Source organism: Salmo salar, chromosome ssa12 (genome assembly GCF_905237065.1).
Source record: "Salmo salar chromosome ssa12, Ssal_v3.1, whole genome shotgun sequence".
Lineage (NCBI taxonomy): Eukaryota > Metazoa > Chordata > Actinopteri > Salmoniformes > Salmonidae > Salmo > Salmo salar.
In genome coordinates, this window is record NC_059453.1 from 96,996,002 (window position 1) to 97,068,090 (window position 72,089).

The 72,089-nt window shown below is 45.1% G+C and overlaps 1 protein-coding gene across 1 annotated transcript; it reads left to right on the top strand.

Annotated features, from left to right (window-relative positions):
- Positions 1–3,820: 3,820 nt before the first annotated feature.
- On the top strand, positions 3,821–47,918 carry LOC106566226 (amphoterin-induced protein 3). The gene is made up of 2 exons (XM_045692150.1): positions 3,821–5,701; positions 46,908–47,918. The coding sequence occupies exons 1-2, from the start codon at positions 3,821–3,823 to the stop codon at positions 46,983–46,985; spliced, it is 1,959 nt and encodes a 652-aa protein (XP_045548106.1). The 3' UTR covers positions 46,986–47,918.
- The last annotated feature ends 24,171 nt before the right edge of the window (positions 47,919–72,089 follow it).

The following is a 72,089-nucleotide window of genomic DNA, read 5'->3' on the forward strand; positions in this document are numbered from 1 at the left end:
AAGGAACATAAAACTCAACATCCCAGTTAGGATCTGGCTAAAAATACTTCAATCAGTCACAGAACCCATTGCCCTCTATGTTTGTGAGGTCTGGGGTCCACTCACAAACCAATAATTGACAAAATGGGACAAACACCCAGTTGAGACTCTGCATGCAGTATTCTGCTAAAATATACTTATTGTTCTATGCAAAACCCCAAACAATGCATGCAGAGCGGAATTAGAACTATACGCGCTAGATATAAAATTCCAGAAAAGAGCTGTTAAATTCTACAAGCACCTGAAGGGAAGCGATGCTCACACACTCCACCACAAAGCCCTCACCTACAGAGAGAGGAACCTAGAGATGAGTCCGCTCTGCCAGTTGGTCCTGGGGCTCTGTTCACAAACACAAACAGACCCCACAGAGTCCCAGTACAGCAACACAATTAGACCCAACCAAATTATGAGAAAACAAAAAGATCCTTCTTTGATACACCAGAAAGAATCAACTGAAAAATGGAGCAAATTGGAATCCTATCTTGCTCTAAAAAGAGAGTAGATAGTGTCAGAATACCTGACCACTGTGACTGACCCATGACGCTCTCCCATAAGATTGGCTGGTGAGTAAAACCAGCCAAAAGTGGACCATGAAGCTCTCCCATAAGATTGGCTAATGAGTAAAACCAGCCAATAGGGGACCATGAAGCTCTCCCATAAGATTGGCTGGTGAGTAAAACCAGCCAATAGGGGAACATAATGCTCTCCCAGAAGTTTGGCTGGTGAGTAAAACCAGCCAATAGGGGACCATGAAGCTCTCCCAGAAGATTGGCTGGTGCCTAAAACCTGCACATTCAGACAAACAAAAGGTCGCAGAAAGCCTACTTCATTTTTCTTTTCTTTTTAATTATTTTCATTGCATCAGGGATAACTTCTACAGACGTATCGGCTTTGCAGCCTTCTTCAGTGACTGACCCAAAATTAAGAAAATCTTTGACTTATGTACAGACTCAGTGAGCATAGCCTTGCTATAGGCAGACCTGGCTCTCAAGAGAAGACAGGATATATGCCCACTTTCTAGAAAACGAGGTGGAAACTAAGCTGCACTTCCTAACCTCCTGCCAAATTTCATGACCACATTAGAGAGACGTATTTCCCACATATTACACAGATCCTCAAAGAATTAAAAAACAAATCAAACATTGATTAACTCCAATATCTATTAGGTGAAATACCACAGTTCCATCACAGCAGCAAGATTTGTGACCTTTTGCCACAAGAAAAGTGCAACCAGTGAAAAACAAACACGATTGTAAATACAACCCATATTTATGTTAATTTATTTTAAAATATTTGCACATTGTTACAACACTGTACATGTCCATAATATAACATTTGAAATGTCTCTATTATGTCGAAACTTTTGTGAGTGTAATGTTTACTGTTCATTTCTGATTGTTTTTTTTCACTTTTGTTTATTTATTTCACTTGCTTTGGCAATGTAAACATATGTTTCCCATGCCCATAAAGCCCCTTGAATTGAAAGAGAGAGATAGGGAGAGGAAGAGGAAGAGAAAGAGCGAGAGAAAGAGAGAGAGAGAGAGAGATAGTGAGAGGGAGAGAAGAGCGAGAGAGAGAGAGATTGTGAAGGAGGCGCCATATGAGGCTGAGGGAGAGAGCAGTCAAACTTCACAGTGAATGGGGTGGAAAGCGGGAGGGACAAGCTCAAACGCAGGGAGGATTAAATGAGAGCGCGAGAGATGGTGAGAGAGAGCACGAGAGAGAGAGAGAGAGCAAGAGAGAGAGCGAGAGCGCGAAAGAGAGCGAGAGAAAGAGCAAGAGAGAGAGAGAGAGAGCTAGAGAGAGAGAGTGAGATGCGTAGTGTAGCGGTGGGATAGGACCAGAAGCAGCTCCACACACACGACACAACGCAGAGCAGCCACACAGAGACGAAGTCACAGCCCTCCCTCACACTCATCTCACTGGATACTACAGCAACCTGTCCTATCGTAGATGTTTCACTGGATACTACAGTATATCATCATCCTAAACTGTAGCATACTACAGACAACCTGAGCAGAGGAAAACACTCAACTAGTTTTACAACTTTTCTTTTGGACACCGGTGTCTCAGATAAAACCCTGACGATGAGAGTCAATTATTTATTACGTTTATTGCAGCAGAGTGTGCAGCTTATCTTTTCTAAAAGACTCCTTCCTGTGTGATCGGAGGAGAAGACGGGAAGACAGAAGATTCTGGAGGTTTTGTTTGCCTACTATCAAGGAGAGTCAGTTTTTTTTTCTATAACGGATACTGGGCTCCTGAGGAGGGTGTTTCTATAAATAATATTGGGCTTCGTTCGATAAATCATCCGCCAGCTCAAGGAGAGAGAAGATTGTTTGTATTGACCAAGAGAGAGAGAGGGGTGAGTGAAACCTGAACTGCCTATCTGTGCAGCTGGCTATATGAATGTGTTAAGTGGGCTGGACAGAATGCTGACTTTTTTCAAACCCATCCCTCGCTCTCTCTGTGCCCGCACTGTCTGTCGCAGACAGCTGGGTTAGTGACTCGTCTGACTGGATAAAAGGACATTAGATTATAACATAAAGAAAAAGGTCACGAGAGGGAGAGGAGACGGCAGTGGACTACGTCTTCCCCAGACATGGTGTTGACATCAAAGCAGGTGTTCATTTTTCAAAAGAAAAAAAAAAGCTAAGATAAACTTTATCGGACAATAAGTTGACTCTTTAAAGCTGATTTCTTCAGCTCGCTGGAGAGAGAACTACAACTGTCCACTTCCGTGGACCGTAAAGATAATAAATGGACAATAAAGTATTCTTCTTTGAAACGGAAAAAGAACTACAACAGAATGGCTTGTCTATAAAGCTTACCAAGGACCATTAAGAGAGAGGATTCCAGCAGGACTCTAGCAGCCTTTCCACGTGTTTTTATTATAGCTCTGAAGAGAGAGGAAGTCGTCAGACCAGCGTACAGTTTTAACAGGGTGTCTGATGAGTACTGCCACAGCAACAGTTCCAAGAGTGGATCTAATGAGACATTGACATGGTATTTATGGACTTTTGAGTAGGTGAGGAGTATAAACTTAATCCACTTTCAGCTATTACTGAGCTGTGATGCAGAAGTACATTAACCCTAATCCACTTTCAGCTATCACTGAGCGGTGATGCAGAAGTACAGTAAACCTAAACCACTTTCAGCTATCACTGAGCTGTGATGCAGAAGATCAGTACATCCCCAGAGCCAAATAATGATCATGGGCTTTTCGTCAGGGATCATTGTATTCCCCTCATCTTTCCGTCACATGAAATTAACAAACCCAACCAGGGCAGGGACTGAGTGACCTTTGAGCCCCAAACCCAACCAGGGCAGGGACTGAGTGACCTTTGAGCCCCAAACCCAACCAGGGCAGGGACTGAGTGACCTTTGAGCCCCAAACCCAACCAGGGCAGGGACAGAGTGACCTTTGAGGCTATTGAACTAGTTATTTTCTCCTCTCTGTTTTTCCGGCCCAGTGGAAAGGCAGGCCGTTCTGGCAGCTGTCAATCTACTGCTGTTATTAACTGTAGCTGCCATATTCCCCAACCAATCCAAGCTCCTGTTGAGACAGAAACAGTACAACAACTCCCAACTCCACTCCCATTGGGAAACAGAGAGGGAGACATAGAGACAGAGAGAGAAAGAGAGAGAAAGCACCAACCAAACTCCTATTGAGACATAGAGAGACTTTACACTCACCAAAACAGAGACCGTGCACCTAACCAAGCCCCACGGACGGACGTACAGATTCCACGCCTGGCCACTCTCCCGTCACATCGGTACCATGTTCTGGTCTCAGAGTGTAGCTGCCCCTCTGGTGCTGGTGTTGAACCCTCTCCTCCTAGTGTTGCTGCTGCAACAGCAGGTAGCTGAGGCTGAGGTCTGGGCTGAGGATGAGGTCTGGGCTGAGGCCGAGACGGGGACTGATGCTGGGGTTGGGGCTGGGGTCTGGGCTGATGCTGGGGTCGGGGCTGAGGCCGGGGCTGAGGCCGGGGTCTGGGTTGATGCTGGAGTTGGGGCTGAGGCCGGAGCTGAGGCCGGGGTCGGGGCTGAGGCTGGGGTCGGGGGTGAAGCTGTGGCTGAGGCTGGGGTCGTGGCTGAGGTCGGGGCTAAGGCTGGGGTCGGGGCTGATTCTGGGGTTGGGGCTGGGGTCATGGCTAAGGCTGAGGTCAGAGCTGAGGCTGGGGTTGGGGCTGGGGCTGAGGCTGTGACTGAGGCTGGGGTCGGGGCTGATTCTGGGGTCGGTGCTGGGGTCAGGGCTAAAGCTGGGGTTGGGGCTGAGGCCGGGGATGAGGCCGGACCTGGGGCTGAGGCCAGTTTTGGGACTTGTTTGGCTGGGGTCGGGGCTAGTGAGGCCGGGGATGTGGCTGAGGTCGGGGCTAGTGAGGCTGAGGCCGAGGTCAGCAGCTGTCCCAAGGGATGCCTGTGTTGCTCCGACATCCTCAGCTGCGCCGACCAGGGTCTGAAGGCGCTGCCCTCCATGCTGCACGCATACATCACCACCCTAGACCTCAACTACAACCACCTGACTGAGTTGAAGGAGGGAAGCTTTGCCACGCTGCCCCGTCTGGAGTCCCTCCGCCTGGCTCACAACCGGCTGAAATGCCTCGAGGCCGGAACCTTCCGGAACAGCAGCTCGCTACGGCAACTGGACCTGTCGTCCAATCAGCTAGACAAAGTGGATGTGCACTACTTCCTGGAGCTGACAGGATTGGAGGAGCTGCTGCTCTTCAACAACCGCATTGTTCGGGTGGAGAGCAAGGCCCTGGCTGCGCTCGGCAACCTGCGCAAGGCCTACATCAGCCATAACCACCTCACGGACTTCCCATTCTTCTCCATCCAGGAGGACAGCCATCCCTTCCTGGCCACCATGGACCTGTCCTCCAACAGCATGTCCAAACTCCCCCTGGTGGACATCGAGACCCTGCCGGTGGCCTTGCAGAGTGGACTCTTCCTTCATAACAACACCCTGATCTGCGAGTGCAAAATGTACAACATGTTCCGGCGCTGGGAACTGAAAGGATTCACCTCCATCAGGGATTTTCGTGAGGAGTACACCTGCCTGGTGTATGGGGAACGCAAGGCCTCCGTTAAGTTTTTCCAGCACAGACGCTTCTTTGAACTGAACTTAAACTGCAGTTCGGCGGTGGCTGGAGTTGTCAGGGAGCCTGAGGGCAGCCTGCTGGTGTACGAAGGAGATGGCGTGGTTCTGGACTGTCACACCACACTCAGAGGACAGCACCTGACCTACCTGTGGGTGTCGCCTCACCATGGAGCCGGTGCTCCGCCGGAGAACAACGGCACTCTCCGCATGCACGCCAATGGCAGCCTGGAGATCGTATCAGCACAAGTTGAGGACTCCGGCGTGTACTGGTGCAAGGTCTTTGACACAGTCAAGAGGAACGAGTCATGGGAGGTCAACGTGACAGTGTTGATGCGGCACGACGAGGCCGAGCCCTTCAACACGGGATTTACGACCCTCATAGGGTGCGTGACGACACTCGTCCTGGTCCTCATGTACCTCTACCTGACCCCCTGCCGCTGTTGGTGCCGCAAGCAGCCCCCGCCGCCGGGTACCCCCAGCCCCGCCAACGACCAGTGCAGCGCCCAGTCCTCGATCCTGACCCCCCCCCCACTCACCACCACTGAGGGCCCAGGCCGCAAGGTCAGTAACAACAAGCATGTGGTGTTTCTGGAGCCCATCAAAGAGGTGTAGAACGGCCGGCTAATGGGCGGTTTTAGTTTTGAGGCACCCCATCACCTCAGTCTTCTGACTCACCCATTGTGCCATAACACCAGACAGACAGCCATCTCCTACTGTACCTTCCCTCTACCCAACACCTCCCTCCTCTACTCCACCCCACTCCCAGAAAAAGTTTGTTGGGCTACCCACCAGGCAGGGAGTTAGACACTGCCTCTCATTGTAGGGGTAAGGCAGCAGAGATAAAGAGAGGGAGTAGGGAAAGAGGCAGAGAGGCAGAAATAGAGATATTAAGGGGAGGTAGGGAGACAGAAAGCAAGACAGTGAAAGAGAGCAGAGAAATGAAAACCCAGCATAAACTCAACTGGCCCAGACAGGTTTGACTGGACTGCTTTTCAGAGGAGTAAAGCTGCAAGGAGCCTGCGTACTGAGTGAGAAACAGAGACACTGGGTTAGGGTGACTTTCCCAAAGTGTCGTGGTTTTTCAGAAATCCAGATTTGAAGACTCCTGGAATTACGAGGGGGAATATGAAGGAAATCAGGGTATTATCCAAGCAGGATTTCTGGAAAAATCATGGAATTTATGGAAAGTTACCTGAATTTTGTAACCCAACACTGGGTGAATATCTATAACAAAACAAAACAGGATAGAGCTGTCCCTCTTAGCACGGCTTGAACCCTTCAATAAACCATATCTACTGTATGGATGCTTTGTCTAGAAACATAAAATCAATCAGCCATAATTGTACATCTTGAAAAGTTTTTTTTTATAGCAAGTCAGATTATCAGAATCAGATCTATAAATTATACACTTTAGAAGTAAGTACGATAGAGAAAATGTCATTTGAAACCCCACTGTAACCCTGTTGAATACCTTTGCTGTTGATTACAAAGAAAAGGAATAAACAGAAAATACAGTATGTGTGTAGAACGGTTGAACAGCTGTGATTACGATGAGAGGAGATAGAGGGGGTTGTTGCTGTTGAACAAGTTTCTTATTGACGTTCAGCCATGTTGGTTGCTACACTGACAAATACGGAATATTGAGCGACAAAAGTGCCAAATAACTAAAGTTATGGTAAATGTGTCACTAGATTGAAAGGACTTTCCAAAAACAGACAGCTTGTTGTTTTCCAACTGGAATTATTTACCTCCTCCATCACCACGTACCCAAACACCCTTCTCCTCCCTCACACTTCTCCCCCTCCCTACTTCCTCTCTCTCTTTCACACACATCCTTTCTCTCTCAATCAGTTAATACATCTTAATTAATAAATTCCCATTAGTTAATAAAGCTTATTGGACCGCAGAGGTAAATGTCTTCTGCCTTGTTATTGTCACGTGTCTGTGGCCAAGATTAGGGGAAGTGTATGTGTGTTGACTTGTGTTTATACTCAAGTCTTTACGAGTTATAATATGATATACAATGGGGGGAAAAAGTATTTGATCCCTGCTGATTTTGTACTTTTGCCCACTTACAAAGAAATTATCAGTCTATAATTTTAATGGTAGGTTTATATGAACAGTGAGAGACAGAATAACAACAAAGAAATCCAGAAAAACGCATGTCAAAAATGTTATAAATTGATTTGCATTTTAATGAGGGAAATAAGTACACTGCTCAAAAAAATAAAGGGAACACTTAAACAACACAATGTAACTCCAAGTCAATCACACTTCTGTGAAATCAAACTGTCCACTTAGGAAGCAACACTGATTGACAATAAATTTCACATGCTGTTGTGCAAATGGAATAGACAACAGGTGGAAATTATGGGCAATTAGCAAGACACCCCCAATAAAGGAGTGGTTCTGCAGGTGGGGACCACAGACCACTTCTCAGTTCCTATGCTTCCTGGCTGATGTTTTGGTCACTTTTGAATGCTGGCGGTGCTTTCACTCTAGTGGTAGCATGAGACGAAGTCTACAACTCACACAAGTGGCTCAGGTAGTGCAGCTCATCAAGGATGGCACATCAATGCGAGCTGTGGCAAGAAGGTTTGCTGTGTCTGTCAGCGTATTGTCTAGAGCATGGAGGCGCTACCAGGAGACAGGCCAGTACATCAGGAGACGTGGAGGAGGCCATAGGAGGGCAACAACCCAGCAGCAGGACCGCTACCTCCGCCTTTGTGCAAGGAGGAGCAGGAGGAACACTGCCAGAGCCCTGCAAAATGACCTCCGGCAGGCCAGAAATGTGCATGTGTCTGCTCAAACGGTCAGAAACAGACTCCATGAGGGTGGTATGAGGGCCCAACATCCACAGGTGGGGGTTGTGCTTACAGCCCAACACCGTGCAGGTCGTTTGGCATTTGCCAGAGAACACCAAGATTGGCAAATTCGCCACTGGCGCCCTGTGCTCTTTACAGATGAAAGCAGGTTCACACTGAGCACGTGACAGATGTGACAGAGTCTGGAGACGCCATGGAGAACGTTCTGCTGCCTGCAACATCCTCCAGCATGACCGGTTTGGTGGTGGGGCAGTCATGGTGTGGGGTGGCATTTCTTTGGGGGGGCCGCACAGCCCTCCATGTGCTCGCCAGAGGTAGCCTGACTGCCATTAGGTACCGAGATGAGATCCTCAGACCCCTTGTGAGACCATATGCTGGTGCGGTTGGCCCTGGGTTCCTCCTAATGCAACATAATGCTAGACCTCATGTGGCTGGAGTGTGTCAGCAGTTCCTGCAAGAGGAAGGCATTGATGCTATGGACTGGCCCGCCCGTTCCCCAGACCTGAATCCAACTGAGCACATCTGGGACATCATGTCTCGCTCCATCCACCAACGCCACGTTGCACCACAGACTGTCCAGGAATTGGCGGATGCTTTAGTCCAGGTCTGGGAGGAGATCCCTCAGGAGACCATACGCCACCTCATCAGGAGCATGCCCAGGCGTTGTAGGGAGGTCATACAGGCACGTGGAGGCCACACACACTACTGAGCCTAATTTTAACTTGTTTTAAGGACATTACATCAAAGTTGGATCAGCCTGTAGTGTGGTTTTCCACTTTAATTTTGAGTGTGACTCCAAATCCAGACCTCCATGGGTTGATAAATTGGATTTCCATTGATTATTTTTGAGTGATTTTGTTGTCAGCACATTCAACTATGTAAAGAAAAAAGTATTTAATAAGATTATTTCATTCATTCAGATCTAGGATGTGTTATTTTAGTGTTCCCTTTATTTTTTTGAGCAGTGTATTTGACCCCTCTGCAAAACATGACTTAGTACTTGGTGTCAAAATCCTTGTTGGTAATCACAGAGGTCAGACTTTTCTTGTAGTTGGCCATCAAGTTTGCACACATCTCAGGAGGGATTTTGTCCCACTCCTCTTTGCTGATCTTCTCCAAGTCATTAAGGTTTCAAGGCTGACGTTTGGAAACTCGAACCTTCAGCTCCCTCCACAGATTTTCTTTGGGATTAAGGTCTGGAGACTGGCTAGGCCACTCCAGAACCTTAATGTGCTTCTTCTTGAGCCACTCCTTTGTTGCCTTGGCCGTGTGTTTTGGGTCATTGTCATGCTGGAACACCCATCCACGACCCATTTTCAATGCCCTGGCTGAGGGAAGGAGGTTCTCACCCAAGATTTGACAGTACATGGCCCCGTCAAATGATGCGGTGAAGTTGTCCTGTCCCCTTAGCAGAAAAACACCCCCAAAGCATAATGTTTCCACCTCCATGTTTGACGGTGGTGATGGTGTTCTTGGGGTCATAGGCAGCATTCCTCCTCCTCCAAACACGGCGAGTTGAGTTGATGCCAAAGAGCTCCATTTTCGTCTCATCTGACCACAACATTTTCACCCAGTTGTCCTCTGAATCATTCAGATGTTCATTGACAAACTTCAGACGGGCATGTATATGTGCTTTCGTGAGCAAGGGGACCTTGCGGGCGCTGCCGGATTTCAGTCCTTTACGGCGTAGTGTGTTACCAATTGTTTTCTTTGTGACTATGGTCCCAGCTGCCTTGAGATCATTGACAATAATTTCCCGTGTAGTTCTGGGCTGATTCCTCACCGTTCTCATGCTCATTGCAACTCCACGAGGTGAGATCTTGCATGGAGCCCCAGGCCGAGGGATATTGACAGTTCTTTTGTGTTTCTTCCATTTGCGAATAATCACACCAAATGTTGTCACCTTCTCACCAAGCTGCTTGGCGATGGTCTTGTAGCCCATTCCAGCCTTGTGTAGGTCTACAATCCTGTCCCTAACATCCTTGGAGAGCTCGTTGGTCTTGGCCATGGTGGAGAGTTTGGAATCTGATTGATTGATTGCTTCTGTGGACAGGTGTCTTTTATACAGGTAACAAGTTGTGGTTAGGAGCACACCCTTTAAGAGTGTGCTCCTAATCTCAGCTCGTTACCTGTATAAAAGACACCTGGGAGCCAGAAATCTTTCTGATTGAGAGGGGGTCAAATACATATTTCCCTCATTAAAATGCAAATCAATTCATAACATTTTTGACATGTGTTTTTCTCCATATTTTTGTTGTTATTCTGTCTCTCACTGTTCAAATAAACCTCCCATTAAAATTATAGACTGATCATTTCTTTGTCAGTGGGCAATCGTACAAAATCAGCAGGGGATCAAATACTTTTTCCCCCACTGTATATATAATAATAATACATAATTTAATATATATATATATATATAATATATAATATGAGATATAGTAAAGACGGAAACAGAGACAGGTCAGCTGGTTGTTTTGTTGAGATGTGATACGGGCCGGTATGATTTCTACTGATGGGTGCTCAAAGTTGAGCAATTTTGCATACCCCAGCATACAATGAGACATCCATGTCTTCATCACTGGAAAATATAAATGGTTGAAATTGATATAATTTAAAAACCTACAACCACCCAGGTCAATATACTGTCACACAATATAATGACCACCCAGGTCAATATACTGTCACACAATGACACCGAACACACACACACACACACACACACACACACACACAATTATGCGCTCACACATTCTTAAGTGCATATACACACACAAAACACACTCTCACACACACACGTTACTCTGGATAAGAATGAGAAGTGATGGGAGTGCTGGGGGTTTGCTAGAATGAAGAATAGTCTAACTAACTGTTTCCGTCTCTGCCCAATATTTACAGTGGAGCAAAACAGTATTTAGTCAGCCACCAATTGTGCAAGTTCTCCCACTTAAAAAGATGAGAGAGGCCTGTAATTTTCATCATAGGTACACTTCAACTATGAAAGACAAAATGAGAAGAAAAAAAATCCAGAAAATCACATTGTAGGTTTTTTAATGAATTTATTTGCAAATTATGGTGGAAAATAAGTATTTGGTCAATAACAAAAGTTTATCTCAATACTTTGTTATATACCCTTTGTTGGCAATGACACAGGTCAAACGTTTTCTGTAAGTCTTCACAAGGTTTTCACACACTGTTGCTGGTATTTTGGCCCATTCCTCCATGCAGATCTCCTCTAGAGCAGTGATGTTTTGGGGCTGTCGCTGGGCAACACGGACTTTCAACTCCCTCCAAAGATTTTCTATGGGGTTGAGATCTGGAGACTGGCTAGGCCACTCCAGGACCTTGAAATGCTTCTTACGAAGCCACTCCTTCGTTGCCCGGGCGGTGTGTTTGGGATCATTGTCATGCTGAAAGACCCAGCCACGTTTCATCTTCAATGCCCTTGCTGATGGAAGGTTTTCACTCAAAATCTCACGATACATGGCCCCATTGATTCTTTCCTTTACACGGATCAGTCGTCCTGGTCCCTTTGCAGAAAGACAGCCCCAAAGCATGATGTTTCCACCCCCATGCTTCACAGTAGGTGTGGTGTTCTTTGGATGCAACTCAGCATTCTTTGTCCTCCAAACACGACGAGTTGAGATTTTACCAATAAGTTATATTTTGGTTTCATCTGACCATATGACATTCTCCCAATCCTCTTCTGGATCATCCAAATGCTCTCTAGCAAACTTCAGACGGGCCTGGACATGTACTGGCTTAAGCAGGGGGACACGTCTGGCACTGCAGGATTTGAGTCCCTGGCGGCGTAGTGTGTTACTGATGGTAGGTTTTGTTACTTTGGTCCCAGCTCTCTGCAGGTCATTCACTAGGTCCCCCCGTGTGGTTCTGGGATTTTTGCTCACCGTTCTTGTGATAATTTTGACCCCACGGGTGAGATCTTGCGTGGAGCCCCAGATCGAGGGTGATTATCAGTGGTCTTGTATGTCTTCCATTTCCTAATAATTGCTCCCACAGTTGATTTCTTCAAACCAAGCTGCTTACCTATTGCAGATTCAGTCTTCCCAGCCTGGTGCAGGTCTACAATTTTGTTTCTGGTGTCCTTTGACAGCTCTTTGGTCTTGGCCATAGTGGAGTTTGGAGTGTGACTGTTTGAGGTTGTGGACAGGTGTCTTTTATGCTGATAACAAGTTCAAACAGGTGCCATTAATACAGGTAACGAGTGGAGGACAGAGGAGCCTCTTAAAGAAGAAGTTACAGGTCTGTGAGAGCCAGAAATCTTGCTTGTTTGTAGGTGACCAAATACTTATTTTCCACCATAATTTGCAAATAAATTCATAAAACATCCTACAATGTGATTTTCTGGATTTTTTTCTCATTTTGTCTGTCATAGTTGACGTGTACCTATGATGAAAATTACAGGCCTCTCTCATCTTTTTAAGTGGGAGAACTTGCACAATTGGTGGCTGACTAAATACTTTTTTCTCATGTTGTCGCCGTACATGAAGCAGGGGTTATGATGCTCCATAATGTGTGTTTCAGTGTGTTTGTTTCAGTGTGTGGGTGAGAACAGGAAAGAAGGAAAGTACAAGTAGTGTAGCATTTACTAAACCCACATTTACTAGACCCACATTTACTAAACCCACATTTACTAAACCCACATTTTCAAAACCCACATTTACTAGACCCACGTGTACTAAACCCACATTTACTAGACCCACATTTTCTAAACCCACATGTACTAAACCCACATGTACTAAACCCACATTTTCTAAACCCACATTTTCTAAAACCACATGTACTAAACCCACATGTACTAGACCCACATTTACTAGACCCACATTTTCAAAACCCACATTTACTAGACCCACATTTACGAAACCCACATTTGCTAAACTCACATTTACTAAACCCACATTTGCTAAACTCACATTTACTAGACCCACATTTCCTAGACCCACATTTCCTAGACCCAAGTTTACTAAACCCACATTTACTAGACCCACATTTCCTAAACCCACATTTACTAAACCCACATTTCCTAAACCCACATTTCCTAAACCCACATTTCCTAGACCCACATTTCCTAGACCCACATTTCCTAAACCCACATTTCCAAAACCCACATTTACTAGACCCACATTTACTAGACCCACATTTCCTAGACCCACATTTACTTAACCCACATTTTCAAAACCCACATGTACTAGACCCACATTTACTAGACCCACATTTACTAAACCAAAATGTACTTAACCCACAAATTATTGGATGTTTTACAGTAGTGCTTGGCCTGCTCTGGCCTCCTCTCAAACAAACATAGGTAAAGACATGAACACAACACACGGCCCACTAAAAAGAAGATTGTGTCTCTCTTTTAGAAGTAGCAGACAACAATCGAGATCACACGTGTCAACCCAGTGTGATGGTTCCATGGCTGGCTGAACAGTCTCAGCGGGACTTGAATTTGAGCCACAGATCGTGTGTGAGGAGATCTGGTTATTGACCATTTGAGCTGTGTTGAGTGAGAGAGAGACTCTCCTCCCGTCCGTTCAGGTTTGGAGCTAAGTGCCTCAGTCATTTCAGTCTCCTCTTCTGTCTATTTTTTTTTTTACTCTCCCCTCCCTCCCTCTCTCCTCTCCCTCCTGTCTCCTTTCCTCTCCACTCTACCCTTTCCTGTCCCTCTTTCCTCTCCTATCTCCTCCCTCTTTCCACTCCTCTCCCTCTCTCCTCTCCCTCCTGTCTCCTTTCCTCTCCACTCTCCCCTTTCCTGTCCCTCTTTCCTCTCCTGTCTCCTCCCTCTTTCCACTCCTCTCCCTCTCTCCTCTCCTATTCTCTCTCCTCTCCCTCTCTCCTCTCCCTCCTGTCTCCTTTCCTCTCCACTCTCCCCTTTCCTGTCCCTCTTTCCTCTCCTGTCTCCTCCCTCTTTCCACTCCTCTCCCTCTCTCCTCTCCCTCGCCCTCTCCTATTCTCTGGTCTCCAGTAGAAAACCTTTTTAGCTCAGTGGCCTGGTAAATATAAAGACTACAGCCATGAATCCAGATGGAGTATATATATATATATATATATATATATATATATATATATATATATATATATATATATATATATATATATATATATATGTGTGTTCTATTGCCTCTTTAAGTAGATACATTCTGTGCTGGATTCCTTTTCAACACTGATATTTTCAATTAACGCTTCGGTTTTCATGTCTCTCTTATTCGTAAAGAAACATTCCTGTTTTCCTGATCCAGCTAGTGTATATAATCATGTGTGACGTCGCCAGGGCCAGGGCCAGGGCCTGGACGGTAAATGGCTGTGTTAGAGATGGATGTTGATGGTGCGTTACTGGCTGCCTGGCTCCGTGTGATTGGGTATTAAAAATGAAATACTGCGGCTAGCATCACAGTGATTGGAGGAAATTAAGAAATTGAACAACCGATTAACTCAATGTATCTACGACCGACGAGAACTAAACGAAAAGAGGGAATACTTAGGAGGAAAGAATGAAAATTAAAAGGGGAATAAGTTACTTAAAAATGCAAAACAAGAATAAAGGAACTCTGTGTTGGCACATCGTCACATTAAACAGCATTAACAATGAGAGTAAATATAGGTAGAATGGGTCTATTTACATTACTTGGCAAAATGATAATAATAAAGCGGTTTGCTAGTCAACACAGAACAGCTTAAAATCTTGAGGACAATCAACAAAAAATGATATATCACTATAGCATTCAACAACTAAATAAAGACCTCCTCCTCCTCCTCCTCCTCCTCCACCCCACAGACAGTATCCCTCATTACAACCTCCCAGCAGCCAGCCAGCTCCCTGCACCTCCTCCTCCTCCTCCTCCTCCACCCCACAGACAGTATCCCTCATTACAACCTCCCAGCAGCCAGCCAGCTCCCTGCACCTCCTCCTCCTCCTCCTCCACCCCACAGACAGTATCTCTCATTACAACCTCCCAGCAGCCAGCCAGCTCCCTGCACCTCCTCCTCCTCCACCCCACAGACAGTATCCCTCATTACAACCTCCCAGCAGCCAGCCAGCTCCCTGCACCTCCTCCTCCACCCCACAGACAGTATCCCTCATTACAACCTCCCAGCAGGAAGCCAGCTCCCTGCACCTCCTCCTCCTCCTCCTCCTCCACCCCACAGACAGTATCCCTCATTACAACCTCCCAACAGCCAGCCAGCTCCCTGCACCTCCTCCTCCTCCTCCTCCTCCACCCCACAGACAGTATCCCTCATTACAACCTCCCAGCAGCCAGCCAGCTCCCTGCACCTCCTCCTCCACCCCACAGACAGTATCCCTAATTACAACCTCCCAGCAGCCAGCCAGCTCCCTGCACCTCCTCCTCCACCCCACAGACAGTATCCCTCATTACAACCTCCCAGCAGGAAGCCAGCTCCCTGCACCTCCTCCTCCTCCTCCTCCTCCACCCCACAGACAGTATGCCTCATTACAACCTCCCAACAGCCAGCCAGCTCCCTGCACCTCCTCCTCCTCCTCCTCCTCCACCCCACAGACAGTATCCCTCATTACAACCTCCCAGCAGGCAGCCAGCTCCCTGCACCTCCTCCTCCTCCTCCTCCTCCACCCCACAGACAGTATCCCTCATTACAACCTCCCAGCAACCAGCCAGCTCCCTGCACCTCCTCCTCCTCCTCCTCCACCCCACAGACAGTATCCCTCATTACAACCTCCCAGCAGCCAGCCAGCTCCCTGCACCTCCTCCTCCTCCACCCCACAGACAGTATCCCTAATTACAACCTCCCAGCAGCCAGCCAGCTCCCTGCACCTCCTCCTTCTCCACCCCACAGACAGTATCCCTCATTACAACCTCCCAGCAGCCAGCCAGCTCCCTGCACCTCCTCCTCCTCCTCCTCCACCCCACAGACAGTATCCCTAATTACAACCTCCCAGCAGCCAGCCAGCTCCCTGCACCTCCTCCTCCTCCACCCCACAGACAGTATCCCTCATTACAACCTCCCAGCAGCCAGCCAGCTCCCTGCACCTCCTCCTCCTCCACCCCACAGACAGTATCCCTAATTACAACCTCCCAGCAGCCAGCCAGCTCCCTGCACCTCCTCCTCCTCCACCCCACAGACAGTATCCCTCATTACAACCTCCCAGCAGCCAGCCAGCTCCCTGCACCTCCTCCTCCTCCACCCCACAGACAGTATCCCTAATTACAACCTCCCAGCAGCCAGCCAGCTCCCTGCACCTCCTCCTCCTCCACCCCACAGACAGTATCCCTCATTACAACCTCCCAGCAGCCAGCCAGCTCCCTGCACCTCCTCCTCCTCCACCCCACAGACAGTATCCCTAATTACAACCTCCCAGCAGCCAGCCAGCTCCCTGCACCTCCTCCTCCTCCACCCCACAGACAGTATCCCTCATTACAACCTCCCAGCAGCCAGCCAGCTCCCTGCACCTCCTCCTCCTCCTCCTCCTCCTCCTCACAGACAGTATCCCTCATTACAACCTCCCAGCAGCCAGCCAGCTCCCTGCACCTCCTCCTCCTCCTCCTCCTCCACCCCACAGACAGTATCCCTCATTACAACCTCCCAGCAGCCAGCCAGCTCCCTGCACCTCCACCCCACAGACAGTATCCCTCATTACAACCTTCCAGCAATTAGAGTGTTGCTCCCCTGATGCCAATGATGTGGATGTCGATTAAGTCAGCCCCCCTGCAACTCACTGATTCAGAGGAGTTGGGTTAAATGCGGAAGACACATTTCCCCCCCAGTCTGGGCTTCCATCCATTACCACTGGGCAGACAGACAAACAAAGCCTTCTTTACCCAGCGCTCTGCAACTCTTTACTTTATCCCCTGAAGCTAGTTCCCTCTTCTATTTCTCTCCACCCATCAACCCACTACCTTCCACCCACCCACCCACCACTCACCCAACCAGTCATACACTCTAGCAGTCTGGTCAATACCCTCCGGTAGTCTGGTCTCTGCGCTCCATCCATTACCAATGGGCAATTCAGACAGAAAGTATGAACGGCTTCCCAGCAGAACAACAGAGGATAAATCAACTTCTATCTCCACCAGGCTGCCATTTTAATTTCCTCCCTCCTTCCTGTGCTATGTTATTCATAGACATACATCTTATCCTCAGCGTTAGCCCAGAATGTGTGTGTCAGGGTTTACGTTAGCCGTTGATAGCCGGCTTTTGTCAGTTTTTTGGGGTTGTTGTTGTTGTTGTTGTTGTTGAAAAGCTGATAAGTAAAATTGCTGCTGGCCAATTGTCCCGGGAGAAGAAGAAAAAATCCCATTGCTAAATATTGCCTTTGAGCCTATCAGAGAGCATCTGGCCTCCCTTGACAAAAAAAATAAGAAAAGAATTTGCCAATCAGCATCGAGCTAAAGTGAGTGAGCTCAACTGTGAATGGTCCTGGCGCACCAAAACAAAGTGTCAAGGGGAATCCAGCTTGGATTTGACATCACTCCTATCAAATCCCATTGAGAGCCAACGTCATGGACAGAAAAACTTGAATGGTTGCATCTCGTTGTGTTGTCGTTCTCCGGTGGCTAGCTAGCCAGCCTTTTTCCTAAATTAGCCATGGATGGAGATAGGGATTTGGACTTGTGGTTTTACTTAATTCTCCATACTGGTCAATGATTATAATGGCAAGATTATAAAATTCATACATTGTTGTGCCCCTGGCCTGAGAGGATGGAAGTTCAATATGTACCTAAATGTAGAAGGCTAATGTTAACTAGCTAACGTTGCCCATGAGTGGAAGATAGGCTAGTGAGCAAGGATTTTAGCCAGGTAGCCTAGGACAACAAAAAATAAAAGCGTGTACTGTATGACAGTGATAGACTGTTTCGTCAACATGAGAGGAGGATGGCATTGTCGTTTCTCTACAAGTAGGGTGAGTCATCAATTTTTTTCTACTTGCACGAACCCAGCTTACGTTGATTGGATTAAATTGTTTTTGGTATCTTTTAGTTGTCACTGTATTAGACTATGCATTTAGGTGATTTGATGATGCTGAAGGTGAAATAGTGCTGGATACAGTGGAGGCAGCTCCTGTTTTATTTGTGACTTGCGGTTAACTCTCTGTGGTTTTAAATCAATAGTTTAGTGGTCCGAAAATATCGGGGAACATTAACGTGCTTGACCACGCTATAGGTCATGTAACTGTCTATTACTGTACATTCAATATGATTTGTGAACTTCACTGGACAGAGGTTGATATCCAGTTTTGTGATAAAACAAAAAGGTGTGGTTGAATTTGTTTCTGCCACTGTGTCTTCTTATTGCCTATATATCAAGGTCGCAAGGCATATGAATTAACAGGTTATAGATTAAACAACGCAATTATCACAATAATAATTAAACAATGCGTTTGAATTCCTACTTGATCTCCTTCTTGGTCTCCTCCTTGATCTCCTCAATGTTCTCCTTCTTGGACTCCTCCTTTGATCTCCTTGGTCTCCTTCAATCTCCTACTTGGACTCCTCCATGTTCTCCTCCTTCGGACTCTTCGATCTCCTCCTTGGCGAAAGTATATTGTTCTGCTAATAGCCCATCATGGTGGATGGCTTCTTTTGTATTCCAGTGTATTGAATGAATGTATTAATTACAGTCATTTACCATTCTTTTTCTCAGAGTGGAAACGTTGTTTGCAGAGTTCACAACCTAACTACACTTGTCATCAACAAGTGTTTGTAAACATGTTTTCAAAATGCCTCCAGCTGTCCATCGCTACAGTAAACTGAGAACTGTATTCTAAAAATCAAAACACATTTACAGTGGTACAAATATATTACTGAATTCAATAAAAAAATATATATACTGTTTAAAAATGTATGTTTATTAGGCTACTGTGCAAAAACCAACACAACAATGAGATGTTTACTGTAGCCTACATAGTAAACAGCCTAATTCCTTACATAAGGGGGAGCAGGCCATGTCCAGACTTTCTTGGTGACCTCAAGTACTCATTAACTCTGTTTTTAATGCTTTTTTTCCGGGTTGCATCACTCATGGACAGAAACTTCTGAGACACAGTATTAATGAACACCCGGAGGTTCACTGGTAAGCTACATTTGCCTCTGGATCCCATTTGGTATTCTGTTTCCGCTTATGGTATCGCTCTTCGGATACACACCCTTGGAATAGCAGTGCGACATGACGATGTGTAGTTTCAGAGAGAAGCCAGCTGCCAGCCTACGACCAGGCATGGTGCATGACATCTGTTTCCTGCACAGCAATTTGAAGACTGTTTTTTGAAGTTATTGTTTTTCTAAAGCGATTTGAGTTGTCAAAGTGCCGCATTGTGAAGAAAAAAATAAAGAAATAAAAATGTGGTTTCTTTTTATCCAAATGTTGAATAGACATGCAGACAAATTCATTAAACACAGGAAGAGAAAAGAGAAATAATAGCTTACCGTCTGTAGTCATCAAAACAATTAGGCTAAATACATTTATATTGTTTTGTTAGGTAACGGATCGGCTCTCGGATCTCATTAAAGAGGCGGCTTCTATCTTCAATATAATCATTCATTCAGAAGGTTAAACCCATAGGTCTTAGGCCTGCAGTAAATTAAACTACCAGATTAATTTGTCATTAGATTATAATAATTGTAACGCTTGGACGTCGTGGGTGTGGAGTCAGGCGCAGGAAGCAGAAAACGTTTGGTACAATGCTTATTTAATAAGTACCACAAAAGAGAATATGCTCAAAACAACAGGGCGTAAAAAAGCCCAAAGTCCAAAACACGATCCACTTATACAAACACAGTGAAACTGAACGTAACAAGCCCGCACACAGAACAGGTGGGGAGGCGGGCTTAAATAATACAACTAATCACCTAATTGACACAGGTGCAAATAATAAAGGCATAACCAACAGAAAAAGGAAAAAGGGATCGGTGGCAGCCAGTAGGCCGGTGACGACGACCGCCGAGCGCCACCCGAACAGGGGGAGGAGCCACTCTCGGTAGGAGTCGTGACAATAATCCATGCCATCTGGGAATATTAAAAAGTCCAAAAGTTATTGGTGGAGTTAGAAATTTGTCTGACAAAAAAAATAAAAAAAATCTACCAAAGTCAGCCTTTAAATGCTTTATTTTCTAAATGTTGAAAGAGTGTGGGGGCAACGGGGAGAAAGAAAATTTGAGCAGTTTGAGGCCATGTGGCGGAGAGTGATGCGTGCACTGGAGATGGGGGGTGTGAGCAGGTGCGTCTGGACAGGGTTGATGTAGTTGTCGTTTGTACGTGTATGTTACGTACGCCTCTTGGCGGAGGGAACGCAACACCCTGCTACAACTCAACTCACCGTGGAGTGAAAAAGGTTGTGATCGTAGGTGCAGGGGAAGGACAACAGAGGCAGAGAAAATTACCGTTTACTGGGAATTTATTGTTCCTAACACGGTATTGTGGGGAAATGGGGCTGGACGGAACCAAGGCAATGAAAGTAAAAGTTAAAGAGTCTACCTTACCTACCAACTATTTACCTAATCTTTTAGCACCGCCTGGCGCGTTATCCAAAATACAGGGGGTGGTCAGCCCAGGTCTTACCTATTGTGCATAGACAGAGAATATACTACGGGTATATGTATTCCCGCAGGCCTCTTGCCTAAAGAGTGTGTTCCCCTTCCCCCCTGGGAACAAATGAAACAGAATAATTACTAACTTAAAGTGAACAACTTCAATAATCAAAAGCACTAAGTCCTATTGGCATACACATACCTTAGAAGTAGCGGTTACAAAATACCTTCATCAACATTTTCACGGACTAACAACCAACACAGGACATTAAAGAAACTCTCTCCTCCTGACAAAGGAACACTGGTTTTTATCTGAAGAAGGAGTTGGTAATTGAAGACAGCTGTTTCCCCTGACGAGCGGGAGGGTTCAGAGCTCCAATCATCGATGGGGCCGACCAATCAGCTGTTTGAGGAATCCAGGATTCCATTTACTGAAATACACACACACACACACACACACACACACACACACACACACACATAAAAACCCACAACAACACAGAAACTGTGGAACTTAACAGAGTATGTTTTTATTGTCTAAAAATATGAAATAAAATTGTACAACAACAAAAAAAGTCTGGAAAAATTAAAAGGTTGCAACACGTATTCTGATGATTTATTATTCATTATTCATTTTGAATAGAATGTATTGGATTTATTTTGTTTAAATTCTCCATTGTAAACCACAATTTCACGAATAACTGAACACACACACAACATAAGTAGATTAACTTGGTCAAAACATTTCTTTATTAAAAACTATATGTTGGTACTTATTTATTTTGATCCAAAGCCACACATGAGTGAGTCAGTCAGCTTTACGCTGACAATTATAGATTTATGCTGCAAAATAGCCTACTAAATAGGCCAAGCCTAGATGAATATATTACATTGCCTAAATTGTAATGCTGAGTAAAATACACATTCTTTCTGATTGTCTTTAGCAATTACTATTTGGATTATAATAAATTAGTATATTTGTAGGCGTTGTTGCATTTTTCATCAGGTCTGTGATATTTCAGTTAGAAATGTAAAACTTTAGAGTACTTAAGCCTCGAATATATTGTAAGTGAATCCCCTTTTTGTCCTTTAGGCTACACTTTACAATAGGACTCAACTCTGAAGCATTTCACAAGCATTTTGCTACACTCGCAATAACATCTGCTAACCATGTGTATGCGACCAATAAAGTTGGATTTGATTTGTTTCGAAATGTTGACTGACAGCAGCATCTATCAGTAGCCTAAACTGTGGCCCAAATTGGGGGATTTTTCACACCTAGCCGAGCTATTAGACTATCCGTTTGTAAATTAATGGCGGTGTGAATGTACATTTCATAAATAAATGCAATAGCTCAGTTCTTCAAAATATGGGCAACCTTTTTCCACGCTGGACTCTTTCATTCAGTTTCTTCTTCACATCAGCAAAGAAGTACAGAGTTTCAGAAACTCACTTCATTTAGAGGGACTATCACTCTCACACTGTGGTAAATAAAGACAGTTTGTTATTTAGAATGATTTCATTCTGTTTTTAGAGGGAGAGAAAACAAAGGTGCACCGTCCCTATTTTTCGAAAATCATCGGTCCACAGGTCAAGTGTAATTGCACCATTATATTTACTCCAGGACCACCCGCCAGCAAATTTGTTTTGCCTGATTCAGGACTCTAGTGACGTAGAAGAGGGACTCAGGACTAAAACATTCACACCTTCATTCGTTTACAAAAAGATTGATCAATGCTCTAACTCCCCCTTGTGGTGCAATGACAGAATTACGCAATCTACCACAATCTGCCACCATTTACCACAATCTGCCACCATCTACCACAAATGCGGCATAAGGAAGCTTGTCTATATCTACAAGCTGACCAATAGAATAGGTAGCATAAAAATGTTCTACTATAGTAGATTAACATAGGCTAGTGATTTTTGCCGTCCGTTACTCATCTTGTTGGCTGAGGGAAAGTAAATGTGGACAGTTATTCGAACATGTTTAACCTCTCTGGGCCAGTGGGACGCTTGCGTCCCACCCTAGTCAACAGCCAGTGGAATCGCGTCGCGCAAAATACAAATACCTCATAAATGCTATAACTTCAATTTCTCAAACATATGACTATTTTACACCATTTTATAGATACACCTCTCCTGAATCAAACCACGTTGTCCGATTTCAAAAAGGCTTTACAGCAAAATCAAAACATTAGATTATGTTAGGAGAGTACCCTTCCAAAAGCATGCATCACAAATACCCAAAACACAGCTAAATGCAGCACTAACCTTTGACAATCTTCATCAGATGACACTCGTAGGACATCATGTTACACAATACATGCATTTTTTGTTCGATAAAGTTCATATTTATATATAAAAACAGCATTTTACCTCGGCGCGTGACGTTCAGAAAATATTTTCCCTCAAATGCTTCCGGTGAATCAGCGCTACAATTTACAAAATTACTATTCGAAAACATTGTTAACCTGTTAGGGCTAGGGGGCAGTATTGACACGGCCGGATAAAAAACATACCCGATTTAATCTGGTTACTACTCCTGCCCAGTAACTACAATATGCATATAATTATTGGCTTTGGCTTTGGATAGTTTCTAAAACTGTTTGAATGGTGTCTGTGAGTATAACAGAACTCATATGGCAGGCAAAAACCTGAGAGGATTCTATATGGGAAGTGGCCTGTCTGACAAGTTGTTGTTCATCTGGGCTCTTTTTATTGAAGACTGAGGATCTTTGCTCTAACGTGACACTTCCTACGGATCCTATAGGCTCTCAGAGCCCGGGAAAAAGCTGAACGATATCGAGGCAACCTCTGGCTGAAACACATTATCGCTTTTGGCAAGTGGCCGATCAGAGTACTATGGGCTTAGGCGCGTGCACGAGTTGACCCCGTGCTTTATTTTCTTTCGTCGCTTTTTTACGAGAAAAATGGCATAAAAATGGATTTTAAACAGCGGTTGACATCCTTCGAAGTACGGTAATGGAATATTTAGAATTTTTTTGTCACGAAATGCGCCATGCTCGTAACCCTTATTTACCCTTTCGGATAGTGTCTTGAACGCACGAACAAAACGCCGCTATTTGGATATAACTATGGATTATTTTGAACCAAACCAACATTTGTTATTGAAGTAGAAGTCCTGGGAGTGCATTCTGATGAAGAACACCAAAGGTAATAAAAATTTTCGTATAGTAAATCTGACTTTGGTGAGTGCTAAACTTGCTGGGTGTCTAAATAGCTAGCCCTGTGATGCCGGGCTATCTACTGAGAATATTGCAAAATGTGCTTTCACCGAAAAGCTATTTTAAAATCGGACATATCGAGTGCATAGAGGAGTTCTGTATCTATAATTCTTAAAATAATTGTTATGCTTTTTGTGAACGTTTATCGTGAGTAATTTAGTAAATTCACCGGAAGTTTGCAGGGGGTATGCTAGTTCTGAACGTCACATGCTAATGTAAAAAGCTGGTTTTTGATATAAATATGAACTTCATTGAACAAAACATGCATGTATTGTATAACATAATGTCCTAGGTGTGTCATGTGATGAAGATCATCAAAGGTTAGTGCTGCATTTAGCTGTCTTCTGGGTTTTTGTGACATTATATGCTAGCTTGAAAAATGGGTGTCTGATTATTTCTGGCTTGGTACTCTGCTGACATAATCTAATGTTTTGCTTTCGTTGTAAAGCCTTTTTGAAATCGGACAGTGTGGTTAGATGAACCTGTTTGGGCTAGGGGGCAGTATTGAGAATTTTGGAAAAAATATGTGCCCATTTTTAACTGCCTCCTACACCAACTCAGAAGCTAGAATATGCATATTATTGTTCAGGTTTGGATAGAAAACACCCTAAAGTTTTTAAAACTGTTTGAATGGTGTCTTTGAGTATAACAGAACTCCTATGGCAGGCAAAAACCTGACAAGGTTTCATGCAGGAAGTGGCCTGTTTGACAAGGAGTCGTGCGTCTTGCATCTGTTTATTGAAGAGTAAGGATCTTAGCTGTAACGTGACAATTCCCAGGGCTCCAATAGGCTCTCAGGACCCGGGAAAATCATGAAGGTTGACGAGGAAGCCTCAGGCTGAAACAGATTATCACCTTATCCAAGTGTCCCATTAGGTGACAATGGAATGAGGCGCGTGCGCGATTAGCCCCCGTGGAGTATTTTAATTCGGCTGTTTAGTTTATTGCAGATTCCCGGTCGGAATATTAGCGCTTTTCTACGAGATAAATGGCATAAAAATTGGTTTTAAACAGCGGTTGACATGCTTCGAAGTACGGTAATGGAATATTTAGACATTTTTTGTCACGCCATGCGCCATGCGCGCGACCGTGGATTACCATTCGTATAGTGTCTAGAACGCATCGAACAAAACGACGCTATTTGGATATAACTATGGATTATTTGGGACCAAACCTACATTTGTTATTGAAGTAGAAGTCCTGGGCGTGTATTCTGACGAAGAACAGGAAAGGTAAGAACATTTTTCTTATAGGAAATGTTATTATGGTGAAGGCTAATCTTGCCGGGTGTCTAAATAGCTAGCCGTGATGGCTGGGCTATGTACTTAGAATATTGCAAAATGTGCTTCATCCGAAAAGCTATTTTAAAATCGGACATATCGAGTGCATAGAGGAGTAATGTATCTATAATTCTTAAAATAATTGTTATGCTTTTTGTGAACGTTTATCGTGAGTAATTTAGCAAACTGTTAGTAAATTCCCCGGAAGTTTGCGGGGGTATGCTTTTTCTGAACGTCACATGCTAATGTAAAAAGCTGTTTTTTGATATAAATATGAACTTGATTGAACAGACATGCATGTATTGTATAACATAATGTCCTAGGTGTGTCATCTGATGAAGATCATAAAAGGTTAGTGCTGCATTTAGCTGTGGTTTGGGTTTTGGTGACATTATATGCTAGCTTGAAAAATGGGTGTCTGATTATTTCTGGCTGGGCACTCTCCTGACATCATCTAATGTTTTGCTTTCGTTGTAAAGCCTTTTTGAAATCGGACAGTGTGGTTAGATAAACGAGAGTCTTGTCTTTAAATAGCTGTAAAATAGTCATATGTTTGAGAAATTGAAGTAATAGTATTTCAAACGATTCAAAAATCGTGCCACTGGATTAGACTGGCTGTTACGTAGGTGGGACGAATTCGTCCCGCCTAGCCTATAGAGGTTAACGAGAGTCTTGTCTTTAAAATGCTGTAAAATAGTCATATGTTTGAAAAATTGAAGTTTTCGGATTTTAGAGGAGTTTGTATTTCGCGCCACGCTCATCATTGGATATTGGAGCAGGTGTTCCGCTAGCGGAACGTCTAGATGTAAGAGGATATGGGTCTGGTACATTTCTCAAATGTCCGGTAAATTAAAATGTTTCTGGTCAAATGCGTGTGTGCGTGTGTGTGTGTGTGTGTTTGTGTATAATTTATCTGAGAGCGAAAGAGGTACATTTACACCAACACTTGAAATGCTCCTTCTTCTGTGGCTGATACACACTAACACACTAACACACTAACACACACACTAACACACACACTAACACACTAACACACACACACACTAACTAACACACTAACACACACACACACACACTCACTAACTAACACACTAACACACTAACAAACGCACACTAAAACACACTAACACACACACTAACACTAACACACACACTAACAAACGCACTAACTAACACACTAACACACACACACTCACTAACAAACGCTCACTAAAACAAACACACACACTAACACACACACTAACACACACACTAACACACACACTAACACACATACTAACACACACATTAAAACACACACTAACACACACACTAAAACACACACTAAAACACACACACACACTAACACACACACTAACACTAACACACACACTAACACACACACTAACACACACACTAACACACACACTAACACACACACTAACACACACACTAACACACACACTAACACACACACTAACACACACTAACACACACAAACACACACACTAACACACACACTAACACACACATTCTAACACACACAAACACACACACTAACACACACACTAACACACACACTAAAACACACACTAACACACACACTAACACACACACACACACTAACACACACACTAACACACACACTAACACACACACACACACAAACACACACACTAACACACACACTAACACACACCCTGAGCCCTCCTCTCTCCTGAGGACTTTCCTCCTCTCACTACTGAGGGCTTCCTTCCTCTCTCTACTGAGGGCTTCCTTCCTCTCTACTGAGGGCTTTCCTCCTTTCACTACTGAGGGCTTCCCTCCTCTCTCTACTGAGGGCTTTCCTCCTCTCACTACTGAGGGCTTCCCTCCTCTCTCTACTGAGGGCTTCCCTCCTCTCTCTACTGAGGGCTTTCTTCCTCTCTACTGAGGGCTTCCCTCCTCTCACTACTGAGGGCTTCCTTCCTCTCTCCTGAGGGTTTCCTTCCTCTCACTACTGAGGGCTTCCTTCCTCTCACTACTGAGGGCTTCCCTCCTCTCACTGCTGAGGGCTTCCTTCCTCTCATTGCTGAGGGCTTCCTTCTGATCTGTGTTTATGGATTATTTATGCTAACTGTGAGCTTGATATCACACTTCAAATGGAAACATGTAGCCCATTTTTTGGGGTATTGCATTGCAGAGATTAAACAGTGCTCCCAACAGCCATCAAAGGAAAATTCAAATCTGTATTTTGGCTGTTCTTAGGTTAAGAGGTAAGCTTGTCCCATCCGGTCATTATAATATAAAATATATTCCCTTTAACTATTCTTACTGGTTTCGACAATACTTTCTTACTGTTTACAAGACCAACTAGAAACCTTTCAGAAACCGGTAGGCCTAGGAGGACAGTGTTCGGAGCATACTAGAGGACAGTGTTCGGAGCATACTACGGGACAGTGTTCTGAGTGTCCTAGAGGACAGTGTTCGGAGCATACTAGAGGACAGTGTTCGGAGTGTACTAGAGGACAGTGTTCGGAGTGTACTAGAGGACAGTGTTCGGAGTGTACTAGAGGGAAGTGTTCGGAGTGTCCTGGAGGACAGTGTTCGGGGTGTCCTGGAGGACAGTGTTCGTAGTGTACTAGAGGACAGTGTTCGTAGTGTACTAGAGGACAGTGTTCGGAGTGTACTAGAGGGCAGTGTTCGGAGTGTCCTAGAGGGCAGTGTTCGGAGTGTACTAGAGGGCAGTGTTCGGAGTGTACTAGAGGGCAGTGTTCGGAGTGTACTAGAGGGCAGTGTTCGGAGTGTACTAGAGGGCAGTGTTCGGAGTGTACTAAAGGGCAGTGTTCGGAGTGTACTAAAAGACAGTGTTCGGAGTGTCCTGGAGGACAGTGTTCGGAGTGTCCTGGAGGACAGTGTTCGGAGTGTCCTGGAGGACAGTGTTCGGAGTGTACTAGAGGGAAGTGTTCGGAGTGTACTAGAGGGAAGTGTTCAGAGTGTACTAGAGGGAAGTGTTCGGAGTGTACTAGAGGACAGTGTTCGGAGTGTCCTAGAGAACAGTGTTCGGAGTGTACTGGAGGACAGTGTTCGGCGTGTACTAGAGGACAGTGTTCGGAGTGTACTGGAGGACAGTGTTTGGGGTGTACTGGAGGACAGTGTTCGGAGTGTACTAGAGGACAGTGTTCGGAGTGTAATAGAGGACAGTGTTCGTAGTGTACTAGAGGACAGTGTTTGGAGCGTACTAGAGGACAGTGTTCGGAGCGTACTAGAGGACAGTGTTCGGAGTGTACTAGAAGACAGTGTTCGGAGTGTACTAGAGAGCAGTGTTTGGAGTGTCCTAGAGGACAGTGTTCGGAGTATCCTAGAGGACAGTGTTCGGAGTGTACTAGAGGACAGTGTTCGGAGTGTACTAGAGGACAGTGTTCGGAGTGTACTAGAGGACAGTGTTCGGAGTGTCCTAGAGGACAGTGTTCGGAGTGTACTAGACGACAGTGTTCGGAGTGTACTAGACAACAGTGTTCAGAGTGTACTAGAGGACAGTGTTCGGGGTGTACTAGAGGACAGTGTTCAGAGTGTACTAGAGGACAGTGTTCAGAGTGTACTAGAGGACAGTGTTCGGAGTGTACTAGAGGACAGTGTTTGGAGTGTACTAGAGGGAAGTGTTCGGAGTGTACTAGAGGACAGTGTTCGGAGTGTACTAGAGGGAAGTGTTCGGAGTGTCTAAGAGGACAGTGGTTGGAGTGTACTAGAGGACAGTGTTCGGAGTGTCCTAGAGGGATGTGTTCGGAGTGTCCTAGAGGACAGTGTTCGTACTGTACTAGAGGACAGTGTTTGGAGTGTACTAGAGGACAGTGTTCGGGGTATACTGGAGGACAGTGTTCGGAGTGTACTAGAAGAAAGTATTCAGAGTATCCTAGAGGACAGTGTTCGGAGTGTACTAGAGGGAAGTGTTCGGCGCGTACTAGAGGACAGTGTTCAGAGCGTACTAGAGGACAGTGTTCGGAGTGTACTAGAAGACAGTGTTCAGAGTGTACTAGAGGGAAGTGTTCGGAGTGTCCTGGAGGACAGTGTTCGGGGTGTCCTGGAGGACAGTGTTCGGAGCGTCCTACAGGACAGTGTTCGGATTGTACTAGAGGGCAGTGTTCGGAGTGTACTAGACGACAGTGTTCGGAGTGTACTGGAGGACAGTGTTCGGAGTGTACTGGAGGACAGTGTTCGGGGTGTACTGGAGGACAGTGTTCGGAGTGTACTAGAGGACAGTGTTCGGAGTGTACTAGAGGACAGTGTTCGGAGTGTACTAGAGGGCAGTGTTCGGAGTGTACTAGAGGGAAGTGTTCGGAGTGTCCTAGAGGACAGTGTTCGGCGTGTACTAGAGGGCAGTGTTCGGAGTGTACTAGAGGACAGTGTTCGGAGTGTACTAGAGGGCAGTGTTCGGAGTGTCCTAGAGGGAAGTGTTCGGAGTGTCCTAGAGGGAAGTGTTCGGAGTGTCCTAGAGGGAAGTGTTCGGAGTGTCCTAGAGGACAGTGTTCGTACTGTACTAGAGGACAGTGTTCGGGGTATACTGGAGGACAGTGTTCGGGGTATACTGGAGGACAGTGTTTGGAGTGTCCTAGAGGGACGTGTTCGGAGTGTACTAGAGGACAGTGTTCGGGGTATACTGGAGGACAGTGTTTGGAGTGTCCTAGAGGACAGTGTTCGGAGTGTACTAGAGGGACGTGTTCGGAGTGTACTAGAGGGAAGTGTTCGGAGTGTACGAGAGGACAGTGTTCGGGGTATACTGGAGGACAGTGTTTGGAGTGTCCTAGAGGACAGTGTTCGGAGTGTACTAGAGGGACGTGTTCGGAGTGTACTAGAGGACAGTGTTCGGGGTATACTGGAGGACAGTGTTTGGAGTGTCCTAGAGGACAGTGTTCGGAGTGTACTAGAGGACAGTGTTCAGAGTGTACTAGAGGGACGTGTTCGGGGTATACTGGAGGACAGTGTTTGGAGTGTCCTAGAGGACAGTGTTCGGAGTGTACTAGAGGGACGTGTTCGGAGTGTACTAGAGGGAAGTGTTCGGAGTGTACGAGAGGACAGTGTTCAGGGTATACTGGAGGACAGTGTTTGGAGTGTCCTAGAGGACAGTGTTCGGAGTGTACTAGAGGGACGTGTTCGGAGTGTACTAGAGGGACAGTGTTCGGGGTATACTGGAGGACAGTGTTTGGAGTGTCCTAGAGGACAGTGTTCGGAGTGTACTAGAGGACAGTGTTCAGAGTGTACTAGAGGACAGTGTTCGGGGTATACTGGAGGACAGTGTTTGGAGTGTCCTAGAGGACAGTGTTCGTAGTGTACTAGAGGGACGTGTTCGGAGTGTACTAGAGGACAGTGTTCGGAGTGTACTAGAGGACAGTGTTCGGAGTGTACTAGAGGACAGTGTTCGGAGTGTACTAGAGGGAAGTGTTCAGAGTGTCCTAGAGGACAGTGTTCGGCGTGTCCTAGAGGGAAGTGTTCGTACTGTACTAGAGGACAGTGTTCGGAGTGTACGAGAGGACAGTGTTCGGGGTATACTGGAGGACAGTGTTTGGAGTGTCCTAGAGGACAGTGTTCGGAGTGTACTAGAGGGACGTGTTCGGAGTGTCCTAGAGGACAGTGTTCGGAGTGTACTAGAGGGACGTGTTCGGAGTGTACTAGAGGGAAGTGTTCGGAGTGTACGAGAGGACAGTGTTCGGGGTATACTGGAGGACAGTGTTTGGAGTGTCCTAGAGGACAGTGTTCGGAGTGTACTAGAGGGACGTGTTCGGAGTGTACTAGAGGACAGTGTTCGGAGTGTACTAGAGGGAAGTGTTCGGAGTGTACTAGAGGACAGTGTTCGGAGTGTACTAGAGGGAAGTGTTCGGAGTGTACTAGAGGACAGTGTTCGACTCAACAATTCAAGCAGGAGCTGTCTTTTTTTCAAATAAAAAATCTTCATTCATCTTAGCATTGCTCATAGACTGGTTATGAAATATGTTTTCCCACTAGCTCAGAATGTTAGTGTGTGTTAGTGTTAGTGTGTATTAGTGTTAGTGTGTTAGTGTGTAGCGTGTGTGTTAGTGTTAGTGTGTGTGTGTGTATTAGTGTTAGTGTGTGTGTGTGTATTAGTGTTAGTGTGTGTGTATTAGTGTTAGTGTGTGTGTGTTAGTGTTAGTGTGTGTGTATTAGTGTTAGTGTGTGTGTGTTAGCCTGTGTGTGTTAGAGTGTGTGTCAGTGTGTTAGTGTGTGTGTTAGTGTGTTAGTGTGTTAGTGTGTAGCGTGTGTGTTAGCACACACACACACACACACACACACACACACACACACACACACACAAACAAACAAACACACACTCCGCTGCCACTTCTCACTGCCTGTGTGTGTAGTGTTTAGGCCTAACTGAGCAGCTCAGCTCTAACAGTGTTTTTACACAGCTAGATTTATGGGGGTACATTTGATTGCAGTACTAATAAGGAAATAGCCTTTAGATTCTCTGTCAACTTAATTGGTTGCCAACTCAGTGGACTGATTACAGAGGTCTGTCACCACTAACTCCCTGTGTGTGTGTGTGTGTGTGTGTGTGTGTGTGTGTGTGTGTGTGTGTGTGTGTGTGTGTGTGTGTGTGTGTGTGTGTGTGTGTGTGTGTGTGTGTAGACAAATGAGAGCAATGGCTTGGCTTTGATCAAACATTTTAGCAAGCACAGATTTTTACTTTGCCAGTTCTTGCTGTGAAATGTTTCACCGCTCTTCCACCAAGGCACCTTCAAGTCCCCGGACATTTCTGGGAGGAATGGCCCTAGCCCTCACCCTCCGATCCAACAGGTCCCAGATGTGCTCATTGGGATTGAGATTCGGGCTCTTCGCTGGCCATGGCAGAACACTGACATTCCTGTCTTGCAGGAAATCACGCAGAGAACGAGCAGTATGGCTGGTGGCATTGTCATGCTGGAGGGTCATGTCAGGATGAGCCTGCAGGAAGAGTACCACATGAGGGAGGAGGATGTCTGCCCTGTAATGCACAGCGTTGAGATTGCCTACAATGACAACAAGCTCAGTCCGGTGATGCTGTAACACATCTACCCAGACCATGACTGACCCACCATCTCCAAATCGATCCCGCTCCAGAGTACAGGCCTCGGTGTAACGCTCATTCCTTCGACAATAAATGCAAATCCGACCATCACCCCTGCTGAGACAAAACCGGCGACTCGTCTGTGAAGAGCACTTTTTGCCAGTCCTGTCTGGTCCAGCGACGGTGGGTTTGTGCCCATAGGCGACGTTGTTGCTGGTGATGTCTGGTGAGGACCTGCCTCACAACAGGCCTACAAGCCCTCAGTCAAGCCTCTCTCAGACTATTGCGGACAGTCTGTGCACTGATGGAAGGATTGTGCATTCCTGGTGTAACTCGGGCAGTTGCTGTTGCCATTCTGTACCTGTCCCGCAGGTGTGATGTTAGGATGTACCGATCCTGTGCAGGTGTTGTTACATGTGGTCTGCCACTGCGAGGACGATCAGCTGTCCGTCCTGTCTCCCTTTAGCGCTGTCTTAGGCGTCTCACAGTACGGACATTGCAATTCATTGCCCTGGCCACATCTGCAGTCCTCATGCCTCCTAAGGCATGTTCACGCAGATGAGCAGGGACCCTGGGCATCTTTCTTTTGGTGTTTTTCAGAGGCAGTAGAAAGGCCTCTTTACTGTCCTAGGTTTTCATAACTGTGACCTTAATTGCCTACCGTCTGTAAGCTGTTAGTGTCTTAACGACCGTTCCACAGGTACATGTTCATTAATTGTTTATTGTTCATTGAACAAGCACAGGAAACAGTGTTTAAACCCTTTACAATGAAGATCTGTGAAGTTATTTGGATTTTTACGAATTATCTTTGAAAGACAGGGTCCTGAAAAAGGGACATTTCTTTTTTTGCTGAGTTTGCGTTAAATGTTGCTGGCGAGTGGGGGGGAACAAGTTGAGAAGATTCTCTGTAAGTATTCAACCATGCTTGATATGATAGACATTTCCCCTCTGCATGTGGTCATGAAGCTAGAAGCTAGCTAGCTAGCTAGCCCTAGCAAAGATTCAACATCTGCTTGCAAATATGAATATACCACAGAAAGTTCTAACAAAACAGTTCAAGTGGTGAGAAAGTGCCCATGCTTAAGCACACACACCACACATGATGTTGCTCTTCCAGAGCCAAAGAGATGGGGATTTTGGTGTCCCGAATATTGAGTGGATGTAAACTGATATCAGACATGCTCAACAGTGATGATGTGACAGTTAGGGAATTAGCCAGAGCCTCCCTCCGTCTGGACCTACAGGGGAAAGAAAGTTCCACTGGCCAGGACAACTTCCTGGACTTCAAGAGGAAAGCCAATGGAAAATTGGACACTCTTGCTGCGGGCTTTGGAGTCCGGTCAGATTAGCTGGACCTCAATGACCTGTGCAACTGGACTGGAGCTCAGGTGGACACGGACTGATATGCAAACTGAGCCAGTGACTTTCTCTGATGCAGTTGTGGCAGATCGCGTTGTTGTTGTGGAGGCATTTGTCACCCATTGTGGAACATCTCATCTTACATCCAGGACAACACTCCTTGGTATCAGACGGATGCAGCTACTGCAACACTGGACTGGCCTGAGGCTGCAGGGGAAACTCACTGCTCTGCACTGTGCTAACCAATATGTCACCCGTTCTAAGTGCCAGAATGCTGCAGTTGGAGAGGACATTCTCACCTTTACCGTTAAAACGAGGTTGCAAGTTCTAGCAACAAAATATAATCAGATACTCTGGTACCCTTCAAACCGTGACCAATTTTGTATTCTACATGAGTCAAATTGAATGGAGGTCATTACCCATGTTGTGAATGGCTGCTGTTCATTCAAGGATTGTTACATTGCTAGACATGTTGACCTGAAAGCCAGTGAGGTGAGACAAGTGGTCTCACCAACAGCACACATGCAGTAACGTTGTTGTGTAAACAGGAAGCTGGTTTGATGTTGAAGATGATTTTGTTTTCCTGTTTGTCAAATAAACCAGATATTGTTGTTGTTGTGGGGGGAGGCCAGGGGGAGGTGCTCATGTTGTTGGGGGAGGCCAGGGGGAGGTGCTCATGTTGTTGGGGGTGGCAGGGGGAGGTGCTCATGTTGTGGGGGGGGCCAGGGGGAGGTGCTCATGTTGTTGGGGGGGGGCAGGGCGAGGTGCTCATGTTGTTGGGGGGCCAGGGGGAGGTGCTGATGTTGTTGTGGGGGGGGCCAGGGGGAGGTGCTCATTTAACGGCCTCATGGATCAGGCCTTTGCAGAGAAGCTGCTTAAATACCAGCCCCTCATGGTACGCTTGGACAGCCTCGGGTAGAGGTGCAAGCTGGCTGGAACAGCCTCGGGTGGAGGTGCAAGCTGGCTGGAACAGCCTCGGTTGGAGGTGAAAGCTGGCTGGAACAGCCTCGGGTGGAGGTGCAAGCTGGCTGGAACAGCCTCGGGTGGAGGTGCAAGCTGGATGGAACAGCCTCGGGTGGAGGTGCAAGCTGGTTGGAGGTGAAAGCTGGCTGGAACAGCCTCGGGTGGAGGTGCAAGCTGGCTGGAACAGCCTCGGGTGGAGGTACAAGCTGGCTGGAACAGCCTCGGTTGGAGGTGAAAGCTGGCTGGAACAGCCTCGGGTGGAGGTGCAAGCTGGATGGAACAGCCTCGTGTGGAGGTGCAAGCTGGCTGGAACAGCCTCGGGTGGAGGTGCAAGCTGGCTGGAACAGCCTCGGGTGGAGGTGCAAGCTGGCTGGAACAGCCTCGTGTGGAGGTGCAAGCTGGCTGGAACAGCCTGGGGTGGAGGTGCAAGCTGGCTGGAACAGCCTCGGGTGGAGGTGCAAGCTGGCTGGAACAGCCTGGGGTGGAGGTGCAAACAGGTGGCGCTGATATTCGGCAGTATCGGCCACGTTCACAGGCTTGAAGTGCATGGCCTCCAGTTTGTGTACTGACAAAATCTATAGCAAAGCAATTGGCTAGGTACTGCTCTGTTTCATGTGTCGTGGGCAGCCTAATTGTTTGGAGAAGGAGGTGCTTCCTGTACCCTCGAGTGCCCTGCAGACAGGGATCTTTGAAATGTTTGGATCCATTTTTTGTGTAGTTGATTGGTGGATTTAAATAATTTGACAGGTTCAGCCAAGCCATGGTCCTCATTAGTCTACACACACACAGAAGTACACACACACACACACACACACACACACACACACACACACACACACACACACACACACACACACACACACACTCCGCTGCCACTTCTCACTGCCTGTGTGTCTAGTGTTTAGGCCTAACTGAGCAGCTCAGCTCTAACAGTGTTTTTACACAGCTAGATTTATGGGGGTACATTTGATTGCAGTACTAATAAGGAAATAGCCTTTAGATTCTCCGTCAACTTAATTGGTTGCCAACTCAGTGGACTGATTACAGAGGTCTGTCACCACTAACTCCCAGTGTGTGTCTGTGTGTGTGTGTGTGTGTGTGTGTGTGTGTGTGTGTGTGTGTGTGTGTGTGTGTGTGTGTGTGTGTGTGTGTGACCATCATGATTATCTGTAAAAAGAAGACTAAAAGCTTGAAGGTCATGAACATTTGAATTCATGTTTTTCATGAAATGTGATGATATTTCGATGAAACCAGATCAAAGTATGACAAATGACTTAGTTAGATATTGTTAAAGTTTGAACATAAAGTTACTAGTCCCCTCCCCCATTTCAAGGGGATAGGTTAATCACCCTTGACGTCATTTGAAAACACCAATGGGAACTTGATATTCTCTTGCCTAGTTAAAATAAGTAACCAACATCGGAGAAGGCGTGTTTGCAGAGGGCCGTGGTTTGCATAGCTACTCTACTGGTTACACAACTAGACTGTAGGGTGTCAGCAAATATAACTAAACGTTGACCCTATTCATCTATGGCAAAGAAACAAATGTTTCGACCTTCATCTGTCTGGTGTTAGCTAGTTACTGGCTAGCTAGCTACTGGCTAGCTAGTTACTGGCTAGCTAGTTACTGGCTAGCTAGGTCTTCATCTGTCTGGTGTTAGTGTAACCGATGTGAAATGGCTAGTTAGTTAGCGGTGGTGCGCGCTAATAGCGTTTCAATCGGTGACGTCACTCGCCTTGAGACTTGAAGTAGGGTTTCCCCTTACGTTGCAAGGGCCGCGGCTTTTGTGGCGCGATGGGTAACGATGCTTCGTGGGGTGTCAGTTGTTTATGTGTGCAAGGGTCCCTGGTTCGAGCCCAGGTTGGGGCGAAGAGAGGGACGGAACCTACACTGTTACATTGATGCTGTTGACCCGGATCATTGGTTGCTGCGGAAAAAGGAGGAGGTCAAAGGGGGGGGTGAGTGTAACCGATGTGAAATGGCTAGTTAGTTAGCGGTGGTGCGCGCTAATAGCGTTTCAATCGGTGACGTCACTCGCTCTGAGACTTGAAGTAGGGTATCCCCTTGCGTTGCAAGGGCCGCGGCTTTTGTGGCGTGATGGGTAACGATGCTTCGTGGGGTGTCAGTTGTTGATGTGTGCAAGGGTCCCTGGTTCGAGCCCGGGTTGAGGCGAAGAGAGGGACGGAACCTACACTGTTACATTAGTTACTGGCTAACTAGGTCTTCATCTGTCTGGTGTTAGCTAGTTACTGGCTAACTAGGGCTTCATCTGTCTGGTGTTAGCTAGTTACTGGCTAACTAGGGCTTCATCTGTCTGGTGTTAGCTAGTTACTGGCTAGTTAGGTCTTCATCTGTCTGGTGTTAGCTAATTACTGGCTAGCTAGTTACTGGCTAACTAGGTCTTCATCTGTGCCTGCTGTTAGCTAGTTACTGGCTAGCTAGTTACTGGCTAGCTAGTTACTGGCTAGCTAGGTCTTCATCTGTCTGGTGTTAGCTAGTTACTGGCTAACTAGGTCTTCATCTGTCTGGTGTTAGCTAGTTACTGGCTAGCTGTTTACTGGCTAACTAGGTCTTCATCTCTCTGGTGTTAGCTAGTTACTGGCTAACTAGGTCTTCATCTCTCTGGTGTTAGCTAGTTACTGGCTAACTAGGTCTTCATCTCTCTGGTGTTAGCTAGTTACTGGCTAACTAGGTCTTCATCTGTGCCTGGTGTTAGCTAGTTACTGGCTAACTAGGTCTTCATCTGTCTGGTGTTAGCTAGTTACTGGCTAGTTAGGTCTTCATCTCCCTGGTGTTAGCTAGTTACTGGCTAGCTAGGTCTTCATCTGTGCCTGGTGTTAGCTAGTTACTGGCTAGCTAGGTCTTCATCTGTGCCTGGTGTTAGCTAGTTACTGGCTAGCTAGTTACTGGCTAACTAGGTCTTCATCTGTGTCTGGTGTTAGCTAGTTACTGGCTAGCTAGGTCTTCATCTGTGCCTGGTGTTAGCTAGTTACTGGCTAGCTAGTTACTGGCTAGCTAGGTCTTCAGCCAGCATTGAACAAAGGAAAGTGTGGTTCAAAACTCTCTGAAGAGAAGTAGGAGAGAAGAAGGCACTAGGCAAAGAGGAAATGAATCAGGGCCCTTACCATGTCTTACCCTTACCTTTGAGATTATATACTGGGGTCATCATCCTCATTGAGATGATATACTGGGGTCATCATCCTCATCTTCAGTGAGATTATATACTGGGGTCATCATCTTCATCCTCATTGAGATTATATACTGGGGTCATCATCCTCATTGAGATTATATACTGGGGTCATCATCCTCATCTTCATTGAGATTGTATACTTTGGTCATCATCTTCATCCTCATTGAGATTATATACTGGGGTCATCATCCTCATCCTCATTGAGATTATATACTGGGGTCATCATCCTCATTGAGATTATATAATGGGGTCATCAGCTTCATCCTCATTGAGATTATATACTGGGGTCATCATCTTCATCCTCATTGAGATTATATACTGGGGTCATCATCCTCATTGAGATTATATACTGGGGTCATCATCTTCATCCTCATTGAGATTATATACTGGGGTCATCATCTTCATCCTCATTGAGATTATATACTGGGGTCATCATCTTCATCCTCATTGAGATTATATACTGGAGTCATCATCCTCATAGCTGTGAGCTTACATAGGAAGGTCGTCTGTCTCACAGTGAGGAGGTTTGGATAACAGTATTATCCTTCCTGAGAGAACTATGACTCAGAAAACAACAGTCACATTCCGTCTGTCTGTCTGTCTGTCTGTCTGTCTGTCTGTCTGTCTGTCTGTCTGTCTGTCTGTCTGTCTGTCTGTCTGTCTGTCTGTCTGTCTGTCTGTCTGTCTGTCTGTCTGTCTGTCTGTCTGTCTGTCTGTCTGTCTGTATGTATGTATGTATGTGTTGTGTAGTCTTGTGCTATGCTGTCTGTCTGTGTTGTGTACTATTGTGTTTTTCTGTATGTCTGTTATTCAGTCTGTCTGTGTTGATTTGTGTGTCTGTGGTGTGTCGTATTGTGTTTTTATGTCTATCTGTATTGTGTTATTCTGTCTGTCTGTCTGTGTAATAGTGAGTTATTATGTTGGTCTGTATTGTGTTATGTTATTCTGTCTGTCTGTGTTGTGTAGTATTGTGTTATTCTGTCTGTCTGTGTTGTGTAGTGTTGTGTTATTTTATCTATCTGCAGACAGTCATGTTAGATCACAGGCACAGTTAGCTCCTCTTCTCCACCCCAGTACTGACACTAATGTAACTCCATCCAAAAGGAAGATGTTCTCTCCTCTCTCTGCCATCTAAAACGTTTTCAATTAAAGATTCATGAGAGACTACAGTAAATAAAAGCTTATTCTTCTTCTTCTTCTCCTTCTTATGCAACTAGAACAGATAGATCAAAGACACAGCACACTACGCCAGCCTGCCTGGGACATAAACACTAAACCAAGGTCAAAGACACAGCACACTACGCCAACCTGCCTGGGACATAAACACTAAACCAAGGTCAAAGACACAGCACACTACGCCAGCCTGCCTGGGACATAAACACTAAACCAAGCTCAAAGACACCACACGCTACGTCAACCTGCCTGGAACATAAACACTAAACCAAGGTCAAAGACACAGCACACTACGCCAGCCTGCCTGGGACATAAACACTAAACCAAGCTCAAAGACACAGCACACTACGCCAACCTGCCTGGGACATAAACACTAAACCAAGGTCAAAGACACAGCACACTACGCCAACCTGCCTGGGACATAAACACTAAACCAAGGTCAAAGACACAGCACACTACACCAGCCTGCCTGGGACGTAAACACTAAACCAAGCTCAAAGACACCTCATGCTACGTCAACCTGCCTGGGACATAAACATTAAACCAAGGTCAAAGACACAGCACACTACGCCAGCCTGCCTGGGACATAAACACTAAACCAAGCTCAAAGACATAGCACACTACGCCAGCCTGCCTGGGACATAAACACTAAACCAAGGCCAGCCAGCCAGTCAGTAAGCTTGTGAGGGAGAACTGGCTGATAGTGGCTGGACATAGAGCCAGCCAGCCAGTAAGCTTGTGAGGGAGAACTGGCTGATAGTGGCTGGACATAGTGCCAGCCAGCCAGTCAATCAACCAGCCATTAAGCCTGTGAGGGGGAACCGGCTGATAGTGGCTGGACATAGTGCCAGCTAGCCAGCCAGTCAATCAGCCAGTCAGAAAGCTTGTGAGGGGGAACCGGCTAATAGTGGCTGGACATAGAGCCAGCCAGTCAGTAAGCCCGTGAGGGGGAACCGGCAGATAGTGGCTGGACATAGAGCCAGACAGCCAGTAAGCCTGTGAGGGGGGTCCGGGTGAAAGTGGCTGGACATAGAGCCAGCCAGCCAGTAAGCTTGTGAGGGAGGACTGGCTGATAGTGGCTGGACATAGTGCCAGCTAGCCAGCCAGTCAATCAGCCAGTCAATAAGCCTGTGAGGGGGAACCGGCTGATCGTGGCTGGACATAGTGCCAGCTAGCCAGCCAGTCAATCAACCAGCCAGAAAGCTTGTGAGGGAGAACTGGCTGATAGTGGCTGGACATAGTGCCAGCCAGCCAGTCAATCAACCAGCCATTAAGCCTGTGAGGGGGAACCGGCTGATAGTGGCTGGACATAGTGCCAGCTAGCCAGCCAGTCAATCAGCCAGCCAGAAAGCTTGTGAGGGGGAACCGGCTGATAGTGGCTGGACATAGAGCCAACCTGTCAGTCAACCAGCCAGCCAGTCAGCCTGTGAGGTGGAACTGGCTGATAGTGAAGGACATAGAGCCAGTCAGTCAACCAGCAAGTAAGCCTGTGAGAGGGAACCGGCAGATAGTGGCTGGACATAGAGCCAGACAGCCAGTAAGCCTGTGAGGGGGTCCGGGTGAAAGTGGCTGGACATAGAGCCAGCCAGTCAGTAATCCTGTGAGGGGGAACCGGCTGATAGTGGCTGGACATAGAGCCAGCCAGCCAGTAAGCCTGTGAGGGGGAACCGGCTGATAGTGGCTGGACATAGAGCCAGCCAGTCAGTAAGCCTGTGAGGGGGAACCGGGTGAAAGTGGCTGGACATAGAGCCAGCCAGCCAGTATGCCTGTGAGGGGGAACCGGCTGATATTGGCTGGACATAGAGCCAGCCAGTCAGTAACCTGTGGGGGGGGGAACCGGCTGATAGTGGCTGGACATAGAAGTAGAATGACTAGAATAGACATTCTTATTCAAGTCAATGTTACCGACTGCCATATTGAGTGTAACCATGGATACAAATCAAATCAAATCAAATGTATTTATATAGCCCTTCTTACATCAGCTGATATCTCAAAGTGCTGTACAGAAACCCAGCCTAAAACCCCAAACAGCAAGCAATGCAGGTGTAGAAGCACGGTGGCTAGGAAAAACTCCCTAGAAAGGCCAAAACCTAGGAAGAAACCTAGAGAGGAACCAGGCTATGAGGGGTGGCCAGTCCTCTTCTGGCTGTGCCGGGTGGAGATTATAACAGCACATGGCCTAGATGTTCAAATGTTCATAAATGACCAGCATGGTCAAATAATAATAATCATAGTAGTTGTTGACGGTGCAACAAGTCAGTAACACAAGAGTAAGTGTCAGTTGGCTTTTTCATAGCCGATCTTTGAGAGTATCTCTACCGCTCCTGCTGTCTCTAGAGAGTTGAAAACAGCAGGTCTGGGACAGGTAGCATGTCCGGTGAATAGGTCAGGGTTCCAGCAGGTCTGGGACAGCAGGTCTGGGACAGGTAGCACGTCCGGTGAACAGGTCAGGGTTCCATAGCTGCAGGCAGAACAGTTGGAACTGGAGCAGCAGCCAGGTAGTCCTGAGGCATGGTCCTAGAGCTCAGGTCCTCCAAGAGAGAGAAAGAGAGAAAGAGAGAATTAGAGAGAGCATATTTAAATTCACACAGGACACCGGAAAAGACAAGAGAAATACTCCAGATGTGACAGACTGACCCTTGCCCCCCGACACATAAACTACTGCAGCATAAATACTGGAGGCTGAGACAGGAGGGGTCAGGAGACACTGTGGCCCCATCCGATGAAACCCCTGGACAGGGCCAAACAGGTAGGATATAACCCCACCCACTTTGCCAAAGCACAGCCTCCACATCACTGGAGGGATATCTCCAACCACCAACATACCATCCCGGGACAAGGCCGAGTATAGCCCACAAAGATCTCCGCCACGGCACAGCCCAAGGGGGGGCGCCAACCCAGACTGGAAGACCACGTCAGTGACTCAACCCACTCAAGTGACGCACCCCTCCCAGGGACGGCATGGAAGAACAGCAGCAAGCCAGTGACTCAGCCCCCGTAATAGGGGTAGAGGCAGAGAATCCCAGTGGAAAGAGGGGAAACCGGCCAGGCAGAGCGGTTCGTTGCTCCAGCCTTTCAGTTCACCTTCACACCCCTGGGCCAGACTACACTTAATCATAGGACCCACTGAAGAGATGAGTCTTCAGTAAAGACTTAAAGGTTGAGACCGAGTCTGCATCTCTCACATGGGTAGGCAGACCATTCCATAAAAATGGAGCTCTATAGGAGAAAGCCCTGCCTCCTGCTGTTTGCTTGGAAATTCTAGGAACAATTAGGAGGCCCGCGTCTTGTGACCGTAGCGTACGTGTAGGTATGTACGGCAGGACCAAATCGGAAAGATAGGTAGGAGCAAGCCCATGTAATGCTTTGTAGGTTAGCAGTAAAACCTTGAAATCAGCCCTTGCCTTAACAGGAAGCCAGTGTAGGGAGGCTAGCACTGGAGTAATATGATCAAATGTTTTGGTTCTAGTCAGGATTCTAGCAGACGTATTTAGCACTAAATGAAGTTTATTTAGTGCTTTATCCGGGTAGCCAGAAAGTAGAGCATTGCAGTAGTCCAACCTAGAAGTAACAAAGCCATGGATTAATTTACTGCATCATTTTTGGACAGAAAGTTTCTGATTTTTTGCAATGTTACGTAGATGGAAAAAAGCTGTCCTTGAAACAGTCTTGATATGTTCTTCAAAAGAGAGATCAGGGTCCAGAGTAACGCCGAGGTCCTTCACAGTTTTATTTGAGACGACTGTACAACCATCCAGATTAATTGTCAGATTCAACAGAAGATCTCTTTGTTTCTTGGGACCGAGAACAAGCATCTCTGTTTTGTCCGAGTTTAAGAGTAGAAAGTTTGCAGCCATCCACTTCCTTATGTCTGAGACACAGGCTTCTAGCGAGGGCAATTTTGGGGCTTCACCATGTTTCATTGAAATGTTTCATTGAAATGTACAGCTGTGTGTCATCCGCATAGCAGTGAAATTTAACATTATGTTTTCGAATGACATCCCCAAGCAGGAAATAAAAGCAAAAAAGGTTTAGCATTCAATTTGTGCTTTTTGTCACTATTTCTATGTGGCTGGCACGGTGCTGGGTAGCTAGACGGGGTCTGTCTAAGAGTCAGAAGGTCTGATTTCCATGTAGCAGGCCGCTGAGGAAGCACACACACCAACATCTGTTACAGAGTTAGAGAACACAAAGAGGACCCATCACATCTGTGCCTGTTGACTTAATAATGACGACATGGCAGAGCAGTCGTCCCAGCAGCTGGCCTGGGCTTTAATTACACTTTGTGTGTTCTATCCCCACGGGAATTCCAGCAACACACACTGCCTGGCACCTGTTACATGGCACCTAGCACCTTGCACCTTTAACCTGGCACCTGGAACCTGTTACCTGGCATCTAGCACTTGGAACCTGTTACCTGGCACCTGGAACCTGGCACCTGGGGAGCTAGAAACATGATGTTCAGATCATACAAACAACATGTACATTATCTTAATACATCCATGATCCAACAGACTGATTATCATTTTCTTCATATCAAAACAAGACACATCTGGCGGTCTGGGATAGATTGTCCAGATCCTATAAACAAGATACTTCGTGTGCACCTAGAGAATGCTAACCATTCAAACTCCTACATCCAACAAACTGATTACTTCATTTTGCCATCATTGGGTACACACAGGGTCTGTTAGCAGAATGTCCAGAGCAACAAGTAACATCTAATAGGTTGATTTTGTTCAGTTCACCCATCATGACCCAACACTAACACGAATTACCTGTCATTTCATCTAGAAACCGCTAACAGGTTTCTGGGACTAATATATCTACCAGCCTACGTGTGCCACTTTTTCGTAATAGATGCATACTTATGAGTGGATTATGATTCAGGTCTATGATACTCATCCTGATGCAAATTGGAATATATTTATATTCACATTTGAGTAATTTAGCAGTTATACGCTCATCATGAAGAGATGCTTTCAGATAAATGAGAAATCGTCTCTTTCTCCGTCACATCATTGATATTTGTAGTGCACTGTTGAGAGCTTGCAAGTAAGCATTTCACTGTACCATTTTACACCTCCTGTATCCTGTGCATGTGATAAATAAACTTTGATTTGAACAAATAAAATATCAAAACGTGGAAAAACCATAGCCATCAAGAACTACCAGTAGGAGGGTGATGATTTGTGTTGGTCATTAAGGCATGTCTAATGGACAGTCTGCCTGCACTCTGCTCTTCTGTTGTATCCTGACTACCCACCTACATCCTCCTACACCAATCATGAATCACGTCATTGGTTCTGAAAGTCTGATTGGTTAGAGAGTCGATCCAAGAGTTTTGTTTCGACGCCACTCATTTTGACATCGGCACAAACGACTTGTAAGGATAGCAGTTTGAAGCCGAATGAATGGAGCGATGGAAACAGATGCGAAACTTAATTCATAATGAGTCATCAGGCAACTCCTGTTGTGCACTAATTAAATATCCAGGCAAAGGCCTATAGCCTAACTCACAATGTGAGCAGAAGAAAAATACTCTATCTTTCCACTTCTCCACATAGATTTGGGTCATTTTATGCCAAAATTTAAAATAAATGGTCCAATCCTTAATTAAGCAATAGCTTTTTTTCTGGACACTCTACCGTAAAGCCCAGCTCTGTGGATTGAATGGCTTAAAGTGGCCCTACTCCTACGGACAGATACTCCAATCTCCGCTGTGGAGCTTTGCAGTTCCTTCAGGGTTATCTTTGGTCTCTCTGTTGCCTCTCTGATTAATGCCCTCCTTGCCTGGTCCGTGAGTTTTGGTGGGCAGCCCCCTCTTGGCAGGTTTGTCCCTGACCTGTTTGGTCTTCATAGTGCCGCTTGCTTGGTGGTGCCTTTTGCTAAGTGGTGTTGCAGACTCTGCGACCTTTCAGAACAGGTGTATATATACTGAGATCATGTGACAGATCATGTGACACTTAGATTGCACACAGGTGGACTTGTTTTTTAACTATAATTATGTGACTTCTGAAGGTAATTGGTTGCACCAGATCTTATTTAGGGGCTTCATAGCAAAGGGAATACATATGCACGCACCACTTTTCCGTTTTTTATTTTATATACATTTTTGAAACAAGTAATTTCTTTAATTTCACTTCACCAATTTGGTCTATTTGGGGACGTCCATTACATGAAATCCAAATAAAAATCAATTTATATTACAATTTGTGATGTAACAAAATAGGAAAAACACCAAGGGGAGTGAATAATTTTGCAAGGCACTGTACTAGCCCATGTCAGCTAACGTTTCTAGCTTGTTTTTTTAAGCACATTAATTTTGTTGTAATATTTAACACACATAAGACATGGCAAAATGTGGAGAATAGCAGGAAATTCACTTTAAAACGACAAGTTCTCTACATCTCATGGCAAAGGGTACAGAATTGCAGAAAATAAGCTTTAAACCTGCAACTTGAGCGTGCTCTCTCTCTCTCATTACATTTACGTCATTTAGCAGACACTCTTATCCAGAGCGACTTACAGTAGTGAATGCATACATTTCATTTCATTTTCATTTCATAATTTTTTTTTTTTCGTACTAGGAAACGGTGGAAACGTACCCACAACCCTGGCGTTGCAAACACCATGCTCTACCAACTGAGCTACAGGGAAGGCTGTCGAACATGTTGAAGAGGGGAGGGTGGAAGGCCAGATCGAGATGTCAACAGTAGAAACATGATAAATAATAAGTACCCATCTGTGTCCCCCCCAAAAAACATACCACAAATAATATTTTCACAAACAGGATGCTAGGTACCAAAAATATCTACAGTGTGACAAATAGATACGCGTCCCCAAATGGCAGACAAACACAAACACCACCAAATGACAGCGTGTCCTTTTGGATTTCCACCCAGTCAGCCACAACTCTCAACAGATCTCTCATTCTCCAAAGCTGCTAACCACGTTTCAGTAGTAAACCATTATCTTGTGGACGTTTTCAGCTTGTTGAAACAAATATTCTGTTGCTTCGTCTTCAAAACATTTAACGTATCTTTGTTTAACGTATCATGTTCTTCCTCTTGTGTTGATCTGTGGCGTGAGACTTACAAGCTAGCCTGAATGCCAGTCGGTTTGTGCTACTATGCCAGCTCTCTTTCGTCACTCATTGACATTTTGCTTGACAGTCAGCAGGTGGAGTCAGCAAGGAAACAAAGAAAGAGACAACAGATCTGAAACCAGGCTAGCTTTAACAGGCTGCCAATTAAAACGTTGCAGCACCCAGGCTGCAACAGGGCTGTGTCACATCCGGCCGTGATGATTGAGAGTTCCATAGGGCGGCGCACAATTGGTCCAGCGTCGTCCGGGTTTGGCCCGGGCTAGGCCGTCATTGTAAATAAGAATTTGTTCTTAACGGACTTGCCGAGTTAAATAACGGTTAATCCTAGCAAGAATGGTTCGAAGGAGCAAAGGCTGGTTGTCCAAACATCTTGACTGCATCCCAAATGGCACCCTATTCCCTATATAGTGCACGACTTTAGACCAAAGCCCTATTCCCTATATAGTGCACGACTTTAGACCAGAGCCCAATTCCCTATATAGTGCACTACTTTAGACCAGAGCCCTGTTCCCTATATAGTGCACTGCTTTAGACCAGGGCCCTATTCCCTATATAGTGCACTGCTTTAGACCAGGGCTCATAGGGAAAAGGGTGCTATGTGGGACACAACCCTTTACTGACAAGTGTGTGCTAAGCCAAAAACATCATATCTGTGCAAAACTGTCTGCTGATATAGTTCAAATGTACCAGTGTCTCAGTCATTTCTCACCCAAGTATGACATCTCTCTCCTCTCTGTCTCTCTTTCTCACTCTCTCCTCTCTGCACACCATCCCTTTCTCTCTCTCTCTCTCGCTCTCTTGCTCTCTCTCTTGCTCTCTCTCTCTCTCTCTCTCTCCTCTCTCTCTCTCTCTCTCTCTTCCTCTCTCTCTCTCTCGTCTCTGCACACCATCCCTCTCTCTCTCTCTCTCTCTCTCCTTCTCTCTCTCTCGCTCTCTCTCTCCTCTATGCACCATCCACCTCTCTCTCCTCTCTTTCTCTCTCTCTCTTTCCCTCTCTCTCTATCCTCTCTGCACCCCATCTCTCTCTCTCTCCTCTCTGTACCCTCGTCCCTCTCTATCTCTTTCCCTCACCCTTCTCCAGATGTGTCAATCTACCTTTACTATCACCGATCAAACTTCTCGTCTGGGAGCATGGAACAATCTTCCATCACCACGGTAACATCAGACCGGCAGGGCAACCGACAGAGGCAGACTCCGGATGACGTCACAAAAACAACAACAACCAATTTCCTGAAAAAGAGAGAAGACTAAAGTCCTTAAAAGTAGGACTGAATAGTCTTCTATAACCAGCTTCAACAAAGACCACTGTCTCCTGTATAGGCACAGAGCGGTTTCACCGTACACCACAAATAAGAGCCAACTACCTATGCACGTCTCACTCAATCACTGTGAATTGTAATGCTTTTAATGGAGCCACAAGGCCAAAGATTTCAGTATTATTAGGCTATAGCGCGGTGAAATATTATTATGTAGATAGTGAAAGTAGTCTAGAGTAACACAGTATAGAATGACTGACCTATAGTAGTGCAGTATTATTTGTAGATTATTTAGTGTAGATTATTTTCAGATTATTTAGTGTAGATTATTTAGTGTAGATTATTTAGTGTAGATTATTTGCAGATTATTTAGTGTAGATTATTTGCAGATTATTTAGTGTAGATTATTTGCAGATTATTTAGTGTAGATTATTTGCTGATGTTTTAGTGTAGAATCTTTGTAGTTTCTGTAGATAATTGGGACAAGATGAGGGTTGGGTGAGCAGGGGATGGGAAATAAATAAATTGGGATTAAAATTGAGAAAGTGCTTGAATATATCAGATAAATAAAACATATGTAACATCTATCTATTCATTTTGTTCTGACTATGCGTGATGATCATGTGCTCTTCGCATTAAGTGGTAGAAAACATATGATTTGCTACCACAACTGGGGCTGTGGCGGTCATGAAATTTTGTCAACCGGTGACTTCAAGCAAATAACTCTGTAATTGACCCTTAATGAACATGAACACATTTAGCGTCTCCTGCCTTCCACACATAGCCTACAAGCCAGGGATGCAGACCTTTGGAACATCTACATAAATACATGTAATATAGCCTACAACCATTACAATAAATCCATTATTTATTTTAGACAGGTCTATTTCAGAAGAACAGAAGAGCATACTCTGACTTGTCCTTATGTTAGGCCCCGATCTGGTTATGCCATATGGCTGTGTGCTACACTAGTTCATTAGGCAGACAAGTTTTGCTCAGAATTCCATGGCGTTATTCTATATTATTTTATAGTATGAAGAATACAATTGAACATAGCTGAATAAAACAGAAAGGATATTTTCTCCAAACTATTGCGCATGTGGCTACTCTTTGTTGAGCAGTTAACAAAGACTGCTTCATTTAGAGTTATTTATGCAACTTTAGTTGTGATACAAACGTTGGGCTGTATGTGTTGATTTTTAATACATTCTAAGGTATTATGATGAGACTTATGATGATTTGAAAAATGTTGTATGAAAGGCATGAGCACACACTTCATCAGTCTCTCATTCACAATTTGACAAGCACTTGATAATGCCTCGAATTTTCGAGTGGCATCACCTTTGTATGGTCGTAATAACCACACACAAAAAAAATCCACACACATCTCTCTCTCTCTCTCTGTCTCTCTCTTTTCTGCACCCGATCACTCTCTCTCTCTGTCTGTCTCTCTCTCTATCCTCTCTGAACCACCATCTGATAATGAATTGCTCCCACCTGGTGTCCTAGTTCTAAATCCGTCCCTGATTCGAGGGGAAGAATGGGGGGAAAAAAAGCAGTGGAACTGGCTTCGAGGTCCAGATTTGAATTTGAGGGATCGAAACACAACACATTGCAGGTATTTCAAGCCCAAAGAAAGTTTTATTAAAGAAGTTGTGGACAGAGTTCTTCTTTTCCATAGACAAAACCTGTCCACTGAGAAGATAGAATGACTGACTGACTATACTCTCAAGAACATGTCCTTGTGTCTACCTGCTGAAGCTATCAACTTCTCATATTATTCTCAGACAACTGAGCAAAAGAATATGGATAGAATGCTAGAAAGACACATGTACAAAAACAACAATTTAAACTAAGGTATGTGTGTTTTGTGTGTGTTTTGTGTGTGTGTGTGTGTGTGTGTGTGTGTGTGTGTGTGTGTGTGTGTGTGTGTGTGTGTGTGTGTGTGTGTGTGTGTGTGTGTGTGTGTGTGTGTGTGTGTGTGTGTGGTCTCTACTGATGTTTCAGTTCTTTATGCCTAAAGTGGCTTGCGAAAGTATTCACCCACCTTGGCATTTTTCCTATTATGTTGCCTTACAACCTGGAATTGAAATAGATTTTTTGGGGGTTTGTATCATTTGATTCACACAACAAGCCTACCACTTTGAATATTTTATTTTTTATTGTGAAGCAAACAAGAAATAAAAGGAAAAAAACAGAAAACTTGAGAAAACTATTCACCCCCCAAAGTCAATACTTTGTAGACCCACGTTTTGCAGCAATTACAGCTGCAAGTCTCTTGGGGTATGTCTCTATAAGCTTGGCACATCTAGCCACTGGGATTTTTGGCCTTTCTTCAAGGCAAAACTGTTCCAGCTCCTTCAAGTTGGATGGCTTCCGCTGGTGTTGTCATAAGCGTCGTAATGATCGGACCAAAACGCAGTGCTCATCTTCTTCTTTTATTTTACATGAACACTTAACAAAAAATAACAAACAACGACGAAAACAGTCCTGTAAGGCTACACAGCTATACATAGAAACAACTACACACAAAACCCATGGAAAAACACCCCAACTAAAAAGGACCTTCAATTAGAGGCAACGAGGAACAGCTGCCTCAAATTGGAGGTCAGCCCAATAAACTAAACATAGAAATATATGAACTAGAACAAACATAGAGATATATTAACATAGAACATAAACCCCAAAAAAACGAAACACACAAAACAAACACACCCCTGCCACGTCCTGACCATACTACAATAACAAAATTACCCCTTACTGGTCAGGACGTGACTGGTGTACAGCAATCTTTAAGTCATACCACAGATTCTCAATTAGATTGAGGTCTGGGCTTTGACGAGGCCATTCCAAGACATTTAAATGTTTCCCCTTAAACCACTCGAGTGTTGCTTTAGCAGTATGCTTAGGGTCATTGTCCTGCTGGAAGGTGAACCTCTGTCCCAGTCTCAAATCTCTGGAAGACTGAAACAGTTTCCCTCAAGAATATCCCTTTATTTAGCGCTATCCATCATTCCTTTAATTCTGACCAGTTTCCCAGTCCCTGCCAATGAAAACCATCCCCACAGTATGATGCTGCCACCACCGTGCTTCCCTGTGTGATGTGAGGTGTTGGGTTTGCGCAAGGCATAGCGTTTTCCTTGATGGCCAAAAAGCGACATTTTAGTCTCATCTGGCCTGAGTACCTTCTTCCATATGTTTGGGGAGTCTCCCACATGCCTTTTGGTGAACACCAAACGTGTTTGCTTATTTTTTCTTTAAGCAATGGCTTTTTTTCTGGCAACTCTTCCATAAAGAACAGCTCTGTGGAGTATACGGCTTAAAGTGGCCCTATGGACAGACACTCCAATCTCCGCTGTGGCGCTTTGCAGCTCCTTCTGGATTATCTTTGGTCTTTTTGATGCCTCTCTGATTAATGCCCCCCATGCCTGGTTAATACGTTTTGGTGAGCGGCCCTCTCTTGGCAGGTTTGTTGGTGTTCCATATTCTTTCCATTTTTTAATAATGGATTTGATGGTGCTCTGTGAGATGTTCAAAGTTTCTGATATTTTTTTTATAACCCAACCCTGATCTGTACTTCTTCGCAACTTTGTCCCTGACCTGTTTGGAGAACTCCTTGGTCTTCATGGTGCCGCTTGCTTGGTTGTGTTGCAGGCTCTGGGGCCTTTCAGAACAGGTGTGTGTGTGTGTGTGTGTGTGTGTGTGTGTGTGTGTGTGTGTGTGTGTGTGTGTGTGTGTGTGTGTGTGTGTGTGTTTGTGTATACTGAGATCATGTGACAGATCATGTGACATTTACATTGCACACAGGTGGACTTCATTGAACTAAATATGTGACTTCTGAAGGTAATTGGTTGCAACAGATCTTATTTAGGGGCTTCATAGCAAAGGGGGTGAATACATATGCACGCACCACTTTTCCGTTCTCAATTTTATTTTTTTATTTTTTTATGTAACGTCCGTTGTTGGAATGAGACCCAGGCGCAGCGTGGGTTGGGTTCATCATATTTTAATATAAACGGTGAACCAGCAAAAACCAAAACAAGAAGCAACACAACGAACGAACAGTTTCGCAACAAGGCTACTCACAGCAATGCAAAAACAACTTCCCACACCAGACAGGTGGAAAAAGGGCTACCTAAGTATGGCTCCCAATCAGCGACAACGATGTACAGCTGTCCCTGATTGAGAACCATACCAGGCCAATACACAGAAATACAAAACATAGATAGGGAACATAGAATGCCCACCCCAACTCACGCCCTGACCAAACCAAAATAGAGACATAAAAAGGAACTCTAAGGTCAGGGCGTGACATAATATGTAATTTTTTTCATTTCACTTCACCAATTTGGACTATTTTGTGTCTGTCCATTACATGAAATCCACATAAAAACCATTTAAATTACAGGTTTTAATGCAATATGAATAAGGAAATAGGAAAAGCAACAAGGGTGATGAATACTTTCGCAAGGCACTGTATAACACCACAACTGTTTAATTATATCAGTAGACGTAATATTCTTCTCCTCTATGTCACAAATTACATCCTATTCCCATTTAGTGCACTACCCATAGGGCTCTGGTCTAAAGTAGTGCACTACCCATGGGGCTCTGGTCTAAAGTAGTGCACTACCCATGGGACTCTGGTCTAAAGTAGTGCACTACCCATAGGGCTCTGGTCTAAAGTAGTGCACTACCCATGGGGCTCTGGTCTAAAGTAGTGCACTACCCATAGGGCTCTGGTCTATACTAGTGCACTACCCATAGGGCTCTGGTCTAAAGTAGTGCACTACCCATGGGGCTCTGGTCTAAAGTAGTGCACTACCCATAGGGCTTTGGTCTAAAGTAGTGCACTACCCACAGGGCTCTGGGCTAAAGTAGTGCACTACCCATAGGGCTCTGGTCTAAAGTAGTGCTCTACCCACAGGGCTCTGGTCTAAAGTAGTGCTCTACCCACAGGGCTCTGGTCTAAAGTAGTTCACTACCCATAAGGCTCTGGTCAGAAGTAGTGCACAATTTAGAGAACTGGGTGCCATTTGTGACGCAGACTTGTGCTAGCAGTTACCATACACTTCCAGGCATTGCGCTAACGCTAGTTGGTAACACTAGTTAACGCTAGCTAGCAACTTCCTTCAAATTAAACGCGGAAACATGAAAACGGTATTCACAAGTTAACCTTTCTCTGGGGAAGTAGAAGTACTATAGGAGCTTCATTGCCCCAAAAAAATCTGAAGTGTCCCTTTGACAGAGTGTAGTTTTCTAGGTTTGTTATGTGCTGCGTATCCGGACTACCAGTCTCAGGAGTCAGTATACATCTAAATTACCAATAAAAATGTATCACCCAGCATGGTCTATTACCGAGAAGATTGTAATTCAATCATTCACAACAACACAGGTGCCGCTGTAAGTAAGTCAAAGTCGAGTTCAATGATGCAGCTGGTGTTAGAATGAACTCCTTCACTATCTCTCTCAGTGGTGTTGTTGATTAGTACAGGCCTGATGCGTCCTACCTTTCAGAGCCGCGTGCTCAATCAGCTGAGGAGTGTTTTGTGTGTGTGTGTGTGTGTGTGTGTGTGTGTGTGTGTGTGTGTGTGTGTGTGTGTGTGTGTGTGTGTGTGTGTGTACATGCGTTTACATGTGCACATTTGTGCGTTCGTGCGTGTTGTGTTAACATTCGTTCAGTTTAGCTCCCCTCCGTGGAGGAGAGCTCTGTGGGAAACCAAACAAACCTTGAACGGGAAAGGAATCACTTCTATCAACTCCTATCAGAGGAACGAGGCATGACACCAAGAAATAGAGATGTAGCCACAGACATAACAACACTTCTGTACTTCTTCTATACTAGAACATGGAAAACAGTTTAGCACGATAATTTTTGTTACTTTCAGTACTTGTGTCAAATGTGTCTCACAAATCAAGTCTGTCTATCAGAGCAGCGGATGTCCCACTTATAGCGTGAGCACACTGTGCCTTCTCCACTTAGCCTCCACTGGGAGTCTGGGCTGTATCATGTTAGCTCAACACTTAGCCTGCACTGGGAGTCTGGGCTGTATCATGTTAGCTCAACACTTAGCCTGCACTCGGAGTCTGGGCTGTATCATGTTAGCTCAACACTTAGCCTGCACTGGGAGTCTGGGCTGTATCATGTTAGCTCAACACCTAGCCTCCACTGGGAGTCTGGGCTGCATCATGTTAGCTCAACACTTAGCCTGCACTGGGAGTCTGGGCTGTATCATGTTAGCTCAACACGTAGCCTGCACTGGGTTGTCTGGGCTGTATCATGTTAGCTCAACACTTAGCCTCCACTGGGAGTCTGGGCTGTATCATGTTAGCTCAACACTTAGCCTCCACTGGGAGTCTGGGCTGTATCATGTTACTATAACTCAACCATAGTCTCTTGTAGTATATAAAATTCCACATAATTCTCCCTCCTCATGATACCATGTATTTTGTGAAGTGCACCAGTCCCTCCATGTGACGCCCGTCGTAGAGAGGAGACCAAGGTGCAGCGTGGTAAGTGCTCATGATTACATTTTATTTATACTCAGAACACTAAACAAAATAACAAACAAAGGAAAACGAACGTCACGTTCTGCAGGCTTTCACTGAGCTGTACAAAAACAAGATCCCAGAACTGAAAGTGGGAAAAAGGGCTGCCTAAGTATGGTTCCCAATCAGAGACAACGATAGACAGCTGCCTCTGATTAGGAACCATACTCGGCTAAACACAAAGAAATAGAAAACATAGAATGCCCACCCCATGTCACACCCTGACCTAACCAAACAGAGAGAAACGGCTCTCTCAGGTCAGGGCGTGACACTCCAGCAGCAAAGCACCCCCACAACATGATGCTGCCACCCCCGTGCTTCCTAGTTGGGATGGTGTTCTTCGGCTTGCAAGACTCCCCCTTTTCCCTCCCAACACAATGATGGTCATTATGGCTAAACAGTTCTATTTTTGTTTCATCAGACCAGAGGACATTTCTCCAAACAGTGCAATCTTTGTCCCCATGTGCAGTTGCAAACCGTAGTATGGCTTTTTTATGGCGGTTTTGGAGCAGTGGCTCCTTCCTTGCTGATCAGCATTTCAGGTTATGTCGAAATAGGACTCGTTTTACTGTGGATATAGATACTTTTGTACTTGTTTCCTCCAGCATCTTCACAAGGTCCCTTGCTGTTGTTCTGGGATTGATTTGCACTTTTCACACCAAGGTATGTTTATCTCTAGAAGACAGAACGCGTCTCCTTCCTGAGCGGCATGACGGCTTCGTGATCCCATGGTGTTTATACTTGCGTACTATTGTTTGTACAGATGAACGTGGTACCTTCAGGCGTTTTGGAAATTGCTCCCAAGAATGAACCAGACTTGTGGAGGTCTTGGCTGATTTCTTTTGATTTTCCCATGATGTCAAGCAAAGAAGCAGAGTTTGAAGGTAGGCCTTGAAATACATCCACAGGTACACCTCCAATTGACTCAAATTATGTCAATTAGCCTATCAGAAGCTTCTAAAGCCATGACATCATTTTCTGGATTTTTTCAAGCTGTTTAAAGGCACAGTCAAATTACTGTATGTAAACTTCTGACCCACTGGAATTGTGATACAGTGAATTATAAGTGAAATAATCTGTCTGAAACAATTGTTGGAAAAATGACTTGTGTCATGCATCAAGTAGATGTCCTTACCGACTGCCAAAACTATAGTTTGTTAACAAAAAATTTGTTGAGTGGTTGAACTTGCAGACTTGTTTACGCTGCTGTGCGTTTTGTTGCCGATCTTACTTTGCTACCTGACGGTTTTTACTTTTTCATTACCGTATATTTTTACTTTTTCCCTCACTCAACTTTTTTCATTCAACTTTTTCACCCCGGAGGTTTTATCTGGACATGGTTCGTCAGGTCTTCAAACAGCCGAAGCTAAGTAACATTAACATGATGCCTTCTAATTGCAGTCTTTGTACTTATAATATACAGGAGAACGATCGCCTTACGGCAAGGATAGCTGTGCTGCAAGCCCAGCTTCAGACGCAATCGTTAGGCAAGGGTAATTTCAGTGTAGGAAAGGATAAAACAGCGTCTGTGCCACCAGTAAGTACAGATAGTAACGTTAGTATAAACCCCCTCGCACGGTCCCCGCAGCCGGACAACTTTCTCATGGCTTCTGGAGGGAAACACTGTAGGAATGCTCAACCGGTGTCGCTTATTCAGCCGGCAGAAACTTTCAACCGGTTCTCCCCATTAAGCGAGTCGGAGTCGGAGGCCGAGACTTCTCTGGTCTCTGCTCCTCCCGTTGTGGGGTCTGAGACGCCGACGGCTCCCACCATTAGCTCTGAGAAATTGAAAACCCTAGTCATTGGCGACTCCAATACACGCAGTATTAGACTTAAAACTAATCATCCAGCGATCATACACTGTTTACCAGGGGGCAGGGCTACCGACGTTAAGGCTAATCTAAAGACGGTGCTGGCTAAAGCTAAAACTGGCGAGTGTAGAGAGTATAGAGATATTGTTATCCACGTCGGCACCAACGATGTTAGGATGAAACAGTCAGAGGTCACCAAGCGCAACATAGCTTCAGCGTGTAAATCAGCTAGAAAGATGTGTCGGCATCGATTAATTGTCTCTGGCCCCCTCCCAGTTAGGGGGAGTGATGAGCTCTACAGCAGAGTCTCACAACTCAATCGCTGGTTGAAAACTGTTTTCTGCCCCTCCCAACAGATAGAATTTGTAGATAATTGGCCCTCTTTCTGGGACTCACCCACAAACAGGACCAAGCCTGGCCTGTTGAGGAGTGACGGACTCCATCCTAGCTGGAGGGGTGCTCTCATCTTATCTACGAACATAGACAGGGCTCTAACTCCTCTAGCTCCACAATGAAATAGGGTGCAGGCCAGGCAGCAGGCTGTTAGCCAGCCTGCCAGCTTAGTGGAGTCTGCCACTAGCACAGTCAGCGTAGTCAGCTCAGCTTTCCCCATTGAGACCGTGTCTGTGCCTCGATCTAGGTTGGGCAAAATAAAAAATGGCGGTGTTCGCTTTAGCAATCTCACTAGTATAAAGACCTCCTCCATTCCTGCCATTATTGAAAGAGATTGTGATACCTCACATCTCAAAATTGGGTTACTTAATGTTAGATCCCTCACTTCCAAGGCAGTTATAGTCAATGAACTAATCACTGATCATAATCTTGATGTGATTGGCCTGACTGAAACATGGCTTAAGCCTGATGAAGTTACAGTGTTAAATGAGGCCTCACCCCCTGGTTACACTAGTGACCATACCCCCCGTGCATCCGGCAAAGGCGGAGGTGTTGCTAACATTTACGATAGCAAATTTCAATTTACAAAAAAAAAACAATGACGTTTTCGTCTTTTGAGCTTCTAGTCATGAAATCTATGCAGCCTACTCACTCACTTTTTATAGCTACTGTTTACAGGCCTCCTGGGCCATATGCAGTGTTCCTCACTGAGTTCCCTGAATTCCTATCGGATCTTGTAGTCATAGCAGATAATATTCAAATTTTTGGTGACTTTAACATTCACATGGAAAAGTCCACAGACCCACTCCAAAAGGCTTTTGGAGCCATCATCGACTCAGTGGGTTTTGTTCAACATGTCTCTGGACCTACTCACTGCCACAGTCATACTCTGGACCTAGTTTTGTCCCATGGAATAAATGTTGTGGATCTTAATGTTTTTCCTCATAATCCTGGATTATCGGACCACCATTTTATTGCGTTTGCAATCGCAACAAATAATCTTCTCAGACCCCAACCAAGGAGCATTAAAAGTCGTGCTATAAATTCTCAGACAACCCAAAGATTCCTTGATGCCCTTCCAGACTCCCTCTGCCTACCCAAGGATGTCAGAGGACAAAAATCAGTTAACCACCTAACCGAGGAACTCAATTTAACCTTGCGCAATACCCTAGATGCAGATGCACCCCTAAAAATGTAAAACATCTGTCATAAGAAACTAGCTCCCTGGTATACAGAAAATACACAAGCTCTGGAGCAAGCTTCCAGAAAATTGGAACGGAAATGGCGCCACACCAAACTGGAAGTCTTCCGACTAGCTTGGAAAGACAGTACCGTGCAGTATCGAAGAGCCCTCACTGCTGCTCGATCATCCTATTTTTCCAACTTAATTGAGGAAAATAAGAACAATCCGAAATTTATTTTTGATACTGTCGCAAAGCTAACTAAAAAGCAGCCTTCGCAAATGGAGGATGGCTTTCACTTCAGCAGTAATACCTTTATGAACTTCTTTGAGGAAAAGATCATGATCATTAGAAAGAAAATTACGGACTCCTCTTTAAATCTGGGTATTCCTCCAAAGCTCCATTGTCCTGAGTCTACACAACTCTGCCAGGACCTAGGATCAAGGAAGATACTAAAGTGTTTTAGTACTATATCTCTTGACACAATGATGAAAATAATCATGGCCTCCAAACCCTCAAGCTGCATACTGGACCCTATTCCAACTAAACTACTGAAAGAGCTGCTTCCTGTGCTTGGCCCTCCTATGTTGAACATAATAAACGGCTCTCTATCCACCGGATGTGTACCAAGCTCACTAAAAGTGGCAGTATTAAAGCCTCTCTTGAAAAAGCCGAATCTTGATCCAGAAATTATAAAAAACTAATCGGCCTATATCGAATCTTCCATTCCTCTCAAAAATTTTAGAAAAAGCTGTTGCACAGCAACTCACTGCCTTCCTGAAGACAAACAATGTATACGAAACGCTTCAGTCTGGTTTTAGACCCCATCATAGCACTGAGACTGCACTTGTGAAGGTGGTAAATGATCTTTTAATGACGTCAGACCGAGGCTCTGCATCTGTCCTCGTGCTCCTAGATCTTAGTGCCGCTTTTGATACCATCGATCACCACATTCTTTTGGAGAGATTGGAAACCCAAATTGGTCTACATGGACAAGTTCTGGCCTGGTTTAGATCTTATCTGTCGGAAAGATATCAGTTTGTCTCTGTGAATGGTTTGTCCTCTGACAAATCAATTGTAAATTTCGGTGTTCCTCAAGGTTCCGTTTTAGGACCACTATTGTTTTCACTATATATTTTACCTCTTGGGGATGTCATTCGAAAACATAATGTTAAATTTCACTGCTATGCGGATGACACACAGCTGTACATTTCAATGAAACATGGTGAAGCCCCAAAATTGCCCTCGCTAGAAGCCTGTGTTTCAGACATAAAGAAGTGGATGGCTGCAAACTTTCTACTTTTAAACTCGGACAAAACAGAGATGCTTGTTCTAGGTCCCAAGAAACAAAGAGATCTTCTGTTGAATCTGACAATTAATCTGGATGGTTGTACAGTCGTCTCAAATAAAACTGTGAAGGACCTCGGCGTTACTCTGGACCCTGATCTCTCTTTTGAAGAACATATCAAGACTGTTTCAAGGACAGCTTTTTTCCATCTACGTAACATTGCAAAAATCAGAAACTTTCTGTCTAAAAATGACGCAGAAAAATTAATCCATGCTTTTGTTACTTCTAGGCTGGACTACTGCAATGCTCTACTTTCTGGCTACCCGGATAAAGCACTAAACAAACTTCAGTTAGTGCTAAATACGGCTGCTAGAATCCTGACTAGAACCAAAAAATTTGATCATATTACTCCAGTGCTAGCCTCCCTACACTGGCTTCCTGTTAAGGCAAGGGCTGATTTCAAGGTTTTACTGCTAACCTACAAAGCATTACATGGGCTTGCTCTTACCTATCTTTCCGATTTGGTCCTGCCGTACATACCGACACGTACGCTACGGTCACAAGACGCAGGCCTCCTAATTGTCCCTAGAATTTCTAAGCAAACGGCTGGAGGTAGGGCTTTCTCCTATAGAGCTCCATTTTTATGGAATGGTCTGCCTACCAATGTGAGAGACGCAGACTCAGTCTCAACCTTTAAGTCTTTACTGAAGACTTATCTCTTCAGTAGGTCCTATGATTAAGTATAGTCTGGCCCAGGAGTGTGAAGGTGAACGGAAAGGCTGGAGCAACGAACCGCCCTTGCTGTCTCTGCCTTGCCGGTTCCCCTCTTTCCACTGGGATTCTCTGCCTCTAACCCTTTTACAGGGGCTGAGTCACTGGCTTACTGGTGTTCTTCCATGCCGTCCCTGGGAGGGGTGCGTCACTTGAGTGGGTTGAGTCACTGACGTGGTCTTCCTGTCTGGGTTGGCGCCCCCCCCTTGGTTTGTGCCATGGCGGAGATCGTTGTGGGCTATACTCGGCCTTGTCTTAGGACGGTAGGTTGGTGGTTGGAGACATCCCTCTAGTGGTGTGGGGGCTGTGCTTTGGCAAAGTGGGTGGGGTTATAGCCTGCCTGTTTGGCCCTGTCCGGGGGTATCATCAGATGGGGCCACAGTGTCTTCTGATCCCTCCTGTCTCAGCCTCCAGTATTTATGCTGCAGTAGTTTATGTGTCGGGGGGCTAGGGTCAGTCTGTTACATCTGGAGTATTTCTCTTGTCTTATCCGGTGTGCTGTGTGAATTTAAATATGCTCTCTCTAATTCTCTCTTTTTCTCTTTCTGTCTTTCTCTCGGAGGACCTGAGCCCTAGGACCATGCCTCAGGACTACCTGGTATGATGACTCCTTGCTGTCCCCAGTCCACCTGGCCGTGCTGCTGCTCCAGTTTCAACTGTTCTGCCTGCGGCTATGGAACCCTGACCTGTTCACCGGACGTGCTTGTTGCACCCTCGACAACTACTATGATTATTATTATTTGACCATGCTGGTCATTTATGAACATTTTAACATCTTGACCATGTTCTGTTACAATATCCACCCTGCACAGCCAGAAGAGGACTGGCCACCCCTCATAGCCTGGTTCCTCTCCAGGTTTCTTCCTAGGTTTTTGGCCTTTCTAGGGAGTTTTTCCTAGGGAGTTTTTCCTAGCCACCGTGCTTCTTTCACATGCATTGCTTGCTGTTTGGGGTTTTAGGCTGGGTTTCTGTACAGCACTTTGAGATATCAGCTGATGTATGAATGGCTATATAAATACATTTGATTTGATAAAAACTATACAAAATATGTTCACGTCACCAAATAATTGTTAAAACACACTGTTTTGCAATGAATGTCTACAGTAGCCTCAACAGCACTCTGTAGGGTAGCACCATGGTGTAGCCGGAGGACAGCTAGCTTCCATCCTCCTCTGGGTACATTGACTTCAATAAAAAACCTAGGAGGCTTGTGGTTCTCGCCCCCTTCTATAGACTTACACAGTAATTGTGACAACTTCCGGAGGACATCTTCCAACCTATCAGAGCTCTTGCAGCATGAACTGACATGCTGTCCACCCAATCGAAAGGATCAGAGAATTAATCTAGTGCTGAAAGCATAAGCTACAGCTAGCTAGCCCTGTAGTGCATAAAATGTGGTGAGTAGTTGACTCAGAGAGAGAAAGAAAATAGCTGAACAGTTTTGAGCAACTTAATATCTTGAAAAATGAAGGAGAAGTGAGAGAGAGCTAGCTAGCTAGCCATATTTTGTCATATATTTTTTTCACTTTCACCTTCACTTACTTAGCTAGCTAGATTAGCCTACTCAAACACCCAGCTGAATAGAGATGGATGCTATGTTAGCTAGCTGGAAAAGGCTATCCAAAACTGGAACTCTTCCAATTCAAGGTAAGCTTTTGTTTTTATTAATTTATTGCCATCGGGGCCTGTCAGTGTAACTGCTAAATTGCTTGCTGATGACTGTACACTGTACTGCAAGATTGTAGCGGGTTTACTAATGCATTAGTTCTTGTAGCTATGTTGATGATGACGTTACTATGGTGACAACGAACAATGTAGTCTGAGTGTAGCGCTTATGATATGAAGGTTTGGAAAGATTTTTACTCCTGGTCACGGACAGCTGATGTGTTCTGCACTGAAGTCCACAAGCGAAGGGAAAAGGTGAGAGGAGGAGAGCGCTTAGATGCAACAAGGAATTATACAACGATCAAAGGGATCATGCTGTTTGTATGTGGCTGCTATGAAAGGGATCATGCTGTTTGTATGTGGCTGCTATGAAAGGGATCATGCTGTTTGTATGTGGCTGCTATGAAAGGGATCATGCTGTTTGTATGTGGCTGCTATTAAAGGGATCATGCTGTTTGTATGTGGCTGCTATGAAAGGGATCATGCTGTTTGTATGTGGCTGCTATGAAAGGGATCATGCTGTTTGTATGTGGCTGCTATGAAAGTGATCATGCTGTTTGTATGTGGCTGCTATGAAAGTGAACTGTGTTTGTGTGTGATCAGGGGTGTATTCATTCTGCCGATTATGCTAAAAAACCTTTCTTAAATGCAAAAAAAAATAACAAAATGGGGAAAAACATAACTGAATTTGTCCAATATAGACTCTCGTTTGCTAATGATTACATCCTAGATCAGCTACATGCAAGTAAGAATGTGCAAGGCGGTATAGAATGTGTAATTGTCTGTCACCTCTAATGTTTCTCTCGACCTGTGTGCACCTACGTTGTAAACATTAATTCATAGGCCAGGTTGTATCAACCTCATGATGGGTACAGGGAAAATGTGCGTATCACGTAGAAGCCTAAACCTATCGATGTTACATTTAACTGGGTTGTCACGTTGGTATGAAAGATCGGGAGACAGGCACAGGAATGCCTAATATGGGTTTTTATTTCACCCAAATTACAGCGTGCCGTGTAAGGGCACTGGGACGAAGACCAAAGAAACACGTAACAAAAACACAGGGTTGAAACCCCAAACAAAAGAGTGAGGAGTACCTCGAATAAATAACAAACGTGCACAATGATTAACCCACGGGACGAGACCCGTAATCATCTGCGCAATCCACAAGGGCACGAAAGCCAAAAACACAAAGCACAGGTGCTGACACGCACCAACGGACATTGTAACAATAATCGACGGCACAATGGAAACCAAAGGGCACATTACGTTATGTCCTGTTCAACAGCCTGACTGGCCGGACTTCTATCGCTTTCTGTACAGCTTCTATGAATGGCAGTATGCCATGACAGGTGAAAATGCTCTGAGGCCTGAGCCTAAAAAGCGACAGAGAGAAGGGGAGAGAGAGAGAGAGAGAGAGAGAGAGAGAGAGAGAGAGAGAGAGAGAGAGAGAGAGAGAGGTTTTAAAAGGGTGACTGTTATCTGATCTATCTACGTATTACAGATAGAGTGGTAACACATAACCAATGGTCACGTCCATATGAATGGCATCTAATCCAATTATCTTCTGCTGCTGCAAGGTGTGAACAGCATTGTGTATTCTCTATTACACACCGACACTGTACTAGCTAATAGACATGGGTTCAAATAGTATTGGATTTAAAAAAAATATATATATATACTTTTGAGCTTGCTCTAGCCTGCATGGATTGCTTTGCACCAGGCAAGCTCAATCAAACACATCACAGCTACAACTATTAATAACAGTGTCAGACCCAGTGTCGCCCAGCTATTAATAACAGTGTCAGACCCAGTGTCGCCCAGCTAATTATAACAGTGTCAGACCCAGGTCACCCAGCTATTAATAACAGTGTCAGACCCAGGTCGCCCAGCTATTAATAACAGTGTCAGACCCAGTGTCGCCCAGCTAATTATAACAGTGTCAGACCCAGGTCACCCAGCTATTAATAACAGTGTCAGACCCAGGTCGCCCAGCTATTAATAACAGTGTCAGACCCAGTGTCGCCCAGCTAATTATAACAGTGTCAGACCCAGGTCGCCCAGCTATTAATAACAGTGTCAGACCCAGGTCGCCCAGCTATTAATAACAGTGTCAGACCCAGTGTCGCCCAGCTAATTATAACAGTGTCAGACCCAGGTCGCCCAGCTATTAATAACAGTGTCAGACCCAGTGTCGCCCAGCTAATTATAACAGTGTCAGACCCAGGTCGCCCAGCTATTAATAACAGTGTCAGACCCAGTGTCGCCCAGCTATTAATAACAGTGTCAGACCCAGGTCGCCCAGCTAATTATAACAGTGTCAGACCCAGTGTCGCCCAGCTAATTATAACAGTGTCAGACCCAGGTCGCCCAGCTATTAATAACAGTGTCAGACCCAGTGTCGCCCAGCTATTAATAACAGTGTCAGACCCAGGTCGCCCAGCTAATTATAACAGTGTCAGACCCAGTGTCGCCCAGCTAATTATAACAGTGTCAGACCCAGGTCGCCCAGCTATTAATAACAGTGTCAGACCCAGTGTCGCCCAGCTAATTATAACAGTGTCAGACCCAGGTCATCCAGCTATTAATAACAGTGTCAGACCCAGGTCGCCCAGCTATTAATAACAGTGTCAGACCCAGTGTCGCCCAGCTAATTATAACAGTGTCAGACCCAGGTCGCCCAGCTATTAATAACAGTGTCAGACCCAGGTCGCCCAGCTAATTATAACGGTGTCAGACCCAGTGTCTAACTCACTGGATTAACAACTGGGGTGACCTCCTATCGAAACATTACTGAGCCCCTACTGATAATAGGGCAGCAGGCTCATAGCCATTAGACACACACACACACACACACACACACACACACACACACACACACACACACACACACACACACACACACACACACACACACACACACACACACACACACACACACAGAGAGAGAGGGTTGATGACAGGGAGGAGAGCAGGATTATTACAGTTGGGGTGATGGTTGATGCAACCCCGGTGAAATGAAGACTGATAAGAGGGCTAATTAGACACACACACACACACACACACACACACACACACACACGCACGCACGCACGCACACACACACACACACACACACACACACACACACACACACACACACACACACACACACACACACACACACACACACACACACACACACACACACACACACACACACACACACACACTTAGAGCCATTAGAGAGGGTTGATGATGACAGGGAGGAGAGCAGGATGATTACAGTTGGGGTGATGGTTGATGCGACACCGGTGAAATGAAGACCGATAAGAGGGCTAATTTCATATGATCGGTAATGATGCCTTTGGATTGGAGTTACAGTCAGTGTCATTCAAATCTTCTCTGATGTCATGTAACCGTTAGTAGAGAAGAGAAGAGAAGAGTGTTTGTCATCGCAGTCAGGAATAACAAGGCCTGCGTATGAAATGGCACCCTGTTCGCTACTGCTCTGGTCCCCAACAGTATTCAGTTGGTAAGATACAGACATTCAGAAAATACCAGGAATAGTGTTCACCATCTATATGTTTGTCACGTCCTGATCAGTAAAGGGGTATTTTGTTATTGTAGTTTGGTCAGGACGTGGCAGGGGGGTGTTTGTTTAGAGTGTCTCGGGGTTTGTTGGTCTATGTGCTTATGTAAGAGGGGGTGTTTGTTTAGAGTGTTCCAGGGTTTTTGGTCTATGTTCTATGTTAGTGTATTTCTATGTTCAGTCTAGTCTATGTTTAGTTCATTGGATTGACCTTCAATTGGAGGCAGCTGTTCCTCGTTGCCTCTGATTGAAGGTCCTATGTATAGGGGTGTTTTTGTAATGGGATTTGTGGGTAGTTGTCTCCTGTTTTGTGTCTGTGCACCTGACAGGACTGTTTAGTGTCGTTCGTTGTTTTGTTTACGTGATTTGTTTGTTTTTTCCTTCTTTTGATTTAATAAAGAAGATGAGTACACACGTTCCCGCTGCACCTTGGTCTAATCCTTACGACGCCCGTTACAATGTTATCCAGACAGAAAAGAGAAATAGGCAAAATAACATTTCGATTTAGAGCAATAATAAATTGAATAATTTAGGAAACCAAAAACATTTCAATATAGAAATTCAAACAATACTTTAAAACCATTTAAATATAATTCATAGGAAAGTTGTGCTGGACTATGGTAGATGAAGAATCAATATTTTTAAACTGCTAGAGTATTTATCTGGTCAATATGCTCATGTATTATGTATGTTTGCAACAGTGTGTTACGTGTGAAAATGTGATCGTATTATAAATTGTATTTTAATGTTTAAGGACTCTTGGAAGATTAGTCCAACTGAGGTCTAAAAGAGATCCTAATAAAATACAATTAAATTAAATGGAACCCTGTTCACTACTGCCCTGGTCAAATGCCACCCTGTTCACTACTGCCCTGGTCAAATGGCACCCTGTTCACTACTGCCCTGGTCAAATGGCACCTTGTTCACTACTGCCCTGGTTAAATGGCACCCTGTTCACTACTGCCCTGGTCAAATGGCACCTTGTTCACTACTGCCCTGGTCAAATGGAACCCTGTTCACTACTGCCCTGGTCAAATGGAACCCTGTTCACTACTGCCCTGGTCAAATGGCACCCTGTTCACTACTGCCCTGGTCAAATGGCACCCTGTTCACTACTGCCCTGGTCAAATGGCACCTTGTTCACTACTGTCCTGGTCAAATGGAACCCTGTTCACTACTGCCCTGGTCAAATGGCACCTTGTTCACTACTGCCCTGGTCAAATGGCACCCTGTTCACTACTGCCCTGGTCAAATGGCACCTTGTTCACTACTGCCCTGGTCAAATGGCACCCTGTTCACTACTGCCCTGGTCAAATGGCACCCTGCTCACTACTGCTCTGGTCAATGGTGGCACACAACATATATATTATGGTGCCATTTGGGATGCAGCCAAGGGGTCATGTGACGGACCGTTATTACTTCCAGAGATTTCAAAGAGATGGGATTGTGGAGGGAGAGCAGAAAGTTGAGTGAACCTAAAAGTGAACACTGAATAGGCCTACTTAAACGGAATACTGAATAGGCCTACTTAAACGGAATACTGAATAGGCCTACTTAAACGGAATACTGAATAGGCTTACTTAAACGGAATACTGAATAGGCCTACTTAAACAGAATACTCAATAGGCCTACTTAAACGGAATACTGAATAGTCCTACTTAAACTGAATACTGAATAGGCCTACTTAAACGGAATACTGAATAGGCCTACTTAAACGGAATACTGAATAGGCCTACTTAAACTGAATACTGAATAGGCCTACTTAAACTGAATACTGAATAGGCCTACTTAAACGGAATACTGAATAGGCCTACTTAAACGGAATACTGAATAGGCCTACTTAAACGGAATACTGAATAGGCCTACTTAAACGGAATACTGAATAGGCCTACTTAAACTGAATACTGAATAGGCCTACTTAAACGGAATACTGAATAGGCCTACTTAAACGGAATACTGAATAGGCCTACTTAAACGGAATACTGAATAGGCCTACTTAAACTGAATACTGAATAGTATTCAATTAAGGCAGCCCCCCCGCACCTCTCTGATTCAGAGGGGTTGGATTAAATGTGGATGACACATTTCAGTTAAATACATTCAGTTGAATACATTCAATTGGACAACTGGCTAGGTATCCCCCTTTTCCATTAGCCGGTAATTGCTGGCTTTTGTCCGCATTTTTTTTTTTTAAAGCCGATATATAAAATTGCCGCAGGCCGAAGAAGAAAAAAATCCCATTACGAAACAATGCTTTTAAGCTGAATGATGTCGCTTGTACAGTATATTCATTCTGTATTTTATTTATCACACACATACAGCATACAGATACAGGGCATTTGAGTAGAGAATCTGGCACACAGTGCAAGAGCTGCTGCAGCAAATTGTGCTACTTTCAAGACAACTGTGAATTCGAAAAATACGAGGTCAAATCATGACGTCAGTGATCTTCATGTCAGAATGTCAGAGCTCTAGAAAGTTGGCCTGAGTTGGAATTCTGAGTTGGGTTACCAGTTCCCAGTTGTTTTCAACTCACTGAAGTCGGAAGTCTGAGATTTCCAAGTTTCCGGTTGTTTTGGAAGGCAGGCTTCATCAGCGCGTCACACACCACTTTGCAATGAGCTGGAGGCAGAATGCATTTTGAAAACATATATCCTTACTTGTTTGAAACCTGAAAGTTAGAATACATATTATGAGGCATGTCTCACCTTGCTTCAAAATAGCCTATCAGATCTCCTCTCGTTCTAAAATTGTAACGGATCATTTTCTCCCTGTCACATGAAATCGTTCGCATGTGCGGTACCCTTTTTTTGACAAAAAGTGTTTTCCCGCTAATTGCATTATTGAACCAACATTCACACGTAGCCTACTGCCATGTGTGCATTGCTGCTAATATAATCTGAAGAAATAGTAGTTGATCAAGCTAAATGTTCTGATCTGTTGCTTTTTATGTAGCCTAGACCTACTGGTTGTATGAATTTGGGATCTATCGTCCCACAACTGTCCTACAATCAGTTTGGAATAGGCCATTTTTTTTCTGGACAAACTGACCAATAGAATAGGTAGCCTAAACCTTTCTACTATAGTAGATTGATATATGTTAGTGATTTTTGCCGTTCGTTACTCGTCTTGTTGGCTGAGGAAAAGTACATGTGGACAGTTAGTCTAACATGTTCAACGTACACATCAGAATCCGGTAAGAAGGACCACACATTGTTGCATTCTCAACATCATTGCCTCCAGCCAGCCTCCTTGCCCATCCAACATTTCCTCATCTCCCACCCCTTCAAATGTGACTAGCCCCGATGCTCCTCCCTCTTTTTCCCCTGCCCCACTACAAAGTTTCTCCCTGCAGGCGGTCACTGAGTCCGAGATGCTAAAGGAGCTCCTGAAAATTGACCCTAAAAAAACCATCAGGGTCAGAAGGTTTAGACCCTTTCTTCTTTAAGGTTGCTGCCCCTATCATTGCCAAGCCTATCTCTGACCTTTTTAGCCTGTATCTCCTTTCTGGGGAGGTTCCCATTGCTTGGAAGGCAGCCACGGTTAGTCCTTTATTTAAAGGGGGAGATCAAGCTGATCCTAACAGTTACAGGCCAATTCCTATTTTGCCCTGTTTACCAAAAGTGTTGGAAAAACATGTAAACAATCAACTGACTGGCTTTATTGATGTCTACAGTATTCTCTCTGGTATGCAATCTGGTTTCGGCTCAGGTTATGGATGTGTCACTGCAACCTCAAAGGTCTAAAATTATGTCACCATTGCCCTTGATTCTAAGCAATGTTGTGCTGCTATTTTTATTGACTTGGCCAAAGTTTTTGATACGGTAGACCATTCCATTCATGTGGGCCGGCTAAGGAGTATTGGTGTCTCTGAGGGGTCTTTGGCCTGGTTTGCTAACTACCTCTCTCAAAGAGTGCAGTGTATAAAGTCAGAACAGCTGCTGTCTCATCCACTGCCTGTCACCAAGGGAGTACCCCAAGGCTCGATCCTAGGCCCCACGCTCTTCTCAATTTACATCAACAACATAACTCAGGCAGTAGGAAGCTCTCACATCCATTTATACGCAGATAATACAGTCTAATACTCAGCTGGCCCCTCCCCGGATTTTGTGTTAAATGCTCTACAACAAAGCTTTCTCAGTGTCCAACAAGCTATCTCTGCCCTTAACCTTGTTCTGAACACCTCCAAAAAAAAGGTCATTTGGTTTGGTAAGAAGAATGCCCCTCTCCCCACCGGTGTGATTACTACCTCTGAGGGTTTAGAGGTTGAGGTAGTCACCTCATACAAGTAATTGGGAGTATGGCTAGAAGGTACACTGTCCTTGTCTCAGCACATATCAAAGCTGCAGGCTAAGGTTAAATCTAGACTTGGTTTCCTCTATAGTAATAGCTCCTCTTTCACCCCAGCTGTTAAGCTAACTCTGATTCAGATGACCATCCTACCCACGCTAGATTACAGAGATGTAATTTATAGATCGGCAGGTAAGGATGATCTCGAGCAGCTAGATGTTCTTTTCCATTCGGCCATCAGATTTGCCACCAATGCTCCTTATAGGACACATCACTGCACTCTATACTCCTCTGTAAACTGGTCATCTCTGTATACCCGTCGCAAGACCCACTGGTTGATGCTTATTTATAAAACTCTCTTAGGCCTCACTCCCCCCTATCTGTGATATCAACTGTAGCCCTCATCCTCCACGTACAACACCGTTCTGCCAGTCACATTCTGTTAAAGGTCCCCAAAGCACACACATCCCTGGGTCGCTCCTCTTTTCAGTTCTCTGCAGCTAGCGACTGGAACAAGCTGCAACAAACACTCAAACTGGACAGTTTTATCTCCATCTCTTAATCCAAAGACTCAGTCATGGACACTCTTACTGACAGTTGTGGCTGCTTCGCACGATGTATTGTTGTCTCTACCTTCTTGCCCTTTGTGTTGTTGTCTGTGCCCAATAATGTTTGTACCATGTTTTGTGCTGCTTCCATGTTGTGCTGCTGCCATGTTGTGTTGCTACCATGTTGTGTTGTCATGTTTTGCAGCCATGCTATGTTGTTGTCTTAGGTCTCTCTTTATGAAGTGTTGTGTTGTCTCTCTTGTTGTGTTGTGTGTTTTGTCCTATATTTATATTTCATTTATTTTTTATTTTTAATCCCAGCCCCGTCCACGCAGGAGGCCTTTTGCCTTTTTGGTAGGCCGTCATTGTAAATAAGAATTTGTTCTTAACTTAGTTTAAAACATAATTAAACGTACATGTTCTGTTAATACGAATGAACATATTCTAAATGTGATTTGTCATTCTGAGCACTGTGGGTGGATGCCCTAATCTGTTTAAGCACCCAATGCATATGGGTCTGGTACATTTTCAATTCTCAAATGTCTGGTAAATTAAAATGTTTCAGGTCAAATGTCAAGGTGCTAAATTTTCTTAATGGAAACCCAGCTCAAAAGGTCAAGTGAAGTGTGGTGACACCAATGAAAGGTGTTTCTTGATGTGTTTGATGTTGAGAACAGAGTACTGAAGATGGTAAGGCAATAGGCATTAGAGGTAGACCAGTAGCCAAGAGGGGTACTTTGCGGACAGGTTTTTGTGTCATTATCTCTGGGAGACAATAGTGTGCCGTGTTGCACATGAATTACTGCAATTGTTAGGCCAATACAGAAGCTGTTTACTGCCCACAAGTGTAGGTCTATACAGTAGGGATCCCCTCTTCTTTCAGTGGGATAGCCTACTGTGGGATAGCCTACTGTGGGATAGCCTACAGTGGGATAGCCTACTGTGGGATAGCCTACTATGGGATAGCCTACTGGGATAGCCTACTGTGTGATAGCCTACTGTGTGATAGCCTACTGTGAGATAGCCTACTGGGATAGTCTACTGTGTGTTAACCTACTGTGTGATAGCCTACTGGGATAGCCTACTGTGGGATAGCCTACTGGGATAGCCTACTGTGTGATAGCCTACTGTGTGATAGCCTACTGTGGGATAGCCTACTGTGGGATAGCCTACTGTGTGATAGCCTACTGTGTGATAACCTACTGTGTGATAACCTACTGTGTGATAGCCTACTGTGTGATAACCTACTGTGTGATAGCCTATTGTGTGATAGCCTACTGTGTGATAGCCTACTGTGTGATAGCCTACTGTGTGATAACCTACTGTGTGATAGCCTACTGTGTGATAACCTACTGTGTGATAGCCTACTGTGGGATAGCCTACTGTGTGATAGCCTATTGTGTGATAACCTACTGTGTGATAGCCTACTGTGTGATAGCCTACTGTGTGATAGCCTACTGTGTGATAGCCTATTGTGGGATAGCATAATGTAAGTGTGTTGTCCCCCAACCAACCCCAGCTATCCTCAGTAAACCCATTACGCTGCGGAACAATCTGATTAGCTTAGCACTCAGCATTAGCTGCATCTAAAGCCTTTTAGGCAGCAATAACGGAGCACAATTATCTACATTGATTTTCCCCCCTAGATGACATGAGGGGTGGGAGCTGGGAGAGCGGTAGGGATGGGGAGTTTTTTTCACCTTTATTTAACCAGGTTGGCCAGTTGAAAACAAGTTCTCATTTACAACTGCGACCTGGCCAAGATAAAGCAAAGCAGTGCGACAAAAACAAACAACACAGAGTTACACATAAACAAACGTGCAGTCAATAACACAATAGAAAACAAATCTATATACAGTGAAAGAGAAGAAGAAGGTGGTTGGGGGGGTTCATTTTTCACACAGCCTTGTCCCTTCCTTACTGTATAGCTGTTGAGTTGAGGGGAGAAAGGTGAGAGGTTGGAGGTTTCATTTAGACCACTCAGTAGTGAATAGGTCATACAACGAAGATTATTCATTGGTACGTTTGAAACTAGGTCTAGTCGTGGCCCCAACCGGTCTAGATTGTGTACGACTCTTGGCAGATTTCCATTCCATGACTGCTGTGAGGGTGATAAACACAATATCGTTCGCTAACTGCAGCACTGCACCGCAAACGATTCGTTCTCGAGTTCGAGTTTGTTGAGCAGAGGGTGTATGTTTTGGTTCTACAAAGCTGTGTCCATCATAACATCATTCAATGTATATAGCTCCACATTGATCTGGTACTCCCTGTATATAGCTCCACATTGATCTGGTACTGGTACTCCCTGTATATAGCTCCACATTGATCTGGTACTTCCTGTATATAGCTCCACATTGATCTGGTACTGGTACTCCCTGTATATAGCTCCACATTGATCTGGTACTGGTACTCCCTGTATATAGCTCCACATTAATCTGGTACTGGTACTCCCTGTATATAGCTCCACATTGATCTGGTACTGGTACTCCCTGTATATAGCTCCACATTGATCTGGTACTGGTACTCCCTGTATATAGCTCCACATTGATCTGGTACTGGTACTTCCTGTATATAGCTCCACATTGATCTGGTACTCCCTGTATATAGCTCCACATTGATCTGGTACTCCCTGTATATAGCTCCACATTGATCTGGTACTTCCTGTATATAGCTCCACATTGATCTGGTTCTCCCATATATAGCTCCACATTGATCTGGTACTCCCTGTATATAGCTCCACATTGATCTGGTACTCCCTGTATATAGCTCCACATTGATCTGGTACTGGTACTCCCTGTATATAGCTCCACATTGATCTGGTACTCCCTGTATATAGCTCCACATTGATCTGGTAGTGGTACTCCCTGTATATAGCTCCACATTGATCTGGTACTCCCTGTATATAGCTCCACATTGATCTGGTACTCCCTGTATATA

Bases quoted from the DNA above. Each gene is read 5' to 3' on its own strand.
- LOC106566226 (XM_045692150.1), top strand. From the start codon at position 3,821: ATGTTCTGGTCTCAGAGTGTAGCTGCCCCTCTGGTGCTGGTGTTGAAC. The intron at 5,702-46,907 runs GTCAGTAACAAC...ACCCTTCTCCAG, and splicing joins CTGAGGGCCCAGGCCGCAAG to ATGTGTCAATCTACCTTTAC.